Source organism: Rhipicephalus microplus, chromosome 4 (assembly GCF_043290135.1).
Source record: "Rhipicephalus microplus isolate Deutch F79 chromosome 4, USDA_Rmic, whole genome shotgun sequence".
NCBI classification, from domain to species: Eukaryota; Metazoa; Arthropoda; class Arachnida; order Ixodida; family Ixodidae; genus Rhipicephalus; species Rhipicephalus microplus.
In genome coordinates this window covers 181,935,438-182,007,526 of record NC_134703.1, presented here as the reverse complement: position 1 = coordinate 182,007,526, position 72,089 = coordinate 181,935,438, and the positions used below count along the sequence as shown (strand labels likewise).

Below are 72,089 nucleotides of genomic sequence, written 5' to 3'. Positions count from 1 at the left end.
AGGCGCGCAGCAACGCGTCTAAGGCCGAGGTTCGAAGAGCCGCTGGGTGCGCTAGCATGAAAATCTGCCTCTGTCCACAAAATTGCATTGCGTTGCGGCTGTGAGTACTCATACAGAAGTAACAGAACTGACACAGAAACAGAACCTTTCTATAGTATGGCATGATAAACTGTTGAAGTACAGGTATAGTGTTCAGCATTCAGCTGCTTAACCAACAAGGATCTACAGTCCCCAAGTCCCCAACACGAAGATGCAAAGAAGGAAACGGCTCGCAGCCGCTTAGCCACCTGCCATATATATATATATATATATATATATATATATATATATATATATATATATATATATATATATATATATATATATATATATATATATATATATATGAGATCTAACAGACAATAATGCCAAGGAATGTATAGGGGAAGTTATTAGAACAAATGTAATGTAAGTAAGAAGAAAGAAAAGTGGGTGAAAAAATAACCAGCCATGAGCAGGAATCGAACCTACGACCTTCGAATAACGCGTTCGATGCACATCGAACGCGTTAACGCGTTATTCGAATGTGCCATGCCCAAGTCTATGCCCAAGTCTATGCCCATGCGCCATGTCCATGCGCCATGCGCCAAGCCATGCGCCATGCCCAAGTCTATCTTTATCAAAACAACTCAACATTCCCGACCATGCACTCGCAAATTACCAGTAACACTCTTAGAAACGGGATTGAAATAAAAACAAGAACGTGAACAACGAAAGTCATACCTCATCCGCTGATTTAACACCCTCGATAGAGGAATAAATGAGAATCCGGGTACACTTGCAGCAATTAAAGCATTAGAGAACAATAAAGGCAATAACGAAAATTATAACTCAAGAGTTCGCGCCACTGCAGCTGCGACAATCACTGCACAGCTGAAAATACTTCTAAGTGCAACTATTCTTCCGAAGTACAGCTGTCGTCTATTTCTGTTTCAGTCTTACCATTCAATTGTGCCAAGCATGACATGTCCAACAGCAAAATTATGCACAATCAGAGCCCCCTACTGCGTAATCCAGAAGCGGGCCAGAATTGACATTGCGCCCGCTTGCTCGCCTCTGCGGCAATATGTGGTGCCCCTCTATCGGCGACGAGACGTCCACGTGGCACTGAGTAGTTAAAGGCTTAACTTCCTAAAAAAAGCTTTTCCCCACACCGAACCACCGAGCCATACGACGAGGTCTGGTCGGGAAGAATACGCTAATGGAAGGAAGTATATACTACGGCCGCTGGATTGAAAGAGCGCGTGCTTTTTCTTCCAGTGGCCGGAGATATACAGACCGCGGACATCCTAAATGCGGTCGTCCGTAAAAAAAAAGGGTGGAAGGGGGTGACAGGGTGAGGGGAGAGGGGGAAACGTACCTCATGGATGTTTTCACCGGTCCTTTTTCTTTCGCGTACCCCCTCTCTTTTTCGATTCTATAAAGCTGAGGTCCAACAAACTGCACCTTCATAGGTGGTGAAAGGGAAACAACATTGTGACTTCTCAAGAAAGATCTACTTGACTATATATATATATATATATATATATATATATATATATATATATATATATATGTGTGTGTGTGTGTGTGTGTGTGTGTGTGTGTGTGTGTGTGTGTGTAGACTACACTACACTCTTAAAAAGGTTTGTAAAAAGGTAGCAACTGCAAGCAAATAGGTAGTAACTGCAGCGGTTACTACCTTACTTGGACCGTTACAAAACTTTTGCTACCTGTTTGCTACCTGCGTTAGTAAACAGTTACTAGGTGCCACCTTTACTAACGTTTTGCGACCTGTTTACTACCTACATTAGTAAACAGTAAATGGAATGAAAGAGGTAGTAACTGCAGCCGTTACTACCTTTCTTGCCCTGTTGCTACCTTTTTGCTACCCGGCTGTTGACAATTTAATCCAAAATAGTGTGATTATGATTCTGATAGAGGGATCGTCTCGACGTATTATCATTAAACGAAAAAGCAGTGCAGAAAATGTCTATAGATCAATGAAATACATTTTGTTTTAAACTATGCAACTGAGATATGTAAACGTGATTCTGATATTGTCGAAACGGAGAAGTACAAGTTAATGAACCATAGGCAAGTGTACACGCGTTGCAATAGACAATTACAACAAACTTAGTAAATTACAGCACATATTAACAAGACCAGCGGATCAAAATAACCAGACGGTCGCAATTAGCCCCGAAATGGTCACAATCACTCCACTGCGGCGTGTTTCTAAACATTATGATTGTTTTGGCGAATCAAACCCCCAAAACGAATATTACCTTGTAAACGTTGATATATTAGCCGGGTGAAGCATTCAAATGCACTGAGAAGGAGTTCTCAACCTTGTTTCGGCCACTGTCCATAAGGTCATTTCGTGACCCTTTTATAATGAATAAATATGACAAACAATTTTTTATAAGTAAGGCTGCTTAAAAGTCTTGTGCTTCGTGCCGAAACATACGTAACCAGGTAGTATAATGTAGCGCTATAGGTTCCAATTTGTTATAATTTATCCTGAAACACAAGTGCTCCTCTGTGCCAGACATGCCCCTGCACAGTAAGGCTATATATATCCCATGCGTACTTCATACTACGTATGTGCGTGAAAAATAGTGAACTTGTAAGGTCTATGTTTTCTTCGCGTTCATGACACACCACGCTTCATTACTCGAAGTTGTCGAGTAATAAGACATTGATTGGCGAACAATAGCAGTGAGAAAATAATATGACAAAATGAATAAACAAGGTAGTATCGGTCATTACTTTTTTCTTGGAACCTTTAAAAGTTAATAGCTTTGAGCGGTAACGGCTAGGGTAGTAACAGTTGCTAAATGCTGGTAGTACCAGCGAGGATAGTAACTGTTACCACCCTCGCCGTTACTAACTGCACTTACTACCAGGGTTGTAACATGTGACAAACCATTACTACCGCAAAGTTAGTAAGTACTGCCACCTTTTTTCTAAGAGTGTACTTACAAAGTTTCATTCAGGCGTGTGACTCGCAAGAAAGTCAGCAGTGCTCTTGTGGCATGTGACGTACTGGAGCTGCTTTGCCATTGACCCAGAATACATGTCCACTCCAAGTTCGAGTTCGAGTCCCATCGAAGTTCAAGGCCGCCTTCGGAGACTGTCTCTCTGGTGCATATAGCGTGCATTCACAGAGGACATGAGTCAGATTTTTCGGAACGTTACATAGGGCATACAATTGTGAGTTCGGCAGTTCAATCTCATTTTTAATGTAATTGGTATATGTGACGTTTGATCGAATGCTGTGTAAGCATGTTTCCTCTTTCCTATCTTGTACAGAGGTCCGTACTGGTGACCGGCGTATGTTCAGAGAGATCGCTGGAGCCGCTAAGCGTGTGCCGATACAAGTGACGGCTCTGTTACGCCTATACATCATCCGCCATTAGTGTCTGGATTCTATTTTGCCAATGTCTCCATTCCTGCCACTCTCAGACGCTGCATCTCCTCTATAGTCATTGAACTGGCTGCACTGATTTTAACTACATTGTTGTGCAGACACTTGAGTCTTGGGTCGTCTTTACTGACTCAAGAGCAGCGCTGCAGTCGCTAAAGTCTCCACGCACACAAGGCCAACTCATCATGAAGGCCAACTCATCATGGACATCAGACGCTTATGCAAGAAAGCCGGTGATCTCCATCACCGCAGTGTTCTGCAGCGGATGCCTGCCCATTGCGCAACACAAGTAACGTCTGGGCTGACAACGCTACCAAAGGTGGACATGACGCTTCAACAGAAATTATCGAGACACCTTTCTCGCGGCAAGACGCTGCGACAGTAGTAGTATTATTAGTAGTAACAGTAGTAGCTCTTGTAGTTGCAGTTGTTGCAGTAGTAGTCATATTTGTTGCTGCAGTACTAGTAATCAAAAATGTCTGTCTTTTGCATCAACTGGTGTAGTTGCTGAAAATTTTTGTTGAATTCTCGACTAAATTTGTGTAGTGGTAAAGCCGGCGTTAAATGCAGTTCAACTACTAAGAAACACAAGGAGAGGCGTTGCACGAGCACCCGGCGATTGCAGTTCGCACAGTTCCCACTGCTCCGTTTACCGATCCACCGATTACGTCAGTGTTTTAGGTATGCATGTATGGTCTCCTCGAAACCACTAGCATATTGTCAGACATATTCTCAAACTCAGTGTGTGACACGCACGTTATCCTCTGCTGTGCTTTATCGAGACTTTCTGCTTTTTACGGCAGTTAAGATGCGTGTCACCTGCAGCGCGTTCTGTCAGGCTGTTTCTCCCTTGAGATGCAGCGACACAGGCACCGCAGAAGGGTCATTAGGAGGAGCAAAAGCACGCTTGGCGAGGCGGTGTCGCCCTCTCTTGCTTGATACTGCTGTCAGCGGCATGTATCCAAGCAATGTCCAGTGATTTCAACGTAGTTATTGCGGTTACTTCTTAGTTATTTGTGTTGTTTATGTTATCCTAGTCCTCATTCGTTTATATTAACCAACTTTTGAAAATCAATAGCCATGTTCTAGACCGTTATCGGCCACTTGATTTTGAGTGTGACCATACGACATGAGATGAGACACTGGATGGAAGACAAGCGGGCCTCTAAAGTGCCTAATATTTATGCGCTTGCACTCAACCTGAAAGCTGTAGTAAGTGCAGATCAGTGACTCATCTGAACATCGGCTAAGCTGGCGTTTTCTGGCAAGGCCGTGCTGTCGTTTCAAACTTGCAGCGTGTCCAGTATCCGTGGCGGGAAAGTAAATGCTTGTTTTAGATGCCGTGGTACCCTATATTGCTCCTTCCTTCCCTAAACCTCACATCTATTCTGCCGACCCACGCTTCTCCTTTCCACCCCCTTTTTATATTATACAATACATGGCGCTGCCAGGCTATACTGATTGTTGGCCTAGTTGGTACTTTCTTATTTACATGCGTTGGCTGCAAACTACACAAACACAAATTAAATAAACACACAACAGCCACCTGTGGTAGTCGTCGTTGTGTGTTACTTTACTTTGTGTTTGTGTTATTTGCGGCCAAAGCATGTCATTAAGCAATACTTGTCTGGCCAGCCTGACGTCTATCATAGATGTGCTTTGCTTTACACTCTCCCGTCCTCCTTAGCCTTGCATCCCCTTTTCGTCTATGTTATATACTGTGCTATAAATATGTATGCTTCGTACAATTTTACCTGCGTGACGCCTATCAACGACGTGAAACGGCAACAGATAGACGACAGCTATAGCCATTCTACATTTGGTAGTGGTTAAAGTTTTTGAAAGTAATGTACAACAATTTCGGAAGAGAAAAGCGTTTCGAGATAGGTAGCAGTGCACTTGAAGTTGTGAAAGAGTACACACGTCTACTATAGGACAGACAGTAACCGCGGAGCCGCACCACGAGTTTAAAGTAACTAGAAGAATAACAATGGATGGAGTTCATTCGGCTAGCATTCTCAAAGGATGACTGGTAGATTGCCACTATTTCTCCAGAGAATAACCTCTGCATCTTGCTGGGGCTTACTTACGGATCAGGAACCTGGAGGCTTACAAAGAGGGCTCACCTTAAATTGAGGACGACGCAGCCAGCGATGGAAAGGAAAATGATAGGTGTAACCTTAATAGACAAGAAGAGAGCACAGTGGATCAGGGAACAAACCGGGGTTAATGATATTATATAGTTGAAATCGAGAAAAAGTGGACATGGGCTCTCGGCTGCTGACCCGCAGGTCGCGGGTTCAAATCCCGGCTGCGGCGGCTGCATTTCCGATGGAGGCGGAAATGTCGTAGGCCCGTGTGCTCAGATTTGGGTGCACGTTAAAGAACCCCAGGTGGTCAAAATTTCCGGAGCCCTCCACTACGGCGTCTCTCATAATCATATGGTGGTTTTGGGACGTTAAACCCCACAAATCAATCATGGACATGGGCTGGGCACGCAAAGCGCGTAGGAAGGATAAACGCTGGTCATTAATGGTAACTGATGAGATCCCCAGTGAAGACAAGTGGATTAGAGGGGGACAGAAAGTTAGGTGGGCATATGCGAGTAGGAAGTTAGCGGGTATAAAGTGGCAGTAGCAAGTACAGGACCGAGTTCCCTGGAGGAATATGGGGATGGGCTTTGTCCTACAGCAGACGTAGTCAGGCAGATGATGATGAAATATCTGTAGTAGTAGTAGTGGTAGTAGTAGCAGTAGTTGCTGTTGTTTGTTGTGTACTCTAAACTAGCTGGAGTGGCTCACGCGACTTTTGTTGGCACTGTGAGTGTATGTCCACCAGTGAAACCTATTTATTAGCAGTTTGTTTAAGCTCGCGTAGACATTTCAATCGAACATTGCATTGATCTTCAAAATAGTACCTGATAGTTTTGCGCAGCGGTAGCTTCATCGACTTTTACATTTTCGCTAGCATTCATTTTCCCTTCAATAACCTGGCATGACCGAAAAAAGCAAGTGGTTGTCACTGCATTCACATATATAGAAAGAGGCTTGACCTTACAACCGTTGCTTCTTGTCCGTACCAAACACGGGGCGCCAACTTATAAAATAACAAAGAAACTAGAAAAGGTAAAAACCACGCAGCGTGCGGTTAGTTGGTCAAACTTTATGGCTGGAACATAGACTTATAGGCATAACATTAATAGATGGCAGCACGGCAGAGTTGATCAAACAAAAATAAAAAGGCTAGTCAACATTTGGACATCAAATTGACAAAAAAAAAGTCAGGTAAGCTTCGTAGAAGTGGTGCCAAGCCGGAGGGAAGCACGGGGCTGAGTGACTTTTTATGTTTCTGTTTCGTTTTTTATTTCATTCTTCATCTTCTCTCATCTATTTTCTAAGTGATCTTTGTCTGTGTTCACTTCTATTTCTTTCTTTTTTCTCTCCTACATGTATTTCTCGTTTCTTCTCTTTTTACAAGTCTTACGCTATCAATTTCCCTACTTATTTCACTCTCTTTTTTTTTTATTCAACGCCTTTATGCCTTCCATACTTTTTGCGGGTTATCCTTGCTGCCTCTCTATTTGTCTCTTTCTCTTTATGCATGCCATGTCTTACGCTCTTCTCTCCTCTCCCTTATCCTCACCGTCACTTCCCTATCCCACTCTTTTGCTATGCTGTATACGAAGCAGAATTTATGCTCTGCAAGCGGGCTTGTACAGCCGAATGGTTACGATGCTCACCTTCGCACCGTGGTCGCGCGGCTTCGAAACCTGCCTTGTCAAGACACTTCTTTTCTCTTGAATAGTGATTTTTCTCTTTTTTTTTCTATCTTTCTCTATACAATAAAGTTATTCCATGCCATGCCAAGAAAATAGGCACACGCGTCCTGGGAGCGAAAGAGAAGAAGAAAAATAGAATGAAGTGGAGGAAGAGGTCGTGCAGCAGGGATGTTTTATTTGGTGTCCAGGAATTAATCACTGTGACTAAACGATTATTTTGCTAAATTGTGTGCGCATTACATATTCTTAAGCTGAGAATTTGCCCTTGAAATCGTAACTAACTACAGCACTCCTAAGAGTAAAGCAATGTATCGGCAAAATTCACTTTGTATTTGGCTAATCCCCTCCATTAGATATGCGCCATGCCCAGAGGAAAACAACAACAACAACAACAACAACAACAACAACAACAACAACAACAACACTGCCACCACCACCACCACCACCACCACCACCACCACCACCACCACCACCACCACCACCACCACCACCACCACCACCACCACCACCACCACCAACAACAACAACAACAACAACAACAACAACAACAACAACAACAACAACAACAACAACAACAACAACAACAACAACAACAACAACAACAACAACAACAACAACAGGGCCAATGGGTGATTATTAAGATAGCTTTGCAGCAGACAAAAAATAGGCTGACGGAAATGATGATGATGATGGCCACATCTTTTCTCTTAGAAAGTCCACCGGCTTTTCAAACCTTTCAGGCAGCGCCATCTGCCAAATGACTTTTCAGTTTTTAAATGATTTCCTACCGGCCAAAACTAAGAATGGATTTTTAATTAAAGATCACTTGTAATAATGTTCAGTATGTAGTAGCTGCAGAATATGCTTCCTACCTGTACAAATGAAAAAAAAAACGAAACTAACATGCCCATACTGTATTATTTTTACGTATGGATGTATACTACAGCATGAAGCTAACGACACAGATGCTGCATATTTGTTTCTTTTGTGAGCTAGCCTCCGGTTTTCATTTCACCGAAACTTAGGGTCCTATTATTGGCCTTACCTTTATTCACTTATTGGTCAAACGTATTCTATCGGATCGCAAAGTGTGCACTGATGAAATGGTCTCTTAGAGGGACACTAAAGTCAAAGAACGACTTGGTTTAGGCTGCTAAACTGTACTCTTAATACTCTAATGTCACAAGTTTCACTTTCGTAAGTTTATTAATAGCGGAGGAAATTAGGGTTGAAATTTCATTTTCTAATTTCTCGCCGAAGTCTACAAGCATGACGTCACTGATCTTGAAATTTCGCATTTTCACGACATCAGCTTGACGAAATTTCCTGAAACTTTTATTCAAGGTTTATGGGAGCCACGAATTAAAATGTACTTGATCTTTGCCGTTCAGAAACTGTACGTAGGATCCAGCAGGAGCCATAAAAAAATTTATGAACTCACAGTGTTTGGTGCAGGAATCTCACGATGGCGTCTCCACCCACATTTCCTTCCTACACGTTTTCTCGCTTACCCTGCGTCGTATCACTGTGACGTTAGTAATACGCGAGAAATCGTTTTTTTTCTTTACTGTCCTTTTAAAACCCGACATTATTATTATTATTATTATTATTATTATTATTATTATTATTATTATTATTATTATTATTATTATTATCATGGCTTCGCAATTTCCTGTCGAATCGTCAGCAATACACAACAATTAAAAATTTGTCTTCTTCCCTATCTGACGTTTCTTCAGGTGTACCACAGGACAGTGTACTCGCGCCATTACTTTTCCTCATATTCATCGATGATCTTCCGCAACATGTCTCTTCTTGCATCAGGGTGTTCGCTGACGACTGCATTATTTACCGTCCAATCAAGAACAGTGAAGATCACCTGTCACTCCAAAACGACCTCGACGTAATTAATGGTTGGTGTAGTGCATGGCTGATGACACTAAATGTCTCAAAATGCAAAGTAATGTCGTTCACACGTAAACCTAGCATATCCAAATTCTCTTACAGTATTAATCATTCCATTCTATCGACTGCAACACAATATCGGTACTTGGGCGTAATACTGACACCTAATCTATCCTGGTCCGACCACATTACGGCAATCTCTGCCAGCGCCTCGAAATCACTAGGTTTCTTGAGACGTAACTTGAAAGCTGCACCATCAGGCATTCGCACATTATCTTACTTGACACTGGTTCGCCCTCAACTAGAATATGCCTGTTCGATTTGGTCTCCCCATCAAAAATACTTAATTGACTCATTGGAAAGAATCCAGAATAGAGCAAGCCGTTTCATTGCCAATAACTACAGTCCGCATTCTAGTATATCACAAATCAAACAGGAACGTTCACTCCCACTCTTGAACATTCGTCGCGACATTGCCCTGCTGTCATTCTTTCATAAAATTACCCATTCTTCCCGAATCACCGTTACTGCTCTGCAAAAACCATATCTCACTTCACGTAGATTACACAATCATCTTAGCTATTCCCGTGTATACGGCTCAACAAACGCGTTCAATCAGTCCGCACTTCCACGTGCTATCCGTCTGTGGAACAGTTTGCCTGACGACATTGCATCCCAGACAAACTTTGACACATTCCGTCATATCTTATCAAGCCACTTCACATGCCTCAGCAAGTAGATGCCGTATCATAATTCATTGGTCCGTATTGGTTCATTTTTGTGATTGTCACATTCATGTGCGCGAGGATTCTGCCTTGTGGCCGCTGCATGCGCAGGAAATACAGTGTTTCGCCCACGGTTACTATGCGTGTATCTTTTGTACATGTTGAACTTTTGTACATGTTGGTGCTTTTTGTTTGACTTATTATTTTCCAATTGTTTCTTTTGTATTTGTTTTAGTTAGAGATGTATATAAGTATTGCGCCCCTTACCCAATTGTTTCTTTTGTACTTTTTTTTTCATTTTGAGGTGTCTATATGTATTCCCCCCTTGCTCAATTGTCTGTCTTGTATATTTTTTTCCAGTTTATTTGTATATATGTATAGCCCCCCTTACTCAATGCCCCCCATGGGGCCTGTAAGGTACTTTGAAATAAATAAATAAATATATTATTATTATTATTATTATTATTATTATTATTATTATTATTATTATTATTATTATTATTATTATTATTATTATTATTATTATTGGTGTCTCCTAATGGAGACTCGAGATATTGCCTACGAGGTAAGTGCATCAGCCTGGCATGCAAGAGGTTTGTCATTCTCATCCTGGGGCCGCTTCATTTCTCATCTGATTAAAAAAAGAACACGAAAAGAAGCATCTGCCTCTCGTGTGGCCCTGGTGTGCCACGCCCTGGCTACGCCACTGCAGCCTGCTTTTGTACCTGCCACTATATTCCACATAGATACGTGCATTACCTTCGGCCTTCCGGAAATTTCAACCATCTGGGCTTCCTTACCGTTGACCGAGGTCCAAGTACACGGGCCTCCGTAATTTTAGCTGCATCAAAATGCGCCCACTGATGCCGACATCAAACCCGCGACTATCAGGTTAGTAGCCGAGTATACGGCAACTACTATACCGCTGCGGCAATCAATACATCGCGTGTGGTGACCACTACTCTTTCTTTTTTTTTTGCCACACAACTCATGCGGATTGATTGATTGATATGTGGCGTTTAACGTACCAAAACTTCGATATGATTATGAGAGACGCCGTAGTGGATGGCTCCGGAAACATCGACCACCTGGGGTTTTTTAACATGCACCCAAATCTGAGCACACAGGCCTACAGCATTTCCGCCTCAATCGGAAATGCAGCCGCCGCAGCTGGGATTCGATCCAGTGGCCTGCGGGTCAGCAGCCCAGTACCTTAGCCACTAGACCACTACGGCGGGGCTCATGCGGATTGAAGGCGACAGTGTTGCGATGTTTCTTATTGAGCAAACTTTCACGAAGTGGAGCTGAAGATATGTTCGAATTCACGCACAGATATACGTTAAACAGCGACATATAATTTATATAACCAGTTGTTTACAGTTGCGTAACGACGCTAACGACAACATGGATATTAGCAACACTATAGAAGCGATACACTCTTAAAAAAAGTTAGTAAAAAGGTAGCAACTGCAAGCAAGTAGGTAGTAACTGCAGTGTTTGCTACCTTTCTTCGACCGTTACTACCGGTTTGCTACCTGTTTACTACCTACGTTAGTAAACAGTTACTAGCTACAACCCTTACTAACTTTTTGTGACCTCTTTACTACCTACGTTAGTAAACAGTAACTGAAACAAAAGAGGTAGTAACTGCAGCCGTTACAACCTTTCATGCCCCGTTACTACCTCTTCGCTACCCGGCTTTTGACTATATAATCCAAAATAGTGTGTGAATGCTATTCTGATAATTTATGAGAGGAATTGTCTCGACGTATTATCATTAAACTGAAAAATGACGCAAAAGGTATTTATGGATCAAAAAAATATATTTTGTTTCAAAATATGCAACTGAGATATGTAACCGTCATTCTGATATTTTCGAAACGGAGAAGTACAAGTTAACGAACCATAAGCACGTGCTACACGCGTCGTAATAGACAATTACAACAAACTTAGTAAATACAGCACATATTAACAAGACCGGCAGATCAAAATAACCAGACAGTCACATATAGCCTCAAGGACAGTCACAGTTAATCCACTGCGGCGTGTCTCCAAATATTATCATTGTTTTGGCGCGTCAAACCCCCAAAACGATTATTACCTTTTTAACGCTGATATATTAGTCATGTGAAGCGTTAAAATGTACTGAGAATGAATTCAGTACTTTCTCCGGCCACTGTACATAATGCCTTTTTGTGGCCATTTTATAATGATTAAATATCACATAATATTCTATAAGTGAGGCTAATTAAAAGTCTTGTGCTACGTCACCAAACAAACGTAATTAGCTAGTATATTATAGTGCTAACAGTTTATATTTGTTAAAATTGATCCAGAAACGGAAGTGCTCCCCTGTGCCAGATATGCCCGGCCTGCGAAGTAGGGGCTATATATACCCCACGTTTACTTCTTCCTACAAGTATACGTAAAAAATAGTGAACTTGTTTGGTCTGTTTGGTCTATGTATTCTTCGCATTCATGGCACACCCCGCTTCTTACACGAATTGGTGTGGTTATAAGACATTGATTGGCCAACATTATAGCAGTGGAGAAACAATATGCTAAAATGAAAGAACTAGGTAGTATCGGTTACTACTTCTTTTCTTGAAACCTTCAAAGTTACTACCCATAGGTGGTAACGGCTAGGGCAGTAACAGTTACTAACTCCTCGTAGTAATAGCAGAGGTAGTAACTATTACCACCCTTGCCGTTACTAACTGCACTTAATACCAGGGTTGTAACATATGTGACAAACCATTACTACCCCAAAGTTAGCAAGTACTACCACCTTTTTTCTAAGAGTGTAGCTGATACGAAGCGCGCGGGAGCTGGCGAAGATGGCAGCCCTGGACACTGCCACATAACTCAACTTTAGCGGATGGCACCTTGCTACAATTGAGATTAACCCCACGTGACGGCTCTATCATAAGAGCACATATTTCCACCCGCTTATCTTCAGTCATGCTGTATTCGGTTTACGCCCACAAAGACTGTCAGCGATGGTCAGCGTAAAACGTGACTGGGTGTTTAGAAGCCTCTACGTTGTAGCATAGCTCTCTTGGTTAAGGTTGCACGCCGGACGCAAGCACTCAAGCTTATTCCAGAGTTTACGCGATGACCAGAGACAAGGCTAAAAATTTGATGCGTGATGTATTAAAGACGGCGTGTTCCAACGATGACCAGTTGATCGACAGCCGATTCACCACTAGTGTGTATTGCTGGTATCCGAATTTCCCTTCACTGGTCACGTGTTCGGCCAAATATACAGCTTCATCTTGAACTCACCAATTACTACCTTCGTCGACGTCACGACCACGTGACACTATGCAATGTTTATAAAACTGGATAGACAGCACTGCAACCCCAACTGACGTATCACGAACATTATTATAGGGTCTATTCAGAAAGTAGTGCCGAGACCTAGCATGCCTTTGTTGGTAGAATGCTTGAGTGCCACGCAGAATGCTAGGGTGTGATTACTGCTGGGACAATGACATTTATTCTTTGCATCAATGAGGTAAATGCTGCAGATTTCCACTTTTCTTAACGCTCTCACGCTAATTTATCCATGCCTGTTCTCGGCATGGCCGGGTTTATAAAACTGTTACTCACCTGTGGCACATACCTGCATACCAGTGGCACATACACGCCCGAGGGTACGTGCCACTGTCTGGCGGCATGTGTTTGGCAGCTTTCGCGGCGGGATTGTGAATTATTCATGTCATGGCCAGCGAGTCGTACTCGTTAGGCGATCTTACCCTCCCATGCTGATTTTGGTTTGCCCCAAGGGGGTGATGGTGAAAGCACCCAAACGTAAGCGGCTAGAGAGATAGAGAGATAGGCACGTAGATAGAGAAAGATATAGAAAAAGGAAGGCCGATAGATGCTGAAAGTGCCTGCAGTGCGTAAATAAACGCTTCAAAAGAGTGCACGGAATTGTTTTGCTGCACCCGCCAAATTCACATAATGGGCCGTCATTCATTATAGAAAGGCGTGAGATCCCATGACGTTCTTCTGACTTTGTCGTACGTCCTGTGTTCCACAACGCAGAGCTTAACCAGCGAACTTCTATGTCAGTTTCGTCGGATGTCAAAGTTTTTATTTGACGTGGTAGCATAATGGTTAAGCACTTGGGTTTGGACTCCGGTGGCCTTATGCCAGATTGCTTTAATTTGTTTATCAGTAGCAACACTTGAATTAACGTCGATGAATTTTAAGTTTTCTAAGACATACCAGTGCTGCTTACGTTAAAGACCGTTGCTACAATCGAGAAATAAGGTCACTCTTTTCGTTAATGATTTTACTGTTTTAGGTCTGATGCATACGCGTGAGAATACTGAAACTGCGTCGCTAAAATTTGCCACATACAAAAATTATAGCACACTGAGGTCTTACTGCATCGCATTTCTCAAGTGATGAGGTCAAGGGAGCAGCAGTCTCAGCAAAGACTTTCTCTGGTGGTGTTGGCGACCACCGTATATAATAATCTGCCTTGCGTATCCAGGGTGGCAACAAATAATCCTTTATTATATATAAATTACCTGCGTAAGCACTACCGTACTATAGCCCAGCATTCCACGTACCAGTCCTTTGCTTTCTCTCATTGGTATACTAAGCTACAGGTGATCTTGTCCGCATCCGCCGTATTTGCCTTGCGGGTGCTGATTAAAGCCGCACGCCCCCAAGCGCTCATTTGAGCGTTGCTTGCCCCATCTTCTATGCCCCTCTTCGTGCGTAAGAAAAAAACACCAAATAAACCACCACACGCGCACCTTGGCAGCGAACGATTCCGTGCTCTGCCCAGCGAGAAGGGCCCTGTCGTCAGCGATCATCGCGCGCCAGCAGCACCTCGGCCAAGCCACGAAGACGGCGAGGCTCCATCACCCCCGGAATGTGGACGGCCGGCAGCCTCGCCTCGTATCTGCTTCTCCTTGTTTCACGCTCATTTCGCTGCCTCGGTTACACGCACCACACACACACACACCCTGCCACGTATATAATATAATACCTCGCAGCGTCGTCACCCGTCGCGACATCGCCCGACGGCTACGACGACTACCGGCTCGCACGAGCGAGAGGAAGAAGGCGCGTCCGCTAAACGCCCCTAAGACGCTTCAATTAGGCGCCGCCTGATTACGTGCGCGCAAGGGGGCTCGGACAGAAGTCGATCGCTCCTCGTGACAGCCTCATTACGAGACGACAGCGATCGGGGGGCCCTCCTGCAGGCTGGCTCGCGGAGAAAGCTGGCACGTTGACCCAGCCAAGGTCCCTGACCCTTCCTTGCGCGCAACACGTCGACGCGGTTTCTCTCCTGCCGCGAGCAGCAGCAGCAGCCCCGAGCGGAGGCCGTTCGACGCCACGCCCAGCCATTCGTTCGGAATCGCCCATTCTTCTCACCGACCGGATTTTGAGCTTTCTATCCGTCGCCCGACAGAGCCTTCCTCGTATCCCCGCGAGGTCTTTCTTCTAATAGCCCTGACCGGGGAATTGCGAATGTATTGGGGCGTCTCTGCTCCGTGTGTACCATCGGCCGCCGCTTAGAAAGATGGAGCGACGGCGGCGCCGATGGAAGACGTCGCCTTTTCGAGGCCCCACACTCTCCCTGCTGGCTCATCGCGAGAGGAGGGACAGCGGTCGGCCGAGCTGCCGACCTCGGCTGAGCCGTCGCCGGTACCTCGCCGAAACGGTTTGTTGTACTGCCCCGTGTCGGCTGGTGCAGTCCACGCGTGGCACTGTTGGCCCCGGACAAAGTCATTGCCGTGGTAGGCGAGATGAATGGCTCTCTCCCTGCGGTTTTGTGCCGAGCCGCACCGTCACCTCGAGCACGCGCGGAATTAGCTCGGACAGCTGTCAAGTCCGGCGGCCCGCGCTCGGCTCGTCTGCGGAGAGCGCAGTCGCATTTCGTTTTGATCCGCCCAGCTTTTGTGATTGTGGCTCGCATTTGTAAGTTCGCTCTTGTCCAATGGAGCGGGAACGGTGCCCCGGTGGAATAAGAGTAGAAGAATCACGGGCCGATTGAAACTTCTCCCATGGGTCTGCGCAATACGCCGCGCATCCTGGTACGCACGCGAAGCCTCTTCGTCTTGTCTTGATCGATCTTTCTTTTCCCTCTTTCCCTCTCGTTTCTTTCTCTGAGGGGCCTGAAAGAAAGCGAGTGAATTGCCGGGCCATATTTTCTTCGAGAGGAAAAAGAAGCAGCTATGCCCTGGAAGGCGGTTTCCGATGTAACGATGACGCACTGCGAGCGTGTGCGTATTCGGTGGTCTTTGTCTCTTTGACCTTGCTTTCTGTCCCTCTATTTGGCTTGCCTTTCTTTTCAAAATTGAGCTCCGTCGTGTTGTTCGTTGGGCACCTAGCTTCGCAACAAGGGGTTGGAGTACTCGGAACGGGTGCTCGCTTAATGTTGTACTCTTTTCCTCTCTCACGGGAACTCCAGCCTGCCTGTAGAGGCAGAAGCGCACAACTGTCTTTGAAAGTTTTGTACGATTTGAATGTTGCGCTTGCAACGTTTTCAAGGAAGGGTCTTTACCTAAAATACGACTGCTGCTGTTAAGATGAGCTCCATTAAGGCTCCTCCATACCAATACGAAGATATCGGCCCAGAAGAACACCATTGCGCACTTGAAAAAAAAAAAGAAAGGGAAAATGTGCGATTGATATAAATAAAGAATTGGTTTGAGTGAGTATAGAACCTAGGCCTTCTGCGTCGCAAGCAAGTGTTGTTCCCAAGAGCGGCATCATTGCTGAAAACTTCTTCGAAAAAGAAGAAAGAAAACGAAGATCGCACTAGCCGTGTAAGCTTAGGAAACAGTGAAGCTGGCCGATTGCAGTAGCTTCGCAGGGGCTGTTTCGATGATAAAACGCACCCAGCTCCGCTATTACAGCGTTTTAAATGAATTCTCGGGGCTACGTGTTCTTTTTGGGCTCGTGTACAACTTCCCTTAAAAAAGCGCTATAATAATGTTATGTTGTGGAAGAAGCCTCTTTAACGCATGTAATCTTGCGTGACAGAAGCATACCATCGCGACAGGCATCAAAACATGTGAGGTATGCTACGAGTGGGCGTGTACAGGCCAACCCTTCACAAAGCGAGTAGATGCATTTACCCATCATTAGCGAATGCGTCAACAAAGTGAGCAGCTGCGTAGGTTCGCATGTCACGTGAAAAGTGCACTTTAAGTGAGTGCCATTTGCATGCTACCACATCAGTAAGCTTACTGTAACTCACTGAAAAGTACACTTGCTAGCAAGTGCGTTCGCTAACTACACTTCGCTGCGACCGAGTGTTTAGCATCGGCAGCAGGGGCTTGAAGAAATTTGTTGTCACATAAAGTGGCGCTGATAGTATTTTAAACCCTTGTTTCGTTTTTTTGTTATGAATATAACTATTATTTGAAACAAGTCATAATGCAACAAGAAGTCACTGCCATATCGACCAAGTGAATGGTGTTAGAGGGTTAACCCGTGAATCCTCCGTACACATTCCTTTACCATCACATAAAGACGTGGCGTGTGTGCTTGACGGCGCACCCGCTTCACTTTTGCTTCACTGGGCTGCATCTCCGGGTTAGCTTGACGACGAGCCCTCTTCACCTCGGCCTCCCAGGTTCACGCCGCAAGGTCTTGGCGGAGAGCCCGAGCTGCTGGTGTGTTGCGAGCCCGCCGCGTTGATGCCTTCGCTTCTGGGGGGTTCACACTGCGGAGCGGTAACAAAGAGTGTTCACTGAGTGAGCTCCCAGCGAAGAGAAAGGAAGCGCGCCAAACGCGAGCGCAGTATAGACCTTTGCATTGGACGAGGAGGTCCAGTTTGGCAACCAACGCATTCCTCCTCTCTAGCATGCGGGTGATAGCTTGGAGTGTTTGTATTGATTGTGGTATGTGTGGCGTTTTTGAGCAATTCGGCGTGTATTAAGCCAACCTGTGGGTTTCGTTTTTTGTTTTTGTTTTCATTGCTATGACGGCCAAAAATTGGTCATCAGGAAACCACTGCGCTGTTTTTTGGTGCAGTAACAAATTAAAAAAAAAACTGCTGTCAGAAGAGGTATGCCATGTGCATCACCAGACGTGCAGTTTCTTGTGGCTGTGGAATCTTCAAGTTTTATTGTTTTTTTTTTTTGATGACGAGGAGCAGCAGCTTCTATGGCTTGCAAACTTGAACAGGAAAAACTTTGTACATTCTGCGGGTGCTCAGGTATGTTCAGAGCATTTCTTCTCAGGTGAACCAACCGCAACGAGTACGACACTGATGCTCAACCTCGGCTATGAACGGAAAGTACGCAGCCAACTGGTATTCCAATGATGACAATATTTCTCCAATAAACAGCCCCACAAAACATTTCTTTTTATCACAGGTCAAAGTACCGCGGCACTGAGAGTCGCTCAAATATCGCGATTAAAAAGAAAGAACATAAAAAGGTGACGCGCAGGCATGTCAGCGTCGTTTGATGTATGAGCTGTATTGAAGTGCACACCTGTAAGAACAAACGAGCGAGTAAGATATGGTCACTCTTTGAGAGTTGAGAAACAATTTATACAAATACGTGCGCAGCTAACAAAAACTGTCAGTACCACGAAATAAAAACGATCCAATACACTTGAACACATGGCTTCATGTAGGAGTGGGAGCCGATGCGACAACGTGGCGTAAAGAAATCTTGTTGCAAAAGCGGACGACTGCAGCTCAAGAAATATATTTACTATGCTCTCGAAGTGCTGCTGCTTACTCTGGAAAAGAAAGACCTGAAAATACTACGCATTCTTCGAGCAGAAAGTCGGTGCATCAATGGAGGCGAACTCCTTCGCGGCACTGTATAACAAAAGAATTGACCCTCGGCGACTCGAACCTAGCCAGAACATCTCATAGACTGATTTTCTAAAGAACCTGCGTCCCTTCAGTCGAAACTCACCGCGTAAAAACTAAAGCGGAACGATAAAACCGCAGCCGCACGTATACCTTCTATGTAAACAGTGATTTTCCCGCATGCCAGATGGGTTGCCAGACCAGAAAAGGGCCGCCCACTAGCAAGATGGCGGCAACACCCCCCCCCCCCCCCCAAAAAAAAAAAACATCTATACAGGTGCAGCCCTCTAGTGGTCACCTAAGTAGAGCACGCGGCGCCGGCAGCAGGCGGCGCTGCTTGAGAGACTCAGCTGTAAAGAGCTTTACCCTATAGTTCAAGACGCTTTTTTCAAAGCACTGGGGTTTAGGGACCGGGAGGCCAAAATATACTTTAAGCGGGTAGACTTTACTAGAAGGAGGTTATCTGAGTGGTGGCTAAAGTCAAGGCACGAGGGAAAATTAAACCCTTCACTGCAAAGTACGAATCCTCAAACTCACTTTTTAAAGAAAAAATAAATAAATATAGTTTTTGGTTCATTAAGTATTACGGCTTGGTGGCGCTAGCCACCGCCCTATCTAAAGGGTGGAGCCATATCCATCCATCCATCCATCCATCCATCCATCCATCCATCCATCCATCCATCCATCCATCCATCCATCCATCCATCCATCCATCCAACCTAGGGAACCGTCATGTGCGCGCGTCTCCGTGTTTCACGGAGACGCGCGCACGTGCAGTCTCCCTAGACTCACCGGAGAAAGCGCAGCTGCTGGATGTATGGATGGATGCTACGAGTGCCCCCTTGTGGGGCCGGTTACATGTGTGCCACTAGGCTAGAAAAAAAAATAAAAATGAATCTGTCTTTTTATGTTGGTCTAAAGCCTTATCTACAGTGTATAAATCAATCTTATATTAACAAAGCAAAAATAAATACATGGTCCGTCTATCTGCCTCTTTAGTTAAGATGATCTCTTTTTCTTCACTATTGCTGTTGTTTCTTTCTACTTTTCTGTCACCATTACTCTACCCTTGCTTGCTTCTATAGCGGACATGTTCAGCTTTCCAAGGTTGTGCCTATTACCCAAGGCCTCTTGTAGGCTCGTACCCACACGTATGCTTGGGTTGATATCATTACGTTCAACCAAAACATGTTCTATCTTTCCTTTGCTTGCTTTGCTTTGCTTTGCTATCCTAGTTACATGGCACGTACCAACTTTGGGGGATTGGCCAAGAATGCAACGTAGAGACTGGTAATTGTTATTTAAGGTAAGCTATAAAATTTTAAACTAAAAATAAGGAAATGAAATGGCAAATATACGCAAAATATTCAATTTAACTGCAAGTAATATGCTTTTGAGCCTGTACTCCAAAATAACCTGACGGAAATTATTTAGAAACTTAAACCTAACGAAATGACGAAGAATTTTTAAATACCTGCTTAAAATGGCCCTCCTTGAGTATTTATAATGAAATTACACACGGCATCAAATGCATCCCTGAGGCAGTATGCCAAGCCTGAGGCACCGAAGCCTAAAACATTTTTCTCCGATAAGGTCAAGCCTATTTCTGTAAAGGGAGCAATTAGAAATCGAGTTCTGAAACGAGAATATCTTGCACATGTCAAAAAGTAATGTGCGATATTTTCCAGTTCTCCGCAGAATTGGCAGAGGGGTGATATCGTCAGAACAGCCCTGTACCAGTAAAAGTTTAATGGGGGGACACGACATCGAAATCTGGTGATCATCACTTTTGATTGTCGAGAATGGCTCCACTGCGATCTCCATGGGTATTTTAGGTGATTTTATTCCATCCACGTGGTTACTGCTTCCATCCTATCTGTGTGAATAGCTGATCTTCTAAACCTGATTGCGGTGAAGTATTCTACCACTGGGAGAACCTGAATTATTGGGAAATCTAGCGATGAGCGGACTAAAGCGTCGGCCATAACCGACAGTAATTTGGTACCCATACTAACTTTAGGTACTTCAGCTGAGACGGAACTAAAGATCATAGCGTCGTGATGGCACGAGAGGTATGAGAAGTTGTAAGAGCTGTGGATGCCGAGAGCGAATCAGTAATTATTATTGCTCTGTTCTCATTCTGCCGAAGTTTTCGCAGTGCCATGACGACTGCCATTAGCTGCGCCTCAAAAACAGGAGTGAAATCAGGTATCCTTACAGTAAATGACCAGCCAAGTGATTGGGAGACTATTCCTACGCCTGCCCTTTCCTCATTGACGGAAGCATCTGAGGCTAGTATGTTCCATGTCTGTGTATGCTGTAGGAAATCTGCTAGCCTGTTCTCTAAGAATTGGCGGGATTGAAATTTAGATTGTGGAGGAAAGATCTCATCATATTCTATATTAAGAATATGGTTTGAGATATCAGAAGCAATTACGTCACTAATGTTGAAATTTATACTTGTCAGTTTCTTTTGTACATAGATTATCTGCAGTGTATGAAAACGGTGTATGAAAACAAAAAGAACGAATCTAAATCACTGATAAAAACGTATTCAGCTCTTCTCATTGGTAAGCTGTAAAATTTTAGAAATGTCTGTACTGGTAACAAGCGGAATCGACAGAGCAATGTAGGAAGACGCGCTCCCTGATAAGTAACATGGATTGCTGTAAACCTAGGAATCCTTAGCTCCCCTACAGCATGTGCACTTTTCTTCTTCTTTTTTTTTAATATCTCTTTACAACTACGCATTCTAAGGCCTGCACCGTTCTGAGGCTTGGAAGCTCGCGAGAGAGCACAGTGGCGCCTTTATGGGCAAGATTCAGAACTATTGTACACATCGCCGACAACGGACAAGGCACGAAGGTAGCCTGACAAGCAATCTCCGAAAACCTCGCTACTAACGCCCTCGGGCAGCTCGCAGCTACGTCCGCTAGAAAGATGTGGCAGCGCATGTCGTCCAATGGCGGCGTACGTCGTGTTGTTTGCTTCCTTCCACACTCGCACATGCGTTGGTGAGTCGTTCTCTAGTCAATTACGATGGCCTGTGCCACAGGTGGAAAACAACGTGGTCCGACGATGAGACACGGGCGCAAAAATAACAAATATATGTTGCGTTTGAGATCCGCGAATTGCTGCTGCCATGATTTCTAAAACTTCGTTTTCTCATGTAGCAGCGTACCACCAAAGTGATACTATAAGATCGCAAGGGCACTCGCTCCACGTGCATTCCTGTTGCCAAGTGTGAAAGGGGTATTATTCTACGGAGTCATAGTGGGCCCTTTGCTGATTCGCGAAAGGAGTTAAGGCGTAGTGGCCACATCGCCACTGCACTTGCAGTAGGCATTCTATCAGATAGTTGAAATGGCCAACGTAAGACCATTTGAACGTTTAGGCATTCGTTTCACTGCGGCATTGCGGCACGGTTAAAACAAAGCCAGGTTAGCATTTTCTATTTTTGAAGGCGAATCTCAACAGTCGTCCTAGTTTTTGTACACCGAATATTCATTATGCCGCACACCCGCCATGTCACATACACACATCATATAGCTGAATGGTCGCGGAGGCAGGACTGTTCCCTGTAACAATTTCAGCACGAATCACACACACACACACACACACACACACACACACACACACGCGCGCACACGCACACGCACACGCGCACACGCACACGCACACACACACACACACACACACACACACACACACACACACACACACACACACACACACACACACACACACACACACACACACAGAGGTGCGAACTCGGGGCTCATTTGCACTCGACTCGATCGCGTGGGAAGAGCCCCGCGTGCCGACCCGCAGAGGAACCACGCGTCGACACGCCTTCCCGTACCCGCGGACGGGGAACCGCGCACACATGTGTGACGCGGCTGCGAGACGCGAGCGGCCGCGGTCCGTGCTTCCGTGGGAGAAGCGCTCTGCGTGGCCAATCTGGGGCTCGAACTCCGTGCTCGGCCCCACTGTCGGCAAAGACGGAGAAAAATTACCTCGGTTCACGACCCAGAAACTCACAGCGCTATTTGCGCTGCAATGTGTTTGCATTGAGGCCGGATAGGTCGCCGTGCATGGTTACCGTGTTACTGTATGCGTGAAAATAAACAAACAAAAAGCTCAGCCGGAAGTGTGCTAGCATAAGGCGTTTTTCAATTAATCCGACAAGATGAAACAGAGGCAGTGCATTATGTCAGTCAAGAATGAAAAGCCGGTTTGCTAACTTGAGTGATTGTAAGTTTTTTAACGTTTATCGCAATAAGTAATGACACTGAAAGAAGGCAAACTATCGTTGGGCGAAATTTCCTGCTTATGGGTTATAGAATGTGTGTATGTTCTGTGCGTGCGTGTGTTTCATCACTTAAATACCTAGAAATCTCCCTAAGGTACATCGCTTAAAAAAGACATCTTCTGCTCATTTTCTCTAATCCAGGCCACTGGAGCCTTGAACTCAGGACCCCACCTCCTTGCCCAGAAACTTTTTAACCAATAAAAGAAAACTTTCATCATCATCACATTCTGTTAGCGGTGCTGACGTTTGAAAATGCCACAAACAAGTACATTGATTCTCTTGCTTGAATGCCACATTTAAGCCTGTGCCTTGTAACTCTTTCTCGTAACAGTTCTACAAAGTTTTATAACTTTTAACATTCCGTGCAGACACAAATAGCATTTGCCCTTTTACATCACCACTCGTGCCAAAATATTTTTGATAGTTCAACAGGTGGGCTTGTTAACGCGATAGCGTTGAAAAACTCGTTTTGCGGAAATCCCGGTGTCGGCGGTGGTGTCGTTGGTTGCGAGCGGAAAATCTTCGTCTTGTGCATGGCTTACAAATTGAGAAAGGTGCAAATAAACTACACAATAAAAATACTGGGTCTGAGTGAAGTTCAAACACCTTTTGTTCGAGTGGCAAGTGGGTGTTCTACAGCAGAGCCACGCATCTGCTTGGAATAACACGCAAAACGTCTTCCTCTGCTTAAAATGACTTGCAGTGAAAGTAACTTTCAGCTTTACAAACACGCATGTCCTGTATACATGCTTCACAATTCAACATGTATTCTCGGAATAATGATGCATGGTAAAAATATACATTGTGATAAATCAGCAGAACATGCAACTATAATGACTATGGTTTAGAGCTGGCCACCCAAAGCTTCACTGACACAAGCCATTTTGAACCATGTACGCCCCAGGGACACGATTTTGCTAGCGCGTCCCACTCCTAAAGGGAAAGCTTAAAATTCCCAATTTTTCGGACTTTCTATATTTTTTTACAGACAGCTTTTCTTGAATGGTTTTACCGCGTTTCTTCCCGGTGGTTTGGTATATACATATCGAAGCTGTTGCTGAACGTGAAGAATCTGTGGGACATTGACTGTGCTGTACAGCCACACACCCGTCAATGAGCAGGCAGATTTGCTCATTTTCCTGTCCTGATAGACCTTCAAGTTCTTTTAATCAAACATTAATGCATCGTCCCGTTTGTCCTATATACACACAACGACATGACAAAGGAACGCGATAACTAACCTTTATGATGCAGGCAGTGAAGAGCGACTGACTTATGGCCGGTACAGGAAACATTCTTCGGTTTCTGCCCATCAAGCTTACCGCAGAGACTTGATAGCTTATACGCGGCACCAAAAACAACGCGAACACAACGCCGTGTGCCACCCTTTTTCACGTTACGTGAGACCTCGTGGATGTAAGACATTACTTTTGCTCTCTTACGGTCATCATCAACAGTTTCGTTAGCATGACTAACTCGTCCTTCTTTCAGGCGCGTAGCTAGAAATGTTTTTCGTTGGGGAGGGGGGCACCACCATGATTTCGGGAGGGAAACCCCCTTAAAGTGGCCATTTTTCGCTCTCTATGTTATGGCGAAAAAACATTCCGGGGGGGGGGGGGGCACGTGTTTGGTGTGCCACCCCCTGGCTACGCCCCTGCCTTCTTTAAAAGCTTGTTTCAACGTTTTTAGTTTCGTTTCATAAACTGCCTTAAGGAAAGCTTTAGGGAAGCGAGTCAGTTCGAGATTTTTTACGTGGAGTGATTGAAGTGTATCATATCTGGAAACATGGTTCGAACAAATGCGTCAGTGTAGCTTCGCTATGGCTACCAAAAAAAAAGAGGTTGTTCATTTAGAAAAATGTGGGTATACTGATTTAATTCTCTCTTCTAGTGAAGCAAGTGTTTGTTTCTTTTGTATGCGACGCATGTGCGATAGGCTATTCTGGGAGCTTTATATGTGATGGTTTCATTAAACCTGTGGCAAGTTCCAGCGAGTGTCTGTAGTCTTCTATTGTTGTGACGTGTCCCTAAGCTGGTCTTTCAGTTTCTTCAATTAAGTATGTACCAACCGGCACAGCAACAAAGTCTTTCAGTGCCTTTATTTGCTAATATGTACTTGGTATTAATAACCTGCATGGCCGTAACTACACTGTAGCCATAACCCGGCACATCAAAGAATGGCGGATAAGCCCGACTGAGTGCAGATGCGGGGACGACTAGGCGCCCCTCTTATACGACTGCAGGGACCGGTGACCGCACTACCCCATATCCTATGGCCGTGGTGCTACCGGTGTGCGCGTGCACAACGCTTATGCCAGGCATAAAACTGTCCTAGCTCTACCACAAAACCAGTTGAGCGAAACGTTGAAGGTGCGTCCACTTGTGTTGGCCGTTTCTGCAACCATAACACACACCATCTGTGAGCCCATGCCAAAGGAGGAAGAGGGACTATAAAGACCTCAGCCAATGCGTCACTCAGGTCATGTCGATATCAACTGCATGCAAGGCCAAGGGCGGCTTCTTGTTGCTGAGCAACCTGTTTTGGGTGGTCTCCATTAATCTACATCTGCTCAGCACGTTACAGTCCAACCGCATGTGGTCACTCAGCCCCGAAGCTCAAAAAGGAACGACGTATGACACAGCATTAGAATAAAGTGGAATATTGTTTTCTTTGAGTTTAAATGGTGGGCTTCTGCATTAAGCATGATTATGAGTGGAAATCAGAGCGATTGACAGGGACGGACAGAAAAGACAGGAATAAAGGAGGGGACCAACATGCCAAATCATACGTTCTTCTACGTTATTGAGCTTTGAACGTGTGCGGCTGGGTGCAGCATTTGACAACGTACGCCACTCGGCCATCCTTCGGCAGGTGTCCTAATTCAACACGAGGGAGAGGACGCTCACTTACATCAGATTTCCTGACCAACCGCACAACGCGGCTTGTGGCAGGAGAACTATACAACTACCGCTCAAGAAGCTGGGGAGCACGAGGACCCCGCAGGGCTCGGTGATCTCCCTTCTGTTGTTCAGCCTCGTCATGATAGGCGCGGCAAGAAGATTGGAACGTGTTAGAAACATCAAGTACACGATCTACGCGGACGACATCACGCTGTGGTCAACGGGTGGAAGCGACAGCCAGATCGAGGCAGCCCTCCAAGAAGCCGTCGTCGCCGTAGAAGACCTACAACCCACCGGACTCATATATTAACCAAATCAGAACTGCTAGGGATGTCACCGCCACGTGCGCGACGCCCGACAACACTGCACATCAACGTGTAACGAAAGATGGAGCGCCGATACCACACGTGTCGACACTCAGAGTTTTGGGTTTGTACCTCCAGGATGTGAACCGCAACAACATGACGGTACAGAAGCTTTATGCAAAGCTCCCACTAGCCACCCGCTTACTCAAGAAGGTGGCCACGCGGTACCAAGGCATGAGAGGGGACCGTCTACTACGACTCACCCAGTCGTTTTCAGTCAGCCACATCTCTTGGAAAGTGGCGGAGAAAATCAACATCGACGCGATGATCAGAAAGGCGTACAATACGGTTGTGGGCTTATACCCCCACACCAACACGAAATTCATGCTCACGTTGGGAGTTCACAACACGCTAGATGAAATCGCAGAAGCCCAGGGAACAATGTAGTATCACCACCTGTCCCAGACCAGGGCGGGAAGAACGATACTACAGCGCATCGGGATCAACGCGCCAGGGACAACCCCGGAGATAGCAAAGCAGCTATACCTAGGGACGTTCCCCAAAGACTGAGAGTGCCACCCTTACTGAAGCATATGGACCCGCAACTACCGGGGCCAAGAAAGAAGAATGGCGAGAGCCAACGCCCTCACAAAGGGACAGGCCAACGATCCGCGCGCGTACTACGTGGACGAGGCGAAGTATCCCCACCGGCCTAACACTCACGCTGCAGCAGTCATCGAAGCAGACACCGGAGTACTCAAAACGTCGTGAAGCATACGATGCAAGTCGCCCGCGCGAGCCGAGAAGTTTGCAATCGCACTGGCACTGGCGAACCCGTGTTGCCGCACAGTTCTCAGTGACTCGAAGTCAGCTATAGCCAACTTTGCTACAAAAAATGTGCATGTAACCACCGCAAGAGTATCTTCAACGATAACAAGGCGGGAAACCAACGTTGCCGTCAAGTGGTTCCCTGCGCATGTTGTGGAACTGGACGGAGGCCCAAACCGCAATGAGAAGGCAGATGTGGAGGCACACGCGCTAACTAGCCGCGTGTCTTCGTCAACAAATTCCTCGGAATCGGAACGACCTGATGCCGAAGACGAAGAGTATTCTATCACAACCTACGGTGACATTCTGCAGTGGTACAGAACTAGCAGACGCCTCTACCCACCACCTCACTGAGACCTAGAATGCAGCGAAGCAGCCACACTACGGTGGTTGCAAGTACAAGCCATATGAACCCCCATCTGGGCAAAGCACGTCTACCCGGAGGTATACTCCACGGATATATGCCTACTCTGCAAGAAGGCGCGAGCCACATAGAGACATCTCCTTTAGGAATGTGCGCCCCCGCCGGGTAACCATGAAGCAATGCCAACTAACATCAACAGCAAAATCATAATGCAAGAGTCAGGCAACCAAAGAGACGTGGTCCAGCACGTGCTTGGTATCCTGGAACGCCAGCGGCCGAAGGCGGTGCACCCACAGGTTTGATGCGAGTTTGTTGCTGCTCCGGCACGTCCGATCACGCTAAAGTCTTCCTGTAATTCCCATACCTGTTCCCCCTTTATGCCGGATGAGCAATAAACTTGTTTCACTCACTGAAATAAACAGTCTTCTTGATCCACTTAGGTGCCTCTGAAACTTCGAACCGCGATGAAGCGTATTTGTCTTATTCGTTCGTCACATCCATCATACGTGCATGGACGAAACCACGAGAGTCGTCCCACGAGAGCCACTCGGCGCTATTGGGCGGCAAGGCAATGCGTAGGAGCTTATCAATTATTCCGCAAACTTCCGTACGCAATAATTCATTTCCAAGGTCCTTTTTGAAGGAGCGGGGCAGCTGGGGGTGCTTTGTTTCTTTTTGTTCTATGCAAATCTCGATGTTCCTCTCACTTTTCGTAAACGGGCGAAGCCAGCGGGGCCTCGGTCACGGATTAAAACCGGCGCCGCAAGCTTTTTGATCAAGCAGCGCTGCGCGATTCGCCTCGAGAAAGGCGTGAGACCAACAGCTTTGCGGCGGTTAAGCCTTGGCCGATAAGCTTTGCGAGCTCTTTCGGCGCCTGCCACATCCGTCGCGGTCTGTCGGTCACGAGGCCAAAAACATATATAAGCTTAATCGACGCTTGCTTATTAAGTCTTCCTCACTGCTGAGCTGGTCACGATTGTTTACAGGGAGGTCACTTTATTCCTTCAGTTGGCCTTTGGCGTCGCGCATTATAAGAGACGCACAGATGGGATAATTAAGCTGGTTACGGTAAAAACTAATTGGCCAACGCGCTGTGCACGGCGGATTGGATGGTATAGAGCAATGAAATGTAATGACACGACGTCTAGGTCCATCCTCCTTCTCCGCCTATGATGCGTGCGTTTGAGCTGATTCTTGCAAGGCTGTGAGGCGAAGCTTCCACACGCGATGCGATGTCATGAGAGGACTTGACTGGATGTACGTGCACGAATCGAGATATCATATGACAGGAAAACATTGTTGTAGAGTCGCAGCTGTCATCGCCAATGTAGTCGTGAGGCTACTGTTACCGAACGCAGATGGGTGACTTCAATATGAGCAAGGGCTCCAATCGGGACATTTGATATGAGAGCTTCAGATAACACAGAAGATGTGCAAGATGGAGCAACTCTTGTTTCATTTTCTAACGAAAAGCCTGTCTGTTGTACTTCTAGCACGTCACGCCTCACCTCTTATAGCTCAATGTATGGATTTAATTTAAACAGGATTGCAAGATAAGTTTGCAAAAAGTTAGGGCCGTGCAAGCAACTGCTCCTACAACAAGCTTAGGTGCCAGTGGAGCCATTAGCTTTTCATAAAATATTTCATTCGCTATATTAGCGGTACGCTGCGCAAACAGAAAAGACAGAGTAATTAAAAAGGACATTCACAGCAGATCAGCAATCTGTAAGGTGCACTGGTGCCTAAATTGTACAGTTCAGCATACTTGTAGAGGCGGCCTGTTGCATGTATATTATGTGATGTATGTGTGCACTGGTGTAGTTGGTTGTAAGCTAATGGTTCTAAACTGCTGACATGTACGGATGGCGAAGCCCGTCAAGTGGCGTTAAATTTGCCGCCTTGTTCTTGCCATCCCCAGTTTCTGCGTACAAGTTGAAATAAAGACTTGGTTGACTGATAATGGATTACATTACTCGTGTAATTTAGGAGTATTCGGAGAACATGAGCATAACTAGTTGTGTTTACGGAACTTGAATCGAGTAGTTTCGGTGTTTGTGGTGAAGGTTTTTGGGATATGTTGCTATTATAGGCGTTTTCAGACTGGCACAACCGGCCGGTAATTGTTGAGCCCACATGTCATTCCAGTATTATATTTATGAGGTTTACCTTTCCTCGGATAAATTAAAAGAATTATCGAGTCTACCTTGCGCGCCACTAACGGACCTTCTCGGTAAGGAATCTGTTCAGTAAGCTCGCGACAAAACCCTCTTCTTTTTTTTTGAGCTTCCTCTTTTCATGGCCAAACTACTTACAGGACATGTTGTGATAAGCATCGCTCACTTCATTACATTATGCGCAAAATGAAGTGGTAGCACCCCCCACTTTTAACGTCCCTGCAGGAGTGCAGAGTTGACTCGGTGTGGTTTTGTCGTCTTACAACGCATGGCTAGTGTGGCGAATCACTTAAAGAACGAAAATAGGCTTTGAATGTCTCGTTTGCATGTTGTTCATTCACAGCCGTTATTTTCGGTTGACTTGAAAGTGCTTCATTGCCTTGTGCATCTGCACGCTGCAACTGTGAGTAGCTGCCCCTTTTTGTTCATGACATTGGTTAATTGCTGTGAGCGTCAGCCGACCTGCCCACTGTCAAGCTCCTCTACATTGGTGCACGATGCAGCAAGCTAGGGGGAAACTAAGTATAAGCGAGCCTGCATGCTTACACGCGCGAAACGAATGAGAAAATTTAATAAAGAGGGAGAGAGGGAGAATATAGACACCCCATCGCAGCACGCAAAGAACTGAGCGGGGCACACAATCAACTGCACCCTGAAAGCTATTGAACTCGTAAGCTTAGAGTATGACGTAAACTTCGCGTGTTTAAACTTGACTCATGCAGGTCGCGATCACCCTCTAGTATGCGGGCATGCAGCGCCCTGTGCCGCCCTTTTCGAAAGCAGCAATCCTTCACATATACTTTATACATCTCGCATTTTCCGCACACCGCGCCAAGCAATTCGTCACAGCCGCGCATGCAATCACGCGCAAGTCAACGCGAACTGCAGAGGCTCGTCGCGCCGCGTCGTAATCACCTCGGCGACCACGTGATTTCTGCGGCCAACGCAAGCCCGGCGACGCTGGCGCCGCGAGACGTGCGTGTACGTATACACACACACATTGCGTGCAAGCGGCAAGAGCGTACAACCTCGAGAATAGCCCTAACGAAGCGTGTACAGCGCTTTTCGCAGCTCGCACGACAGGTGATCCGTCTAGTGTCTAACTGACCGCCTCCTCATCGAGGAAGCGAGCGCATACAACGCCGTCGTGACCCGCCAGAAATCACAGGCATCCCACCATTGTCTCTCGCGAATGTCCACCACCGGGTCGCATTTTTCTGTTTTAGACTCGCTACAGAAACGCGCGTCCTAATGGTTGTAGCGTTCGAAGCTTTCTGGGGCGTTCCCCCCGGGACCACTGATTCGCACGCATGCAGACAGGCAGCACCGCATAGAAAGCCGAAAGGTGCGTATACCTGCTTGAAGGCACGAAGATTCGCCATCACGGACGCTGTACGATGAACTTGGAGGCACGCCATCGGCCGCTCATATCGCTTTGTGTCGTGGTACGCCGTGAGCCGACAGCCGCGCTCGCTCAGCTGACCGAGTAGAGTGCACGTGTCCGGGCAATGTTGGAGCATCAACGCGTTATATAATTTAAGAGAGCGCGCGGCTTGTTTCGATGCACACGTTCCTTTTTTTTTATCTGCGTCAGAGCAGTTAGGACGCACTCGGTGATTGTACACGCAAGATGGTGATGACGCAGTTGAAAGTGGCTTGTATGCGGGGAGGAAAAGCGGAAATCTTGCTTCAATGGTGCTCACTTTCGCGGTTCACTGATTCTATCAAGCGGTATAGTTGATTCTGCAAGACAGCACTGCCGTGGATGTTCATATCTGCAGAAACGAAGAGGGCTGCCGACTGAGGCTTATCCCAAAAGAGAGCGCAAGGCCTGCCTACTATTGAGAAAGATGTAAAAAAAAATCTGTATACAAATCACTGTGTGAGGCAGAATTCGAACTAAAAACCCAACCTTAACAAACAGACAGACACAGAACTTTATTGAGGTCCCGAGCAACACTAACTCAAGGAGGTAGAGCAGCGGGCTGCTCCCACGTTGGATCGGGTCGGCCGAGTCTCACCGCCGCGTCGTGAGCCCTCTGGGCAGCCCAGAGTTGATGTGCAAGTTCTGAGCTCCTGAGCGCAGAGCTCCATTCCACTTTGGTCATGTGCCGAGAATCGCGTGATGAGGGGCACTGCCAGAACATGTGTTCTAACGTTGATACGGCGCCACAATCTGGGCATGTTGGATTAATGCTTTCAATAAACTGGCTGTGGGAACGAAGACTGCGTTACGACCTGGTTGGAAGCATGCAGAGGGTAGACCTGGGCCCTACAAAGTTGCATATGAGGACGGGGGAAAATCCTTCTGTCCAGCTGATAATATTTGGTCACTTCGTTGACAGTGAGAAGAACATCCCTAAAGACCATTAGGTTGGAGTACCCAACCTGAACTAGAATATTTTTTGCTGGAGCTTAATCAGAACCCCAACAGGTAGCGTACGTTACTCGTTTTATCGACTCAGCACTCTGGTATAGAAAACACGAACATGACGGAGGAGAAAGAAAAATTACGGCATATTCACGTAATAAATGAGGATAAGTGGGCGAAGCAGTAGAATCATATGATATTACCGTAAATCACCCGTGACATTGACCACCCACGCATGTAAACAAGCGATAAAGCGGTGTACAGTTGTATACAATGTTTATTGGTCCTAAGTCGTATGCTGTGTTGAGCCGAAATTTCCTTTTGCTTTAGACGGCTCCAAGCCGAGACCCAGTGGTGCTTTCTACATAGCAAAAATATTTCGAAAATCCGGGGCCACCCAAATTCTTGGCTGGCAGTGACACTTGCACATCAGCGGCTTCTTTGTGCCCTGGTGTATTCCTCAGGTCACGCGCAGCAGAAGTAGATCTCAGAGGTCACATGGAAGAAAATGCGTGGTTGAGATTTGTGCCGCCACGTGCCGCAAGGATACCAGCTGCTAAAAATATTTCAATGAACAAAATATTCAGTTTTCATTGATTACAAGGGACCCTTATGTATCCACCATAGCATTTTACCAGAGACAGGACTTTCTATATATGTTAGCATTATCTGCGAATATTCAGGAATTCGGAAATAAGTATTTGACCACGTGCCTGTGCTAAAAAAAGAACGTTGCCACTCGTGGTTTGTGCCACTAATAATATATGACTATATCTAGCCTGTTTCTGGCTTTGTGAAAGTAAATCCAACAGGATATACTAGAATATTTGCGTGCTATCATTCAATTATTTGTCATTTGTCCCAAGGCTATCTTTGTCAAAGCATGTCGCTATATACATAGGTGTCGTTCGAGTTGTATCCACGCTAAATATGTCCCCTCTGACAAAGGCCCTCTACCAGGCGTTGTCTGTTGGATATTTACGATACAGTGTACCTATTCTTTCTAGTATATGTGCAGTATGCAGCCGTATCCTTCAACCACGGGAGCTGATCATGCACGTGCTATAGAACGAAAATGATGCATGTATACATCCTACCTTGGCACCATATAGGACACACGCACTTGAGGCGCAGAAGGTCCCCTGTCTTATATGGGCCTCCTCGAGTCGACCTTCGTTTGTCTACCCGACACGCAAACCATTTTTTCTCTTTTCTACAAACAGAAGGACCAGCCTGTATCTATCCACGATGCCTAGATGCACACATACACGTCATAACTTGCGACTTTGCTCCTGAAACCAACACCAGAGGGCCACCGTGGACGCGAAACATACCACTGGCGTCTCTGGGATTTCGAAGAAGTTTCGTGTTCCTTGTGTTGCTCTCAAGCAACTCATCTTGGTACATTTGACTCAACGATAAGTAGCACAAGCTATAGATAGACCACGTGTGGTCTTCAAGAACAGCAGAACTTGTTGCGATTCCGGAAGCTATCTATTTTATGAACAGCAAAACACTATCTAAATCGGCGATGTTGTCAGATAAAAAAAAATTCCGCATTTCAAGACAGTGATTCATGCTCAAAAATGGTCTATTATTACGCATTACCTCAACAAATCATTCAAACATTTAACCTTACGCAGACGCATGGTCACTCTAGTATCTTCCAATGGATACCTTGACCCGGTGGATTGGCAGGCAAACAGTTGATCAAGCGCTAGCTATGCTTTACGACGCTCCTGTTGACGTGAAAGTAGCTTATTTGCGAAGGGATGAGATATCTTCGTTCCTCTAGGGTGTTTCAAGAAATATGTCCTCTATTATTGAAAAATTACAGAAATGTGCCATCTGCGTGATGCCAGCAGCGTTCTCTTTACTGTGGCAAAATTTATCTTCAGATGTCTATAAAGCTTAGTTACGTGAATAATTGTAGAAATTGAAGCAATTAACTTTTTAAGCAGCGGAACTAGGCGATCAAGTCAAATGGGTGAATTCAAGTCCTTCCTGAGACTAGTACGGCCACTTTAAAATTTCTGAGAAGTGGCTACTGGTGGTTACCGCGGAGCAAATAAATCTGGCTAATTTAGCAGGTGAAACTGAAACCAACGCACCCAACAACACATCTACCATTCCCTTCGCGAACGCCCTCAATGACGGCACGTCGCCGTTATCAACCGTCGATCTGGATACTTCGTTTCGTGGCAACACTCTCCTGCCACGCGGCCTCTTATCGACGCTCGCTTATCCTCCGCCTCAAATGCGAGGGAAACAAGGGTAATTCAGGTGGCACTCCTAATATTTGTCAGAATTAAGGACGAAGGGTCATAACTTTAGCTGTAAGGTATGGCAATGGTAAACTTGTGCTTATGAAAAAATTCTTTTAATGGCTCGTTGCGACGATCATACGAAAAATGAATCATTTGGTAAATAAATAAATAGATAAAAAATATTAAATAAATGCATCCGTCATTCAACTAATCAAGTAAATAATAAATCAATCAATCTATCAGTCAAATCAATCCATCAACTTTACTTATGCCCATTTCACAGACAGACAGAGGAGCACCAAAAAACTGTCTTCCGGCAGCAAGAACAGCCCACCTCCCCCATTTACAAGGGCTCACGGCAGCACAGCGAGTGTTTAATTTACATATGATTGATTGATATGTGGGGTTTAACGTCCCAAAACCATCACATGATTATGAGAGACGCCGTAGTGGAGGGCTCCGAAAATTTTGACCACCTGGGGTTCTTTAACGTGCGCCCAAATCTGAGCTCGCGGGCCTACAACATTTCCGCCTCCATCGGAAATGCAACCGCCGCAGCCGGGATTCGATCCCGCGACCTGCGGGTCAGCAGAATATTCAATTACTTATAATTTGAAAAAGAAGTCAGAAAGAAAAGTTACATTATTGTAAAAACAGTACTTCATTTGGAAACAAATGCTTGAACAGTAGGAGAGCCACAAGCTCCAAAAGAATGATGAATAAAAAAAAAGAAATTAGAGAAACGAATTGATTGATTGATTTGTGGTGTTTAACGTCCCAAAACCACCATATGATTATGAGAGACGCCGTAGTGGAGGGCTCCGAAAATTTTGACCTCCTGGGGTTCTTTAACGTGCACCCAAATCTGAATACACGGGCCTACAACATTTTCGCCTCCATCGGAAATGCAGCCGCCACAGCCGGGATTTGATCCCGCGACCTGCTAGAGAAATGAATATATACATACTTGTACCAATGACGTTTACAAATTTCAAGCCAAACTTGCCTGATGGACAACAAAACAGATCAAAATTAGTTAATGTGTAGTGACTGAGAAGGAAAGACAAAGTATGGCACAAGCGTTGCATCGAAGCACTAGCTTTTCTAATCCACTTGGCCTTTTCTACGATCCTTAAGAGGGCTTCTAATGATTCCCATTATTATAACGCCAACTCAGTTTCGCCATTTTACCAATTAGTAGGCAGAATGTTTGGCGTTGCATACTGAACAATTGTTTCTCAAATCACCTATATATGTGTAAACAGTAAGAAAAAGAAAGCAGACAGTTGAAAGGAATGATACAATAGAAAGATTGTTTAGGCGGAAATTTACAAAATACTCATTGCATTCCCCACACTAAAAAAAAAGCAGTTCAGAGCTTTAGGTATAATAACGGGAAGGTGGACTGATTGGTTAGTATTCATAGCGATTGAACGGGGTAGCGTTAGAAGGAATACCTAATCCTGCCTGTTCTCGTTCTTGTATTCGTCTAAATGCTGCGCCATACAATTAACTATGAGCCCAAGGTAATCACCGCGATACAGAGGACCAATCAGAAAGCACTTGTGCAACAATCATATAACTTAACGAGCTCTTCCAATAGAAACAGAAGGAAGAAAGTGACATGGTATGAAAAGATAGGAAAACACTTGTTCTATTAGATATAGCATCGATACAGATGGTGCTCTAGTTCCACGAGGGAGATGGGCCTCAGTCCTTGGGCTGTCATCGCCGCACTCATCGCGGCATTCGGCGCTTGGAAGTAACTAAAAGTAAGCGTGATCGCTGTGACACAATTCAGAGAAAAAAAAAACACGGCTGATCCCACTACATATGAATCAGTATAACACGAAAGTCAAAAGTGTCTTCACAGAAGTAGTTGAGCGCTTATGGTGCATTGTTTTAGCAACAACAACCAATTGAAAAGTCACGCTAAAAATAGCAAGATGTTCGAAGCTTGCAGCACACGCCTCAAGCAGAGCTAATACTTAATTAAATTAGGAGCTCATGCTTCATTCATTTGAAATCAAACTGTTAACATTCGGTGCTTTTATAGACTATTCCAAAACATTCCGAGAATTATTCATGAAATACTCTGTTTAAAGTTGCGGCATAATGGCTTTCATGGAATGCCCCTTGACTTTCTTAAATCGTATACTTATCACAAAGAGAGCAATCGATAGTTATAAATGACAGCCAATCTTGCTTACAAGCCATACCGTCAGGTGTGCCTCAGGGCAGCACATTAGTGCCCCTAGTGTTCAGTATCTATATCAACGACTTAACAAGGATCGGCAATAGTGTGGATTTTATAATTTAGGCAGATGACACTCTTTCACGGTAAATATTTGGGTAAGTTTGCAGATACAGCCAATAATATCTTCAAAGATATTTTTATGTCAAGTACTGCACATAATTTAGCAATCAACGCAAACCCAAAGCTGTGGTGTTCGCACCAGCTTATAAAGCTGTCTGTCGAAGCTTGGTTATACAATTAGGGCCCGAAGAAATTGAGGTTGTAAAAGAAGTTCTGTCAGTAGGATTAATTTTTAAGAAAAATCTTGACTGGGTACAACACGTTCATGAAGTGACAAAATATAGCAAGGACGTGTGGTATGCTCTCTATAATTTCGACAGATGCTTCCAGAGAAAATCAAACTTTAACTGTATGATGCGTTATTTTCATCTCACATAAACTATTAAACTATTGTAGTCCCGCCTCGCATGCAAGAGGTCCGTGGTTCAAATCCCGGTGCCGCGCAGTTCCCAACCGGAAAAAAAATCCCCGTGTTGATGGAACTGCATTAAGAGGCCTGGGGTGCGGCCTCACCGGTAACCACCGCCAGGAACGCACTCCCTCACCAGAGAAGGATTGGCCACCCTAGTGCAGCATCTTGCCACTACCTCCCACATGCATACGTCAAATAACTCATGGCCCTCAGTTTCCAGCAGCTGCGAAGCAACTGACCATGGCGGTGGTCAGATCTGCAACGCAACAGAGGGTGCTAAGAATCTCTGGACTACAGGCCGCCTTTGGAACCTGAAGTTGGCAACGTTTAACGCGAGAACCTTATCTGGTGAGGGAAGTCTAGCTGTACTATTCGAGGAGCTAGAGGGTGTTAAATAGGATATAGTAGGGCTCAGTGAGGTTAGGAGGACAGATGAGGCCTATACTGTGCTACACAATGGGCACGTCCTTTGCTATCAGGGCTTGGCAGACAGAAGAGAACTGGGAGTGGGGTTCCTAATTCACAGAAACATAGCTGGCAACATAGACGAATACTATAGCATTAATGAAAGGGTGGTAGGTATTGTAATTAAACTGAATAAAAGATACAAGATGAAGGTAGTACAGGCTTACGCGCCTACATCCAGCTTGATGACACTTCAGTTGAAAGCTTCTATGAAGACGTCGAATCGGCAATGAGTAAGGTAAAAACACAGTATACAATAGTGATGGGCGACTTTAATGCAAAGGTAGCGAAGAAGCAGGCTGAAGACCAGACAGTAGGAGATTATGGCATCGGCACTAGAAAAGCCAGAGGAGAGCTACTAGTAGAATTCGCAGAACGCAAACATTTGCGGATTTTGAATACTTTCTACCGAAAACGAGAAAACCGCAAGTGGACATAGAGGAGCCCTAATGGCGAAAATAAGAACGAAATATACTCCATAATGACTGCACACCCAGAAATCATGCAGGATGTGGAAGTGGTTGGCAAGGTACGATGCAGTGACCATAGAATGGTACGGTCTCGAATTCGCCTAGACTTGAAGAAGGAACGACAGAAACTGACACGCAAGAAGCCAATCAATGAGCTAGCACTGAGAGGGAAAGTAAAGGAATTCAGAGTGTCGCTGACGAACAGGTACTCGGCTCTTAGTGAGGAAACCAACCTTAGCGTAGATACAATAAATGATGATGATATGTGGTGGTTTTTGGCGCAAGGGCCATTTGATGGCCAAAGAGCGCCAGTTCATGGGACAAAAAATGTAGACAATGATTGTGATTAGCGGCTGTATGAGGGCCATAAAATTCCTCGCCGTAAAAAAAAAACATACAAGTAATAAAATCATGACCATGCCGTGAAAGGTGTGGGTGGTGTGAGTAGGGGACAAAAGTTGGTGATAATGAAAAACGATGGTGGACATGTATGGCATTAGCACAACTACCTCACTCGTTCATACCCTTGCGTCCAAGGGCCGTGAGGCAAGTGCTTTCCTGTGTAGCCACCGCAGCGAAAACCTCTCTAGAGAAGTTGTGCTACGGAATGCCCGGGTATATGATATGAAAATTATTGATTTCTTTTAAAAATTTTAAAAACGCTAACAATGATTTATTACAAAAAAGCGGTTCCCTATTAAGGAACATTGCAGGGTGTAAAGGTATATGTTGTCGGTAGGGTAATGGAAAGTGTTGTCTTCTTAGAGTGTCTAACTGTCTACATTGAATTAAAACGACAAGAACTGTTAATGCCTCACCACATTTATTACACAATGGTTGGTCACCACCAGACAAAAGATGTGTGTGTGTCGTGTATGTGTGTCCTATCCTGAGTCTTGTTAGTGTTACCTCTGTTAGGCGTGATTTTGATACTGGTGGCCAATGGCCAAGGTGTGGCTTGATAACGTGTAGTTTGTTTTGTGTGTGTGTATCCCACTTGCTCTGACAGTAGTCCCTGAGGTTTCGTTTGAGAGACGGCTTAAGATCAAGGGGCGAGATTGATATGGATGTAATGGTGGTGCTCTCATGGGCGGATGCAGCGAGCTGATCCGCCCTCACGTTGCCTTGGATCTCACGGTGCCCTGGCACCCAGCACACTACAACATGTTGTTTGAGTGTGTAGAGTGTGCACAAAATGGAGTAAAGTGAGACAAGGACCGGGTTTTTTTGTTTTTTAAGACTGTGCAGAGCCGTTACCACACTGAGGGAGTCTGTATAAATTACTGCCTTTTGTATTTGTAATTGTTTGATGTGTTTAGCTGCCACAAGTATCACGTAAGCTTCCGCTGTGAAGATACTTGTGCGTGGATGTAGAGGGCCAGCATCCAAAAAGGATGGGTCGACAGCAGCGGACACAGAGGAGTTAGTCTTGGAGGCATCTGTGAAGAACTCAGGACGTGTGTATTTGTTTTGAAGTTCCAAAAAGTATGATCGGATATGGGCAATAGGTGCATGTTTTGTAACTTCTGGAAAGACACATCGCAGTCTATAGTCTGCCACTGCCACGGTGGCGGGTATGCTACAGGAGCCATTAAACTGTGTTCAAGTGACACTGCAGTTTCTTCAGCTAGACACTTCAGGCGAACTGAGAAGGGCTGCCTCATCGAAGGCCTGTTTTGAAACAGAGTTGAGCTCGACAAATCAATTGTAGAGTATGATGGGTGCTCCTTGTCTGCTTTCACCTTAAGGAAATACACAAAGGACATGTAAGTTCTCTGCAGATGAAGCGACCACTCATTTTACTCAACATAAAGGCTTTCTACGGGGCTGGTGCGAAAAGCACCCGTAGAAAGGCGGATGCCCAAATGGTGCACGGGGTCCAGCATCTTCAAGGCACTTTGAGTAGCAGACTGATAGACAACGGCACCATAATCTAAGCGGGTGCGAATGAGGCTTCTATAGAGGCTCATGAGGCATTGCCTATCACTACTCCACGTAGTACGTGACAACACTTTTATAACATTCATGGCTTTTAAACATTTTGTTTTTAAATACTTGATGTATGGTACGAAGGTCAACTTGTTGTCCAAGATTAAGCCTAAGAATTTATGCTCGGCTTTGACGGAAAGACGTTGCCCGTTCAGTCGAATGTCAGGTTCCGAGTGCATGCCTCTCTTTCGAGTGAACAAGACACACGTGCTTTTTTGTGGGTTAAGTCGAAATCCGTTTTCATCTGCCCATTTAGAGACCTTATTTAAACACAGCTGAACCTGCTGCTCACACATGGCCAAGTTGCATGACTTGAAGCCAAGCTGAACGTCGTCGACATATGTACAATAGAACATATTGCGGGGAATGGACAAGTGCAAAGAATTCATTTTGATAATAAAAAGTGTGCAACTAAGCACGCCACCTTGTGGCACGCCTGTTTCCTGGACAAATGTTTGGGAGAGCACACTGCCCAGACGGACACGGAATGTCCGGTTTGACAGGTAACTTTCGATTATATGAAACATTCTTCCGCGCACACCAAGGTGGGACAGGCCTCTTAGAATTCCGAAACGCCATGTTGTATCATACGCCTTTTCGATATCGAGGAACACAGAGAGAAAATATTGTTTATGGACGAAGGCGTCTCTGATTTGTGCCTCGATACGAACAAGGTGGACTGTGGTGGATCTACTTTCTCGAAACCCGCACTGAAATGGGTCGAGCAAATTGTTTGTTTCAAGGATATGTACAAGTCGGCAGTTTATCATTTTTTCGAATACTTTGCACAAGCAGCTTGTAAGTGCAATAGGCCTATAACTTGAAGCTAAAGAGGGGTCCTTGCCCTCTTTCAAAATGGGAATAATATTAGCCTCTTTCCAGGAGGTAGGGATAGTGCCAGAAAACCAGATAGCATTGTACAAACAAAGTAAGGTTTTTCGTGTTTCGGCTGATAGGTTTTTTAACATTTCATACACCACACGGTCAGAACCTGGGGCAGAAGTACTGCAGGAGTTTAGAGATGTTCGGAGCTCCGCTAGACTGAAAGCTTGGTTATATGCCTCGTATCTAGTGGATTTATGTTCGAGTTTCTGCTTTTCTATTCTTGTTCTGCATTTTTGGAAAGTGTCAGTATAGTGGGACGAGCTGGATACCCGTTCAAAATGTGCCCCGAGGAAGTTTGCCTGATCTTCCAAGGTATCACCTTGAGTGTTTACGAGTGGAAGTGTGTGTACTTGTTTCCCTGCTATCCTACCGACCATGTTCCAGACTTTGGCCTCTTGTGTGTATGAATTGATCCCTGACAAAAACTTCTGCCAGCTTTCTCTTCTGGCCTGCCGACGCGTTCTCCTAGCTTGAGACTTTATTTTCTTGAAGGTGTCAAGATTTTCGGCTGTCGGTGAGTTCCGAAGCAGCCTCCAAGCTCTGTTTTGCTGTTTGCGCGCGTTTCGGCATTCAGAGTTCCACCATGGCACACGCTGTTTTCTAGGGTGTCCATTTGTTTGTGGGATGCATTTTGTTGCAGCATCAATCAAAAACGCTGCGAAGAAGTTGACAGCAACATCAATGTTCAAAGTACATATGTCATTTCAGCCTAGACGAGCGATGGTATAAAACTGTTCCCAGTCGGCTCTGTTTATGAGCCACTTGGGAACACGTGGTGGACATTCAGTCACTGTATTTGTGCTCAAAACTACGGGGAAGTGGTCACTTCCGTACAGATTACTGACGACTTTCCACTGGAGTAGAGGCACAAGAGATGGAGATACTATGCTTAGGTCTATGGAGGAGTAGGTGTTATTGGCGAGATTATAATAGGTTGGTTCTTTTCGATTTAGGAGACACGCGCTCGACGAGAGAAGGAATTGTTCGATCAGTCGACCTCGCGCGTCATACCGAGTCACCCCATAGCCTGCTATGCGCATTACAGTCTCCAAGGAGAACATAAGGTTCCAGAAGTTCATCAATTAAAGAGTGTAAATCACGTTTTTGCAGCTGATAGCTAGGAGAATGTAAATAGTGCAGATTGTGATCAGTTCATCAAAAAGAACTGCTCGAACAGCCACTGCCTCAAGGGATGTTTGGAGTTGTAAGTGTGTGCATGCAATTCCTTGATTCACTATGATGGCAACACCTCCGGATGATGTCATGGCATCATCACGGTCCTTTCGAAAAATAGCGTATTTACGAAGAAACTTTGTGTGTTTTGAATTAAGGTGTGTTTCTTGTACACACAGCACTTTTGGTGAGTGTTCGTGTAAGAGTTCTTGGATGTCGTCAAGGTTTCTGAGAAGGCCCCTGACGTTCCATTGTATAATTTGAGTGTTCATGGTGAATGTAAAATAATGCTGTGTGTACGAGAAGCGAGTGGCTGTTTAGGCGGGGAGTTTGAGTTCACTTAAGAGGGCCGTCACCAGGCCCTGTTATTTGCTTTTTTGTTTTCTTGGCGCGCTCCAAGGAGCCACGCCGCTCTTTCGGCACCAAGGGTGCCGACGTATTCATTGCCTCCTCGGAGGCACTGGATGCCCGCACGTGCGGGCTGTTAGTTCGGATATCGGACCTCGCCTGGTGAGGGGAGGCCTTGAGAGCCGAAGACTCTGAAGTCTCCGGTCTCTGTTTGGGAGTAGGTGGTGTAGCCTGGGCTACAGCCGCCTTGGGGGCAGGTGCCACAACCGCTGGCTCGGTATGCGCGGGCCGAAGGAGTGGCGAGGGCTGGTGCGGCGGTGCCCCCTGACGCGCCGCATCAGCGTATGTAGGTCCATAGAATGGAATGACTCTTCGCCGTGCTTCCTTAAACGTAATGTTCTCCTTCACCTTCAATGTAATTATTTCTTTTTCTTTTTTCCAGTATGTGCAGGAGCGTGAATATGCGGCATGGTTTCCTTCGCAGTTTACACAGTGTGGCGGTTGTTTGCAGTTCTCAGACACGTGGCCTAGGACTCCACAATGTGCACAAGTCTGGCGACCACGACAGGTTTTAGAGCCATGGCCATACCTCTGGAATTGGAAGCAACGACGAGGGTTTGGTATATACGGCCTGATAGGTGTCTTTGTGTACCCTGTTTGAATGGAGTCTGGTAGTTTACTGGATGCAAACGTGAGTATCAAGTGTTTCATTGGTATTTCCTTATTATCTCTTCTGATGATTATTCTCTGTACATTATTGACATTTTGGCTCTTCCACCCTTCCAAAAGTTCAGTTTCGGTGAGTTCAAGTAAGTCTGCATCAGATACCACTCCGCGAGTGATGTTCATGGATCTGTGTGGTGTTACAGTGATCGGTACATCACCAAACGTTGAGAGACTGTCTAGCTTTACAAATTGTGCTTTGTCCCGAATTTCGAGAAGAAGGTCTCCGCTAGCCATTTTGGTTACTTTGTATCCAGCCCCGAGAGTTTCAGTAAGACACCTGGCAACTACGAAAGGAGATACGGTCCTGGCTTGCTTTCCGGTTTTTTCAGAGTGAATGACGTGGAAGTGGGGAAAAGTTTCTATTGGCTGGTTAAAGAAATTTATGTCGTCGGTGCGTACCCGCTTTAGGCCGGTACAATCAGACAGTTGAGGGAATGCTCCGTGCATGCCGGTCTTATTTTTGTTCAGCAGCGTTGGCGGCCACCCACCACGGAGCCCAACAAGGGGACGCTGCAAGTTTGCAGGTGCTGAAAGCTTGCAGACGTGTGCCGTACAACACTGCCATAACCCAATGCGCCTAGACCAAGGTAGGCTATTTGCACAGGGTTAACCCTTGCCGCCAGAAAAATTGGAAGTAAACAGAAGAGAGAAGTAGACAGGAAAGCTAAAAAAGTAAGAAAGACGAAGATGTAGGGAGAGACAGATAGGAAAAGGCGACTGGCCGATTTCCCCTGGGTGGGTTAGCCCAGGGGTGCCGTCTACGTGAAGCCGGGGCCAAAGGGGTGTGTTGCCTCTGCCGGGGGGCCTTAAAGGTCCAATCACCCAGCGTCAGCTCAACGCCCAGGATCCCCTTTTCTCCGGGCACGGCAAAGCCACGCACGGCTAGGCGTGGGAGGGAGTAGAAACGCCCCCGTTAGCTCGGGTCCGTGGTGTCGCTACACTACAATGAATGATAATCTGACGAGTATCATTACGGAGTGTGCAGTGGAAGTTGGAGGCAGGGTAGTTAGACAGGACACTGGCAAGCTTTCCCAGGAAACGAAGAACCTAATTAAGAAGCGTCAAAGCATGAAAGTGTCAAGTACAACAGACAAAATAGAACTGGCAGAGCTTTCGAGGTTGATTAATAGACGTAAAGGATGCGAAGTAAGAAGGTATAACATGAAGAGAATTGAACACGCTCTGAAAAACAGAGGAAGCGTCAAAGCAGTGAAGAGGAAACTTGGGATAGGCAAATATCGGATGTATGCACTAAGGGACCAAGAGGGCAAAATAACGACCAATATGGATAGGATAGTTGAAATAGCGGAGGAGTTTTACAGAGATCTGTACAGTAGCCGAGACAACCACGACCTTAATACTATAAGAACTAGCAGTAACCCAGATGACACCCCACCAGTAATGATAGAAGAAGTCAGAAAAGCTTTGGAGAGCATGCAAAGAGGCAAAGCTGCTGGTGAGGATCAGGCAACATCAGATCTGCTGAAAGATGGAGGACAGATTGTGTTAGAAAAACTAGCCATCCTGTTTACGAGGTGTCTCCTGACGGGAAGAGTACCAGAGTCTTGGAAGAACGCTAACATCAGCTTAATACATAAGAAAGGAGATGACAAGGACTTGAAGAATTACAGGCCGATCAGCTTGCTCTCTGTAGTATACAAGCTATTTACAAAGGTAATTGCTAACAGAGTAAAGAAAACATTAGAATTCATTCAACCAAAGGAACAAGCAGGATTTCGAACAGGCTACTCAACGATTGACCACATTCATACTATCAATCAGGTAATAGAAAAATGCTCAGAGTATAACCAACCACTATACATAGCCTTCATAGATTACGAGAAGGCGTTTGATTCAGTAGAAATATCAGCCGTCATGCAGACACTGCGGAATCAGGGCGTAAATGAAGTATATATAAACATTCTGGAAGAAATCTACAGGGGATCAACTGCTACCATAGTGCTTCATTAAGAAAGAAACAGAATAACAATCAAGAAGGGTGTAAGGCAGGGGGACACAATCTCCCCATTGCTATTTACCGCGTGCTTACAGGAGGTTTTCAGAAGCCTAGAATGGGAACAGTTAGGGATAAGAGTTAATGGAGAATACCTTAGTAACCTGCGCTTCGCCGATAACATTGCATTGCTGAGTAACTCAGGGGACGAATTGCAACTCATGATTACGGAGTTACACAAGGAGAGCAGAAAGGTGGGTCTTCAAATTAATCTGCAGAAAACGAAAGTAATGTACAACAACCTCGGAAAGGAGCAGCGCTTCGAGATAGGTAATAGTGCACTTGAAGTTGTAAAAGACTATGTCTACTTAGGGCAGGTAATAACCGCAGAGCCTAACCACGAGCTTGAAGTGACTAGAAGAATAAGAATGGGGTGGAGCACATTCGGCAAGCACTCTCAATTTATGACAGGTAGATTGCCACTATCCCTCAAGAGGAAGGTATATAACAGCTCTATCTTGCCGGTGCTTAGCTACGGAGCAGAATCCTGGAGACTTACAAACAGGGTTCAGCTTAAATTGAGGACGACGCAGCGAGCAATGGAAAGAAAAATGGTAGGTGTAACCTTAAGAGACAAGAAGAGAGCAGAGTGGATTAGGGGACAAACGGGGGTTAAGAATATCATAGTTGAAATAAAGAAGAGGAAATGGACATGGGCCGGGCATGTAGCGCGTAGACAGGATAACCGCTGGTCATTAAGGGTAACTAACTGGATTCCCAGAGAAGGGAAGCGGGTTAGGGGGAGACAGAAGGTTAGGTGGGCAGACGAGATTAAGAAGTTTGCGCGTATAAATTGGCAGCAGCAAGCACAGGACCGGGTTAACTGGCGGAACATGGGAGAGGCCTTTGTCCTGCAGTGGACGTAGTCAGGCTGATGATGATGATGATGATGATGATGATGATGATGATGATGAGTCTCGTGTGGGCAGATACATCGAAGGAAAAATTGATAGAGAATATTTGTATTGCAAAAAAAAAGTGATCCGTCCTATTTCAGACGTATGATATGACGCACATACAATAGGTTTATTCATACAATATAACATTTTACCCATTGATTGAATACACAGCTTTAATCTCATAATAAAATACAAGCAAAGCTTGCTATCAAACAACGCTTGTCCTCTTAAACTGTGAAACCACAGAAAAGCTGCAGAATCTCATTACAGCAATGGGGAAAGGCCCTCCTGGTTCATACCATATTCTCGAACTAACTATGGTTCAAAGAGACTTGAATACCATTGATACCCGCTTGTTTTACAAGTTTGAAGATAAGAACATTGCCATTTTTGGTATACTAAAAACAACTTAAGAAGTTCCTCATCCAGAAGGATGGTGTGTAGTTAATTTCTCCTAATTGTTCATCAAGAACAATATGTCTAAAAGAAAACACCCTATAATCGTTGTCGTATGTGTAATCTTGTCATACTACGTTGTTACTTCTCATATAATTTTTTAAAGAGTAAAACATGCAATATTTCGCTTAGCAGTGTTTGACATTGGCCCATTAAGAACTTGTGTTTTTCGTATACTTAATATTTTACACTATTTTATTATTTTTAGTGTTTTAGCCATTCAGCAACATGCGTGTTGGTTTCATGATTGACAGTGCGTTATTTTGTTGTTTTTTGTATGTATTCCTTGCTCATTTCTAAGTAAACCTGAAACTCTGACGCAATGTGCTGTTTTGTATTATTTAGGATGTCCTGAAGTTTGAAAATCGACGTCCGATTGTCTTGGTATCTGGGATCTGCGGTTTCTTTGATACCAAGTACAAAGGGGTAGGAGCCTCGTCAGGCTGCTAACATGGCAGCTTTTTGCTCCCATCATCGCGTTTTCTTTGCGCAACTATGGGAAGAAAATTCTCAATAAAACTTAAAATGAAACTGAAACAGAAGGCACGCACGAAAATAGCATACACAGGACGAGCACGGACTAACAACTGTCAGAGCTCTACACTTCATGCACGCTGTTCAAACAGAACGGCGCTTGAAACGAGTGAAGAAGTATATACAGGAAAAGCGCCAACAACTGTCACAATTTTTCCTGCATCGTGTGTCAGCAGCGTGCTCCTTTCGTGAACGCAGACACGGCAGCGTGCGAAGGGACCTTCGTCTTTTCCCGAATTACGAGTCTGATATAATCTCGCGCGCAGGAGAGACCACACTCCGTGGAGCCTATTTCGCGGACTAAGTAATTGAAAGTATGATGTACATAGGGACACCAATATAGTATTACATAAGATGTTCATGCGCACAATATTAGAATTAGGATGTATATTATTTTTGGGTGGTGCGGCTTACAAAACTAAGCCATGTTTTCCTAGAGTGAGAAGCACTGCGCTTGTGTCAGGGGCTCCGTAGATTTATAGCTAATAATGTCATTTACCAGGAAGCTCTCCTGCCAACATTGCAATGTCGTTCCCGCATAATTGCTATGCAAACATTTCTAAAACTTCATAGCTTACTGGTACGAATATTACAATACGCCTTTATCAATGAATTAAATTCCTTCTTTCTTGCTCTTTGTCCCAGGTTTTACACTCCACAAGCAATTTTTGTATGAAAGGAACTGGAAACTATAAATGAAAATATTCGAGACGTGATTACAACTAACAGCTCAAATAAAAATTTGTGATAAAGTATGATAAGATTTCTCCCAAGAAATCTAATTTTCAGACCCACAAGTTTTTAAAGAACAGGTTATACGATTACTTTTCTACATGCACAAGCACAGAACACTATCGCCACGGATGTTTTTGCTGAACAATGAAAAGGGTAAGGGTCCACGAATCGCTCGGCTGGTCCTTCACCACGAGGCTTGCAGATTTCACTCCTCCTTAGGAAGCTGAGCTGTTGGCTGGTAACACGGTGCTGCGAAAACTCCCGAGAGTCACGAATAGTTCGGTCATAATTACTGATTCCCTTTCCGTATGTACAACTTTAACAGCTTCACATAACTAACGAACTATAAAGATGTTAAGAACGTTAGTTCCATCTCAGCTGAAGCGCCTCGAGTTATTATGGTTTCCTGGTCATTGTGGATTAAAGTTAAATGAAATGGCCGATTCCTTAGCGCCAGCATCACTCGAGGACCCAATAATTAAATTCTTTCAGAAATAAAACATATAACAGCAATCAGATTTAGAAATATTTAGCCATTTGCGCTGATAGGATGGAAGCCAAGACGACATGGACTGAATATCAGCATGTAAAATTTCCACCGAAGGCTCAATGAACTAAGTCTGAGCAACTAGACGTTACGGTAATCGGATTTCGATGCCAAGTGCACCCTTTGAAATTTTACTTACACAGTCGATATCACCCCTCGACATCACCCCTCGTTGATATCGCCCCTCTTCCCATTCTGCAAGAATATAGAAAATAAAATCAAACATTGCTTTTTTGACATGTCGCAGATACACATACATTAGAAGAAGACTACTTGTTACTCCGCTTTCAAAGGACTAAATTTATCTCCATATTCTAAGCTTCAGTGCCTGCCTGAGGTTTGGGACATTGCCAAAGGGATGTTTTGATGTGGTTTGCAGTTACATTCAAGTTTCTAAATCTATACTCCATGGTAATCTTTACTGCAACAAAAATTCGATAACTAATACGCATATATTAAAAAAGTTAGAGATTGCTATGAAAAGATTAATTCCGCAGCCTGCTCTACTGGCACAATTGCACAATGAAATAATTTTTTTTTTAAATTTTACGCAGTCTTCTCTTTTTATTTATTTACTTCTTATTCTTCCAACATGCACTGTTCAAATTATGTACTAAATTCAAAACTATGACACACAGGCCAATACCCCAGTGTAGCTATGTGCCATATTTTGCAAGGTACAAACAAAACAAAACAAAGCTGGCGCTTCCAGTATAGGCTATCACGCTTCTCGAGAAACAAAGAGAACGGAACACAAATCGGGGCGGCGTCAAACTGTTTCGTTTCTGAAGTAAAGGCTGAAAAAGGTGTCAGCCAGCATGTTGTAAGCGCCACATGAAACAATGTGAAAAAAGCAGGCATTGCCCTCGAGTAAAAGGCAACAACGCAAGGGGCCAAATGACATTGCAAGCGAGAACTTGGTACGCGTCAAGTAAAAATTTAGGAAGAAGAAATGCGCCCGGATCGAGAGATGGAGGCGTTGTTTCCTTATTGGAAACAAAAGGCACTCGCACGCATGTAAGCCGTACCTGAAAGACCAAGATGTGGCGGCGATCTCTGGCGATCGCCTCTTCAAAATAAAGAAAATGACGCCTTGTACGCGGCGCATTGTTCCTAGGCGATACATTAAGGCTGGCACGTGTACGAAAAGAGCAAATGGGTAATTCAGGGTGGTGACGGTGTCCTGGGAGAGCTTGCGTTTTTTTTTTCTTCGCACCGACAATTTATGCTCGAAAGCGGTTAGAGAACGTGTCGAACGTGGCCCGGAGATGATATCGCATTGTCCACAGTGAAGAATCCCACTGAAAACTTCGGTAGCCCTTCTATTGAAGACAGCGAACGTCACCCTGTATCCACCCTGGAACGATTGGTTTTGTTTCGGGGTTCACAGCGATACACGGCGCTTACATGACCCGATGGTTGTCCGACGCCGCATTCCGAGAACACTGCACGGGTGCTCAATCTACGGAGTCCACCATGTTCGCACCACTCTGCGGTCGAAGGGGCCGAAGTTGTTATTTTCAAGCCCGTCCTATTCCACAATCCTTCATGCACTCAACCTACTAGACAGGATGCTTCAATAAATGTGCCGAAAATTCTCAAAATGAAAGAATCGAAATGGAAAAGTAGCTCACCACCGTCGTAATAACTTAGTTTGTGGTGGTATAACGGACTGTTTGGTTACAGTTATCTACATCCATGCACACTAAAAGAGCAAACGACGAGTAACAGAGACAAGGGAAGCAGACAACAGACTAGCGCTACCAATAAGTGTTTATTTGCGGGTAAATAAATCAAGATTAAAAAAATACAAGCATGCGCATTTAGTGACCCACATTTCTTCGTGTGGGTGTCAGCGCACTCTCCGTGGTACTGAAATACTGGGCAAAAGCAACAGCTCATCTCGGCTTGCCTGTATCTGTTTGGTGATCGGGTGACGCATGACACAGGAGTGTGATGCGAACCTTCGCCACACAACCATATCTTGAGGGGGCGGGTTTGACACGAGGCGCACGCTGCGCAAGATACGATATATCCTTCTTGCTGCATAGAAAAATGGAAATCCAAGAGCATACATTCAAAATGTGTTAAGTTTCATTCACGGCACTTGAACAAAGTTTTTGTTAAAAGCGAGGCGTTTAGGCGCCTTGCGCTGTCGCTGTGATCTCCGTAGATTTGGTGATGCGCCTACGCCCGTGCTCGGTGCTGCATCACTGTACCTCGGCAAGGGCAAGGTCATTGGCCCCGCATCCGCCGTTGTAGGCTGCGCTTCATCCTTGCTGGCTTCAGGAAGGTCCGGACAGAAGGTCTCGTTGGTTAGCAGCAAGTGTCTACGCTTCCGTTGTAGTTGCCGCCCCTGCTCTGTCGTTACGTCGTAGGACCTGGGGTGTCCAGACGGTCTGATAACATTAGCTTTGGTTGTCCAGACCCCATTTGAACGTAGACGAACTGTGTCAATCTTCATTGCCACGGCGACGTTTTGGACTTTCACCTGAATCCCCCAGCCACGTTGACTAGTCCACCGTCTTACGGACACATTCAGCACTTAGAAGTCGTCTTCATGGCCTTCTACCTCGTCAACTTGCGCTGCGCTTCTGCCACTCACGGCAAAGTGATTTTTTCGCTTGCACCGTTGGCATGTGCGGCCGTATGCAGGGCAATTTCATTTAGCGTGCGTGCGTCTGCACTTGAGGCATGTACGGCTGCCTTGACCCGGCCTTGTCTTGCGCACAGTGTTTAGTTGATTTTGATGGTTTTCCCATATTCCACGGTGAGCCGTCGTTGTCTTCGCTGCGTTGCAAACTTGCTCTGCCTTATCCAAGGTTAATTTGTTGTCACGGAGCAGCTTTTCGCGAGTTTTATCATCGCTTAGCCCAAAAACAAGTTGATCCTGGATTATGGAATCTGTTAGTGTACCAAAGTTGCACTCACGGGCCTGCTTTTTCAAATCACGTAGGAAGTGTTCAAGTCGCTCACCGGGGACTTGACTCATGTTCCGAAAGACGTAGCGCTCATGTATTTCACTGTACTGTGTAGCACAGCATTCCTCGAGCTTCTCCGCAATCGTAGCATAGTCTTCCTTGCTCTCGTCCTCTGCAAACGTGAAGGTGTTGAAGACTTCGAGTGCTTCTTCGCCGGCAACGCTCAGGAGTGCAGCCGTCTTCGTCTTGCTAGATCGAGGTTTTGCAGGGGGGTCGGATGAGGTCAAGAAAAGCTCAAGCCTCTGAATGAACAGCTTCCAGTTCTTGCTGGTGTCTCCTGACAGACGTGGCGGGTCTGGTGGCTTGAGGAAGTCCATGGCTGTTCTGTCGTTGCCTTCCTCCGGAGAAGTCATGGGTTTGGCTAGCCACTCCTGGCACCATGTATCTGTTTGGTGATGGGGCGACGCATGACACGGGAGTGTGATGCGAACCTTCGCTGCACAACCATATCTTGAGGGGGCGGGTTTGACACGAGGCGCACGCTGCGCAAGATACGATAGCCTTAGAAGCGTTCTTCATCAGGAAGAACGGTGGCGTGGGCATAAGTGAGGCTTGGATCTCCTTGCATGCTTACTAATATTGATTTCTGCAGGGCTCCTTTTGGCATACGCAGTTATCAGCTGTATCTAATATTCGCATTGCCCACGGGCTAAAGAGGTGGCGCGCTGTGCAATTCAAGATGGCTGTGGGAGGATGATCAACCTGTGAACTCGCATACAGAAAGATAGGAATCACGGACGTACTCCTCATGCCGCTTTCCACCGAATGAACTCTTGATCGTCGAATGAATGTATATCAGACCAAAATAATTTCATAAACGACAGGACCTGCTAAATGTTCGCTACGTTATTTCTTCACGCAGTGCGAAGGGTGGTGGTGTCAGCTCATCGACCGTGCATCAACGACGCCTTGCGTAGTCCTGCGCGTGCTACAGAAAATGGCGCGAACTTGACGTATGAACTAAACGGCAGTCCGAGATAATTTTTGCCGAGGCTGCCTGACTGATATGCACCAGTAATGGGCCACTAGCGAGCAGCACGCCGTCGTGGCTGCACGGGAGCGAATGTTAAACGCGGCGATGGTTTCCAAACATATTACGCCGTCGTCATTACTTGCGCAGTAAGCAACCTAAAGTTGTCGCTTCAACGGAACACAAGCATTTACTTCCCATTATTAGCGCTTGTGAAACAGCCATGATCAGACCCCAAACATTGCGAAATTCACTGCACTCGGATATTGCAGGTTCCATCAGCACGATCGCAACAAGAATATCGAAACGAATACACGCGTTGCTTTTCGCAACATCAAAAGTGTGAAAATTCATGTAACAACAAAGTCGGTTGGACGGTACCAGTGAAGTGCAGGAGAAGCTGCAGCAGAGAGGCGTGGACTGTAGTCGTAATGCACGTTTCATTGATCTAACCATTTCGATTCGCTGGTCGAGCTCGAGCGTGTTGGTGGCATGCGGCGCTCCTTAATATCCACTGTTATTGGGCTACGTGCCATGCACACGAAAACCTATGCTTTTATTTTGAGCTCATTGAATGCTACTATACAACGATTACTACCAGAATGACTAATCAGCGTGAAAAAACATTAACGCAAAAGGTGAAGTGCAACTCGCTGCTCGTGAGCTAGCAGCTGATCGTTCATTGTCGCTGTCACTCTCGTTGCGTTCTACGTGCAGTGAAAAATCCTCGAGTTCAAGACGGTTCCTTTGAACAACGCTGCTGAAGATAATCTGAGGAATTCTCTCCGGTGAACGACTTCGATAGCACCAACAACGCGTCATTTCACAGCCCCAACCCGGCGTCACTCACCGCGTTTATCTGGCCGCGGAGAACAATTTGCTCTGGCACCCGGCAGGAAGTGAATCACTTGCAGTGTGCTGCCAGCTAACAACGAACGGAAAAATCAAGCGGCGCTGCGTTAACTAAGGTTTGGAGAAGTAAATGGCGAGCCTGCGCTACTTTCCGCGTACAATGAATGTTATAGAATTTATGCACTACAAAAGCCCTTACGAATACTATACGCACGTAAAACAAGGCGAGTTTCAACTGAAAGGGTCAGACGTTAGCATTTAACTATCCAACGTGGCCGCGTAGAAACTCTCGTGAAGCTGATATGTGTACTCTGCGGGCTGTAATATAACGCGCGAGTTGCCACGTATTTTCACAAAAACTTCGCGTCTCGTAAGAACGAATCAGATATAAGATATATCTCGTCACGGACGGTCTGGTATACTCGCTGATGCACGAAACATACAAAGAGGTTTTTGTTCGGTTCTCGCTAACGTGTAGACACGGAGGCTAGCCCAGCCAAACAAGGGAATGTCTGCCTACTGATCATCCTCGACAGGACGCTCCGAAATTTCGCTAGGTGGCGTGACAGGCTATGAACATTGCGAATATCGAAGGTGTCAGCACACATTTATGTTTAAAAAACGTTTAAAACTAGGACAGTGTGAATAATAATAATAATAATAATAATAATAATAATAATAATAATAATAATAATAATAATAATAATAATAATAATAATAATAATAATAATAATAGTGTCTGCACGTTTACGTGGTGGGTGCGTTGGAGGATTACTTCCGTCTACCGAGTAACCTGTCACGATTTTGGTGTATCTTATTTGGGAGCATTCATTCAGAAGAGAAGGGAGCACTCTCGTTGACATTTCTAATGTTTGTACGGGAAACCGTACCCGCTTTTTCGGCAGAAACCACACGAATTATTGTCTATTTTTTAATGAACTCCAATCAAACGTTCTACAGGTGTGGTGTGAAAAACACCTCCGTGCAGAAGACGGAATAAGCCGACAACATTTACTACAACACCCGAATGCCCCGGTAGACCTTATCTCCGCCATCTGCAGGGATAGAGCCCATAAAACAAGCAGAAAGCCTCCCGATCTTTTCCGTACGTGGCGTCGCCCTAACGAGTGCAATAATGGGATGAAGAAAGCAGGAGAGCGGGCAGCTAGCTGTATGCCATGGCGTGTTCGTCTCGATACCTTCATCGGCGATAGAAGGAAGCAGCCGAGAGCAAACAGCTTTGTCGTGGCACACGCGAGGGCGGCCGTCTACCGTATACAGGGCCGGTCTCCGGTCGGAGCCATCAGCGAAGCGACCACAAAGACATCGCTTCCCTGTGATTACCCGAAGGGGCGCTTCTCAGCGGTGCGTGTGTGCGGCGATTTTATTAGCGCGTTCTCAACGAGTGCGTGCACATGTGCTGGCGGTGCTGAGACGCGGCCAACGACGCCTTCGTCCGGTCACGAAGGATACCGCTCTCTAACGAGCCCGTTCTCGCACTTTAGCGGAGCCCATTACGGCGCTTCGCGCGGTCGCCGGCCCAAAATTTAACGCCCGGCAATTTACCTTCTGCTTCATGTTTTATTTTTTGGCAATTCTCACGCTTCCTGCCGAAGTTTTTATCATACCGAAAAATCAGTGCCCGAGGATACATTTTTACTTATCAGGCGTTACGATGAGGCTCTCCATTCCGGCCTCTTTATTATTCCATGGAGCGTGCTCGATAAAGTACAAGGCTTAATCAATATTTGTCAGTTTGTTAAAATGCTAATAAAGAAACCTTTTTGGTGGCTTAAGTACTGGCGAACTACGGTTAACCTGTATGTCTTTGTTTTATGCATTTACTCCTCTTCGCTATTAGTTAAAATGCGAAAATTTTTTTCGTGAATAAATAAATTATTCCTGTTTCTAGCCACCGCAGTCATAGTGCAAAGAATATTAGTTCGAATAGTTCTTATTTTTTAATAAATTTAGAGAAACACCGCATCCTCGGACTGAATCTACTAGCGTGATCTTAACGCTACATCCCAGATTCACAGCTACAGTTGGGACAGTTTGTTTCTCTCGGCTTTTAAGCAGTTTTTTTTTCTGGACCCCCGACAACATCATCACCACGAGCAGAATGATACGAAAGGCACATTCGATTATTCGAACTTCCCACGGATACATTTGATAGCTGACATCATTCGAGCCATGTACCACTTGAAAAAAGTTCGCAGATTGAGTTCATGTATGTCGCAGACAACCTTATGCTTCTTGACCTGTGCTTAGGTTCAGCAAAAACTGAGTTGAACCAGTAAGCATGAAGATAATTGCACTATTGTCGCATATGAAAAAAAAAAGCACTCGCAAAATCTCATGTTGGGGTTGTCGCAGACTTTTGTTGCAGACTGCAGGCTTATACTTAGATTGCCGCTTTGGTTAGCACCGACACGCCATCGGCGACGTCTTTCAAGGACTCGTCAGCGTCTGGAATGGCCATCCATATTTGACACGCTCATCCAACAACTCCCTCACTGCGTATAATGCATCGAACGTTCGCAAATTTGAGATTTTCCACATGTCAACCATCTTCCACGTAAGATGGCCCCTAGCACTACAGATAGTTTTGTCCCCCTTTCTACAACATTAAGGGTAGTTATTGTTGCCAATGCTGCATAATTTTACGTTTGCTTTAATATTCTTACGGTGCATCATCGACAGGAGCAAGCGTGGCACTTAGCGAAGATGAAGAAGACGCCTGTGCGTTAGGCGCTTGCACGAGAGGCAACTCAGACATCTTGTTCGGCTGCCGACTCTCGGTGGACGCTGTCCTGTAAGCCAAGACCTCGCTCCGTCACATTTGGTGGAAGTGCTGGGCAACCGCCTCGCAACGAAACTTCGCAGCGGCCGACGTTTGAAGGGTCATTGCACAACGATGACGGAGAGTACGGCGTCTGCATCTGCTCCTGGTGTTCCTGCGGCCGGAGATGATGCGGTAACTACATCTCCTTCTGCGACCACAACCTTTGTGCTCGAACCCCCGCGGGATCCTGGCACGTTCAGTGGTTCCGGCGATCCAGATGAAGTTGACGTTGAAGATTGGCTGGCAGAGTACGAACGTGTGAGTACTCGATACCGATGGGGCCCGACTCTTATGCTGGCAAACCTGTTGTTCTATCTTAGGGGAACCGCCAAATCGTGGTATGAGAACCATGAAACAGAACTTGTGAGTTGGGCAGTGTGCAGGGAGAAAATGCTAGACCTGTTCGGAAAGCCGATTGGAAGAAAAATGGCCGCGAACAAAATGCTCGCGTCTCGGGCGCAGACCTCGACCGAGTCTTACGTCTCCTATATAGAAGATGTGTTGTCGTTGTGTCGCAAAGCCAATGCCGATATGCCGGAGGCTGACAAGGTCGGGCATATTCTTAAGGGGATTGCGGATGATGCATTCAACCTCCTCATCTGCAAAAATTTTTCTACAGTGGACGCCATTATAAAAGAATGTCGGCGCTTTGAGCAAGCGAAGAGCCGGCGGATTAGCAGCGTGTTCACCCGCCTTCCGAATACGGCTGCAACATCATCTTGCGAAGACCGTGCAAGAACACAGCCACCACCTCTAGATTCATCGGATCAGGTGACCCGAATTGTACGGCGCGAACTTGAAGCCATTGCCTCTGCTCCGGCTCACATCGCTGCAAGTGACACCACCCCACTCACTGCTAACATGGTTCAAGCCATCGTCCGCCAAGAACTCGCCAGCATAGGTATTCCCTCGGTGTGCGCTTTGCCCAGCCCGCAGCGAGCTTCATGGCGTCCACCCTCGTCCTATCGCGAGCAGCAGTTCACGGCCCGATCTCGCGACCCTGCGGCGTGGGGAACCGTCGACAATCGACCAATTTGTTTTCATTGCCACCGTATCGGTCATGTCGTCCGTTACTGCAATTACCGCTGGTCCTCGCCACCTCGAACTTCATCTCAACCTCACCACCGACAGGACAGCACCCGCTTCGCGTCTGCCGTGCAGCCTTCTACGCAAAACAACTACAGAAGATTCAACAGCCGATCTCCGTCACCGCATGGTCATCAGTCGCGTTCGCCTCCAGGACGTCGCCAGTCGTCTCGCTCACCGCAGACTCGCAGGCCGTCATCTCCATTCAACCCCGCTCCTGCCTACCCGGAAAACTAAACGGTGCAGCGCCTGGAGGTGACGCTGCATCTTCGACTCCCTCCACAAATCCTCTCTTGACGCTTCCGACGAGACAAAATTTGTTAGACGTTGCCGTTGACGGTGTGCCTATTTCTGCCCTTATAGATACTGGAGCGCACATTTCTGTAATGAGCGCGAACCTTCGCCGACGCCTACATAAAGTGCTCACGCCTGCCGCTTCCCACAAACTTCGTGTCGCTGATGGGAGGACCCCTGATGTTCAAGGGATGTGCACGGCCCGTGTGTCCGTTGCCGGTCATCCTACATTAGTTCAGTTTGCCGTCATTGAAATGTGTCCTCATGACCTAATACTTGGTTTGGACTTCCTGTCACGTCATTCTGCGCTCATTGATTGTGCCACTGGTGCTCTTCAGCTTGAACTGCCGCAGTTTGCCGATTTTCCAGCAGACTATTCTCCCCGTTTACGCTCTCGTCACCACGTTCGCTTGCCTCCGCAAGCTGCTACATATGTCACTTTGTCGTGCTCACGTCATGTGCCCGACGGTGACTACCTCGTCACTCCTATAGTCGACGTACTGATGGCCCGAGACGTCGCCCTTGCTCAAACTGTTGTCGCCGTCACTAATAATACAGTGGTTATACCACTACTCAACGTGAGTCTCTTGACTCAAGTTATTCCGCAAGACATGTCTTTGGCCACCCTATCTCCACTTGACAGCTGCAACGTTACTGGTTTGGACACCGATACTACATCCCCCTGTCTTGGCCGCAATTACACTCTGCCTGCAGATGACATTAACAAGATGATTGCTCCCGACCTCACTGCAGTGCAAGCTGCCAGCCTCCGTAGTCTGCTAACATCATATAGAGACGTTTTCGACTTTGACCACCGCCCTCTCAGCCAAACAACTGCAGTGACTCACCGGATCAACACTGGTAATGCCAGTCCTATACGGCGGCGTCCATATCGCGTATCTCACAAGGAACGCCAAGTAATTCAAAATGAAGTGGATAAAATGATTACTAAAGACGTAATAGAACCCTCATCCAGCCCCTGGGCCTCCCCAGTCGTGCTCGTTCAGAAGAAAGATGGCAGCTGGCGCTTTTGCGTGGACTATCGCCATTTAAACAAAGTGACCCACAAAGATGTCTACCCTTTGCCTCGGATTGATGACGCCCTCGATTGCCTCCATGGTGCCCAATACTTTTCGTCTATCGACCTTCGATCCGGCTATTGGCAAATTTCCGTCGACCCCATGGATCGTGAAAAAACCGCTTTCGTTACGCCCGACGGCCTCTACCAGTTCAAAGTCATGCCGTTTGGACTGTGTAATGCGCCGGCAACTTTCGAGCGCATGATGGACTCCTTTCTCCGAGGATATAAGTGGTCCATCTGCTTATGTTATTTAGACGATGTCATCGTCTTTTCACCCACCTTTGACAGCCATATAACACGTCTGTCAGCCGTTCTGGATGTTTTTCGAAGAGCTGCTCTCCAGCTCAATTCTGCAAAATGCCATTTCGGACGTCGCCAAATCACCATACTCGGCCACCTTGTCAGTGCCGATGGTGTTCAACCAGATCCCGAAAAGGTGCGAGCAGTACAACAATTTACTGAACCACGCTCAACCAAGGACGTCCGAAGTTTTGTAGGGCTATGTTCCTATTTTCGTCGATTTGTCCGCAACTTCGCCGACATCGCTCGACCGCTTACTGATCTCTTAAAGAAGGACGTTCCCTTCGCATGGGGTATAGAGCAAGCGGACGCCTTTTCGGCTCTTATCCATCTGCTGACTACGCCACCAATACTGGCCCATTTCGACCCAGCATCACCTACAGAGCTTCGGACCGATGCCAGTGGCCATGGAATTGGAGCGGTCCTTGGCCAACGACAGCACGGGAAGGACCGCGTGATTGCTTACGCCAGTCGTCTTCTTTCACCTGCCGAACGGAAGTTCTCCATCACTGAGCGTGAATGCCTAGCTTTAGTGTGGGCCGTGGCGAAATTCAGGCCTTACCTGTATGGCCGAACTTTTTCCGTTGTTACGGACCATCACGCTCTTTGCTGGCTGTCATCGCTAAAGGACCCATCTGGACGTCTTGGTCGCTGGGCGTTCCGTCTGCAAGAATACTCATTCGTGGTCCACTACAAGTCGGGACGCCTCCACACAGACGCAGACTGTTTGTCACGTTATCCGGTTGAAACGCCCGACTTGACAGACCTTGATTCAGACCCCTGCGTTCTCTCCATCCACGCTTTGGGTGATATCTCCACCGAACAACGACGTGACCCGTCGTTACTCTCCATTATCGAGCGTCTGACCTCTGCTCCGACAGACCCTTCCGTTCGCCTGTTCGAACTGCACGACAACATTCTGTACCATCGCAGCTTCAACGCTGATGGCCCGGAATTACTACTCGTGCTTCCCCATCACCTGCGTACCAGCGTTCTCGAACAACTACATGACGTACCTACAGCCGGTCACCTAGGTGTCTCTCGTACCTACGATCGTGTGCGACGTCGCTTTTTCTGGCCCGGACTGTATCGTTCTGTGGTTCGCTACGTCACTGCTTGCGACCGCTGCCAACGCCGCAAGCGCCCCTCTGTGCTACCGTCTGGCCTCCTACAGCCCATTGACATACCAACGGAACCATTCTTCCGTGTTGGCCTTGACCTGTTGGGCCCGTTTCCTACGTCCACCTCCGGAAATAAATGGGTTGCAGTCGCCACAGACTACGCCACACGCTTTGCCATCACTAAAGCACTGCCGACAAGCTGTTCCACTGACGTCACTGACTTTCTCTTGTATGAAGTCATTCTTCATCACGGCGCTCCGCGGCAGCTGCTTACTGATCGAGGAAGGTACTTTCTTTCACGTGTTGTGGATGACATTCTCCGCGCCTGCTCCACTGAGCACAAGCTTACCACCGCTTATCATCCACAGACAAATGGATTGACCGAGCGTCTGAACCGAACGCTGACGCAGATGCTGTCAATGTACGTTTCGCCAGATCACCGTGACTGGGACAAAGCACTCCCCTTTGTCACGTTCGCGTACAATTCTTTACGGCACGACACAGCTAGTTATTCGCCGTTTTATTTGCTATTTGGCCGACATCCAGCATTACCATTTGACACGCTCCTTCCTTCGGCTGCCCCCTTGTCTACTGAGTACGCCAGCGATGTCGTTTCTCGAGCCCATGCAGCCCGTCAGCTTGCCCGTGATCGGCTGCACTTGTCGCAAGCGCAGCAGAAAGACCGCTATGACAGTCGCCACCAAAGCGTGCACTTCTCGCCGGGGTCTCTGGTACTTCTCTGGACACCAAACCGCCAAGTCGGCTTATCAGAGAAGCTACTATCACACTACCATGGCCCCTACAAAGTGTTACGACAACTTAGTGACGTGAGCTACGAGATCGCACCCCTAAACAATGCCTTTTCGACCACCTCACTCCAGACAGACGTTGTACACGTTTCCAGACTGAAACCGTATCACCCTCCTCGTTCGTCGCCGCCGTACTAAGCGCCGTGACGGCGCTTCCGCCGCAGGGGAGTGATGTTACGGTGCATCATCGACAGGAGCAAGCGTGGCACTTAGCGAAGATGAAGAAGACGCCTGTGCGTTAGGCGCTTGCACGAGAGGCAACTCAGACATCTTGTTCGGCTGCCGACTCTCGGTGGTCGCTGTCCTGTAAGCCAAGACCTCGCTCCGTCACAATATGATTTTGTTGGCTTGAATAACACGTGGAAATTGTTGAAAAGAGTGGATACTTGGGCTGGTTGGTATTGCATTTTTAAAAGAAGAATATATTCTAGGTGCACTGAGCGTTTCAGAAAGAAGTCAAAACAGAGCGCTCACTTACTTGGTTGTAATTGTGCGCTTTGTCCTAAATGACTTCATTCTGAAACGTGCCACACACTTAGAAAAAATGTTTCTTTTAAAATTGTTCTGGTTATGTTCGCAATTGGCAAGTTACTTGGTGTTCTTATGCAAAAAATGTGGACGAGAAAATGTGCCAAACAAGCACTTTCATGTACCCTTTCTCTTCTTGAACAATCGCCGAGCGAAACGCCTTATCTGTTGATGCTGTAGAATGACCCAACGTTGATTCTTTTCTGCAGTTGATCCGAAATGAAACTGCGTACGCGCTACTATACGCTTGGAGCGTCACGTTACGTTCTGTTGTGAGTAGTGAATGCTGTAGAATTTGTTGCCTTTATTCCTATATTCTTAGCAATGACATTGCTTCGTAAAGTGTTGCTTCGTGTTACATTTTTCAAAATTTTTTGCCTATGTGCGACGCTAATAATTAATTCGAGCTCGTGTTGCATTGTTGCGTTGCGAACTTACGCTCCACATCTGCCCAAGGCTTCTAGCGCGCAATAAAATTAATTAAAGATAAATAGCTGTAAGTGGTTATGCCAGTAAAGAAAATTGTGGCTGTCTAGTAATGCACAGCCACAATTGGTGACTGGCACTCCTCTTCGGAGTACGGAAGATCGGGCTTGAAGCCAGCATCACGATAAAATTGCAATGTTTTATTCATTTCTTCTTATGAAGGTGAGCGTCTTACGACACAAAGGCACATATTAATGAACGGACAGATTTGTCACTGCATCAGAGTAGAAATGATGACACATAAAACGTTTTCTTATAGGAGAGCCACAGTGGTCAGCCAGGGGGAAGAGAAGTAAGCTGGGAAGAGGGGGGGGGGGTAGGTTACGGAGAAGCATCATGAATAGAGAACGTCAGGGCAAAGGTGCGAGAGAAACAATGGCTGTGCAAAGATTTTTTTTGAAACTGTACGTACATGACAAACCGGCTCAAAGTATGGGAGACAAAGACAAAATATGGTGCTGAAAGCTATTGCACTTGATACATGTTTTTCACATGTACGTTAATATGCCTGGATACATTCGCAAACAGGTTATTATTGATCTATAAAATGCAGCAGCAAACGCCGGTGCACGAAAATGTTTGTTTAGAAATTGCTTAACAGAGCCAGACTTTGTTTCTTTTGAAAAAAATGTGTACAAGTGCCTGAGCTGCTCACTATCTTTTGCTCAATTTTTTTTTTTGCGTCAGCGAGGTTTAGGATGTTTCAACTCTGCAAGTTTCTGTCTTGCGTTGATCTTCTGGATTATTCTAATAGTTTTACACCAATGCTACGTAATGCAAATCTTTGGTGTATACACTACAAGAGCACATCAATATGGGAGCCTATAAGGAGCATGTAGTCAGGGAGATAACGTCAAAATGCTTTAGGTTCCCCACAAAATTCCTATATTTTAATCAGTAAATATACTGATTTTCCTGTCTTTACAACCAGCGTGACGACGTGCGTGCGTCAATTAGGCTTTACGCACGCAACTTAAGTCAGGAGCGTGAAATCGATGGGGTACAAATTACGCATGTATTCCTTACTCAATAAATTGCCATTTTTGCATGTTTCTTTCTCTGGAATATGGGCAACATGGCTGGTGGTCAAACCCGCGACTTCCTTGGAAGCAGGAGTGTTTTCAAGCCATGTATCCAAGTACGTACACTTCTGTGGCTGGGGGCATAACGTCACTGCCTGCTTGTACTGTGTTTTACTTCTGGAACGTGGAACCACTCCTGTGTAGTGTGCAATTTACAGGGTCGTGTATGCTGACGCGTCGCTGATATTCGCTTCGAATTTTTTTTTACTGTATACACGGTCAATGTAAGGAATTCTCGACAAAAGGCTGCAAGCAAACAGGCATTTTGTTTCCGGGTGGAAGAAATATGTGCGTGACTGATCTACGATACCATACTCCAGGATGTTACACCAATTTTGTCTACATGCTGGGGGAGCGTGAATGGCAAGAACACTATGAATTCGGTACTCGTTTCGCTCCCCACTGTATAAACACCTCGATAGACAAAAAAATAAACAGTGCAGGCTAATACACGACCCCTCTTTCAGGCTGTAAAGAGTGATCGGCAGCGTAGTTTTATTCGCGTGTTACGCCGCTACCATCGGCGTCCCTGTAGGTATATAACGACGCGCACTTAGTGTGCGTGAGAAGTGGAGACAATATCATACAAACCTTCCCAGCGGGGCCTCTTCGCGCGTGTCGTCCCGATGCTTATGAAAAGATTAGAGTCCCGTCACTGGGCAGAGTTTTGTGTTGCTCGGAATGAGCGGGTGCCGGGAAACATATTGCCTGCAATTTATACAAAATGCGTAGAGTCTTCTTTCCCGCTCATTACGCAATTTCCGGAGCGCGCGTCTGCAGTTCTCTTGCGTGGCGGCGCTGTGCCGCGTATGTAATTTGGTTGGAAGCCACGCGTTTTTCACCGCGTGTCGAAGGCAGCAGCAGCAGCAGGCTCTGGGTCTCGCACCCCGCCGATGCATCGCGCTCCGACGACCGTCCGCAATAGAAGGGCCGCCCGCGATTAGGCCCAAACGCTGTGACGATGGTCGGGTATTATACCCTCCTTAAGTTCGCGGTGCTCTTTGGAGTTGAACACAAGACAGCGCTGTCCCAGGTGGGCCCAGAGCTGGATTAATAGAGAAATGAGTGCGGATTTGGCATAAACTGAAAACAATGCATATATATATATGCGTAAGCTTCATGCATAAGCACTATAGACGCCTGGAATTATCCGCTGGCGAAGTAAAATGAAAGTTAGCTGAATGTGGAAATCCTCATGGAAGAATGTGAACATGATAAGAATGTGAATGAAAGTGAGACCATCTGTTTTCTATTTTAACACGACATTCTTTCGCGCCGGGGCCCACCAAGACCACACTGACGTATTTCCGTCACGAAAATGACGTCAGCGAAAGGGGCACAATCTATCTATCTATCTATCTATCTATCTATCTATCTATCTATCTATCTATCTATCTATCTATCTATCTATCTATCTATCTATCTATCTATCTATCTATCTATCTATCTATCTATCTATCTATCTATCTATCTATCTATCTATCTATCTATCTATCTATCTATCTATCTATCTATCTATCTATCTATCTATCTATCTATCTATCTATCTATCTATCTATCTATCTATCTATCTATCTATCTATCTATCTATCTATCTATCTATCTATCTATCTATCTATCTATCTATCTATCTATCTATCTATTGTGCGCTAGTCCGCGTCAATATAATCTTATTATAGGGTCAGCGTGATAGCAGGCTAAAAAAACGTCCTTACCGTGCCAGAAACGTTCGTAGCAGACAGCGCGTTTTGGTGTAGCTGAATGGCGTTTGCATACCCAAGCAATGACTGTGGCTTCACTGGAGGATGAATGCGTTAAAGAAAGGCGAAAAGAGAACACCTAAAGAAATGCTCACCTGGGTCCTCGCATGTAGCATTACCACTTTAGTAATATTAAATTAAATAACTATGAATATAGTGCTAAAATTGAAAATTGATATGTTGCAGCTTTCTTAACTCCGATTGTCTTGTTAGGCCTAGGAACTTTCGGAATTAGAAGTGGTCTCAAATAATTCGCTAAGTTGTCCGTAATATTCGGTCGTAGAAGGTCCCTGTAGGTTATTAGAAAAAGCCATTTCACACACGGTCATTTGCTTCGTACAAAGTGGAATATCCCACTGGTACGCTAAATTTACTTCGAAGCGGGTGTCTATAACCGCTGACATGTTTCACGTGCACTCACGCAAGCTAGGTAACAGTATAGATAGGAAGAACGGCATGCCTACGGTAAGCGCAGCTTAGTCGTTTAACGTACTCCGCATGTGCATTTGGATCCAGCTCTTCCGCTAAGCCCGCTAAGCTATTTGTTTATAGTAGACAGTTTTATTTGGGCCTATACGTAACGAGCCCACGGACGCAGCACTGCCACGGGAAAGAACTGCGCATGTGCAGTACGTAACGTATTGAGTGCAGAGATGCGTGCGTACGCCCGAAAAAGAAAAAAAAAGAAAAAAACGCAGCGTGCGTAAACGTGACGAGGTGAAGCGTACGTGGCGTGGCGCTCTCGCGATATCTCGATTGAAATAGCCGCCAGATAGCAAAATGGCAGCAATGACGTCGAACGCTGAGAGCAACAAAGCAGGCCCAAATCGAGTATATTTCACTTTGAGGGACGATGTTGCGCTTCTAGCGGAAGTACAAACCAGCGATCTGTTTAGGCATCCGAAGCAGTGGGAAGAGATTGCTTGGCGCGTCAGGGAAGTCCTGAAAAAAACATTTACAGCGCGCTGTGTGCGCGAGCGCCTGGACCTGTTGCTGTTTTGTTTCTGATAACATAGGTCTAGTTGAACCAAAGGTATCTTGGTACGGTCAATACGGTGAACTAAAAGTGTCGCTGAGCGCTTTGCATGTAGCGTACGCAACGTATCGTGTCGCGTACGAAGGCTCGTCACGTACGCCCAACTAAAAATGTGTAGTATCAAGCATTTAACCTAGTCGTATGTGACGAACACAATCTGATAGTATAAGGGTCATCTTTATCATGCATACGCACAGACGTTCATAACTTAAAAATAATTTAAGTATGCATGCATACTTTCGTGTCCTCATGGTTTCTCTGCACATCAGCAATAGATTGCATTATCCTATATCGGTATAGTGGAAGCTAGTATTAATTTTTTTTCTTGATTCTGGCTATGTTGATTCAGTGCGACATGCATTCGCATAACACGTCATATAAAACTGCGAACATGGCATTCGAAAACAATACAGAAAATACGACAAACCGAATGTAAATTGCAGAGTCTCAAATGATGACGTAGTAATTGCGACATAGGGTGCTAAAGCTTTGCAACATTTTTTTTTATCTGAGTGAATCTTTAGTCGACAATTACTTACCTATTTTTGTACGACCCACCCTACGAAAGCCGCTTTTCTTTGGCCAATAAGGTTAGTCCAACCAGGTTAAACTATGCTCGCCAGAGTCAACTGCCTTCCTCTCTTCACGAGCGGGTGACGCACGCCTGAGAGTACGTCATTACTGCCTATAGCCACTCGTTTAACTACACATACCATCCTACACATAACAGCCTCGAATATACATGCAAGAGGTTGCGCTTACCCGGCAGACATCGACGCGAAAATGGTTCACTACTGATGTCTTCCCTTTCGCTGCATTGTTTTGTACTGTGTAATTTATTTCCTCACCATTTTGGCACAGTGTACGCGGTAATTTCTTAGTGGGCAATTCAGTTTTAGAAGTATCATTTATTTCCCGAGAAGTTATGTGACACCACGTATAAATGAAGAAAGTAAGGATAAACGTAAGGGCTCGTTGTCTTCTTCACAAACAATATAATAGAACTGACAGACAATTATGCCAAGGTAAGTATAGGGGATATTATTGAAAGTAATTGTAATGTAAATGTGAAGAAAAATGGATGAAAAGATGTCTGGCCGTGGGCAGGGTTTGAAGCTGCAACCTTCGATTAACGCGTCCGATGCGCTACCAGCCGAGGTATCCCCCATCCACTTTATGGTGTATGTACATGCATTAAATGTAGGAGCATCTGTTGCCATTGCGGCGATTGTGGGACACTCATTTTTAGCCTATTGGCGTTACGTAGCACGTGTTATTATTACGAGATGACAGCTTTTCCTCCCCCTTTTTTATTCACATTTACAATACACTTACTTCCAGTAATATCCCACATAATTTCATTAACAAAGAAAACGAGCTCTGAAGTTTACTCTTATTTTCATCATTCATAGCGAGTGCCTCATTATGGCTGAGTTGGTGCCTTCAGGTGGTATGTGAGGGATCATTGGTCAGCTGTCAGAATAAGATCACGTGCTACGGTTAAACAAGTAGGGATGCTCGTCAGGCGATGTTGGTCGATGATAAGGAAGCAGATCAGGCGAGCTATAGCAGCAAAAGTCCACGTTTCTCTTTTATATGTGCGTACGCATGCAAGACCTACGCTTAGTACATGCATCTGGAATCCACAAGTTCCTTCAAAGAACGCAGCGCCAGATAGAAAATCTTTGAGAGCGATGTTGAAGGAGGCAACCATGCACTGCACCCATTACGCTCCAGTAGAAGAGCGTTCTTATGGAAGCGACCTCCGAAATCCGCAATGACATTCACAACACCGGTGGCGGCGGAGGGCTTACATAAGAGCCGATTATCCAAACGAATGGTCCAGACGGCGTCCGGCAATGGCGAGGACGTCTATCTTAATCGCAAATCTTAAGGCCGTATATCAAGATTCTCGGGTCACCCAGCACGCCCCTGAAGCCGAACTTGACCGTGGAGCATTCGAGGGGAGGGGGCGGGGCAGGAACACAGACATAACGAAGTCACCCGTCGAGAGCACGTGCTATCGGAGTGATGGCAAACACACGACAATATACAAACAGCATGCGGCTTTTGTGGAGCTCGGAGGCTTGGCGCCAACGTTATTGACAATGGCGCACCTTGTTTGCGCGGGCATCTTACAAGCAGTGTTCTTCGAAGAACAAGCATCCACCATATTCTTCGGTTTGAAAAGGCATGAGGGAGTGCAAATATCTTTATACAGATGCGTACACACTAGCCTACACCAGCTGCAGCTGATACGAAACTGGTCACGCAGGCGAGATTTAATCCTCTGTGAGCGTTGCAAGCGTTTATCCTGATTACGTCTTTCTGGTTTTTCCAATTTTCCGAGAAGGTATACAATGCCATGTTTCTCTGGAAGAATTATGGCATTTGTTATTAGCAGCCCTCGTGCCTTTAGAAATGGCATTTAATATATGTGCCTGAGATACCAAAGGTCTACTTCTGATGTCGAGGGTTCGTCGCATGCGTGTATATCCAGGCAGCCATGTTTCTGTGGCTGGAAAGTGAAGTGCACGCATGGCAGCTTGGAAGCTATAACTACTATTTAGGACAAGTATTCAGGACTAGACGCGACTGGATGGGACAAGCGCTTATCGTAAGCGCTTGTGGTTTGGAAGGTTGGGTGGCCCACTCGTTACGCTATTCGCATTGTGCAACGACTGGTTGTTTTTTCGCTGCTTTAAAACGCTTCATAAGTCGTATTAACGCGATTGCTTTCCTGACATCCAGCCTGCTGGCACAGAGCAGACCCGAGTTTCGAGCCCACTGCGTCTGTGGTTCTAGATTTTTTGTTTCATTTCGCGTGATGTGATTACGGACACCGGCGGCGGTGGCGGACAACTGCGCGTGTCCTGAGTTGGGATCTCATAACAGCTTTCGCTGCAAAACACCTAAGCAGAACAATTCTATATCAGTTGAATTAACGATAGATCTATAAAACATGCACAAGTGTGCCGTACTTCAGTAGTATTACAGTGGCATAATGTTTACTGTAGGGTTGCTTATGAAGGCTTGTATCTTTGAGGAACCTGGCAATGCCATTTCTCAAGGTGACATGAAACGGATAAAAAACAGGGCTTGCGTGCTCGAAACGACGTTTGGGCAAGTTGACTTGTCTTCTTCGAGACCAGAAGAGGTGGACTTCTTTTCGTCAAGGCTAGAACTAGTGTCAGCACCGAGGAATGAACTTGTAGAAATCTCGTCTCGAGCACACAACCCCTATTTACGAATTTTTAACGCGAAAGCGTTAAAGGGCTGGTTTCGCAAAAATTCCGCCGTTGGCACGCTGGTGTCGGCGTTGTTCGTTGTGAGCGAAAAACTTCATCTTATTCGTCACCGGAAAATTGAGAGCGATGCAAAGAAAATAAAGAATGATAAAAATTCTGGAGTAGAGTATAGGGACCGAACCAGGGTTGTTAAGGTTATAGCGGGGATTGAACATGGGTCGTTTGCGCGGCAAGCGGATGTTCTACCACAAGCTCTCGCCTCTGTTCGTGAAAACAGTGAAAAGAACTTCCTCTGCTTGAAAATTGAGGGAACGTAGCTTTAATGTCTCACAAAAACAAGCGTCCTTTATACATGCTTCCTAACGAAACATGACATTTTGTAGCAATAGTGCGTATAGTACAAGCGTCCCTTTGCCAACGGGCGTCAGAATATGTGACTATCATAAGGGCTCCGTGGTTGAAAGCTGGTACCCCGCTACAAAAGCCACAAGTAAGCCACACGTAATGCACACGAATAGGCTACGGCACCTATTCCTTGAAGGCCACGTAAGGGGTTCACAGGAAATTCGAAAAGGTTTCACGCACTAAGTGTTTGAAGTACGCACTATGAACATGTTACTATAGTGCGTTGAACTCCTAAAGGCGAAGCTTTAGGGTCCCCCCCCCCCCTTTTTTTTTTTCACCACAAGCTACCATCTTTTCCTCCTTGCGATTTCGTGAAGCACATCTAATTACACTTTCATCGTCGAAGATCTCCTGAAGGAGAACTTCACTAATTGTTCAACAAATTTGCATTAATTCTGATGGCGTGCTTCTACCAATGCGCAAAACACATGTGAAGATCTCGTAGAAATAAATTCTTAAATCAATCCAGGACGCAAACATTCGGCACGTCCCACTTATCAAGGGTATCAATATTATGCAAAGCATGCGGAGGGAAGGTGACTGTAGCGCAGTTTTTGGTTGAGCGAAACGCTACGAAATGACGATAAACATATGTACAAGTGTTATACGGTCAAACATGTATGTTGAACAACCATATATGTCTTATATAATCAGCCATTTGCTGTTGAGCAACGATGTAGAGGGCACCATGGGAACATCAGAAGCGGTAAGCTGAAATGTAGTGCTTGTGCCGTCTAGGATGGTATCCCTGCCTAGCGTTACGTAGACTAATTTCAGTGAATGACGCCTAACTAGAACGGACGCGTAAAAAACAACATTTGGTGCATATACTGTTCGTTCAACCCCGCTTATTCGCGTGAAACTTGCCAGCGTTTATGCGAAGGCGTTCAAAGTCAGCCTCGCTTACTTAGGAGTTTAACAAATAGGAACATATATTCACATTTAAAAGCACGTAGAATAATTTTTTTTTGAAAACAGAATTTACAAGTGCTTCAGGGGTAGTACTGCAGAGGTAAATTGCTGACAACTAGGAGTCGAACAAATTAAGAAACAGGTACGGTCAAGAGCTCTCGTTGGATCATGCTTGCCGCTCTTCCTATCGTATACGTCAACACCGAAAAGGTAGGTGGCCGATAGCTCTGGAAACTTGGCGCAGACAAGAAGAAGGATTCCTGCGTATGACTTGCGGGATAACCGAGAAAAAAAGGTGATGAGTTAAGGGACACCTTATAGGTCACCAAAAAAAAAAAGTTAATGTAAGTACTTTACTCGCTATCGTCCCGGAATGAAAGCCAGTATGATACTGAAACACTGTGAAAATGTAAGGTGAAACCATCACCCATTCCGCAAAACACATGTGAAGATCTCGTAGAAATAAATTCTTAAATCACGTAGGATACTCGTAGAATAACGGGTCTATTTGGGTATATTTGAGGCGACTTGACATATTATGTGACTATTAAGCTTCGACGTGTCCTTTTTTTCATAATTGTCACGTGAGCTTCCGGTCAGACGTAAGCAGCTTATTGTTTTCCGCGCATCTACTTCGCCGAGTTTGGTATCGCCTCGATCGTGGTCTTGAATTTCGGCAATTAGTACCACAAAATGCGTGCACTTTTTTGCGATTTAAGAAAAAAAAGAGAGACATGCCAGAAATCATCATGTCATGCATCGCTTCCGTGTAAACAATGACCCTCACGGTAATAATTTCAATGTTCATTAAAAAGTTTTGGTAATTGCTCATTTGATTGTAAGCTTAGGTGCAGCAAAGTTTTTCTGGCTTGGCGTGGAGTTCATTTGCAGAGATGATAAGGAGCTGGTGACTTTAAGGGCATTTTTATATTTACCGGTATTGTCTAAAAAAAAGGTGTGCAGTGAAAGCGAGCGAATGAAAATGCGATTAGAGTGGTTGGTTCTGTGTAGTATTTATCACCCACTTATGATTCTTTGTTTTGACACGTGCTGGACAATAGAGAAAATTGCTTCTTTGGTGCAAGCTACGAGAAAGATTTTTTTTTTTTTACAGTGCAACTAGCCTTCCCCACTCAGATTCGAAGATAAGAGGGCGAGCTCGTTCGAGCATGAATTCGCGCTGGCGGTGGAAATTGCCGGTGTCCATCACAATGTACTTTGTCGCTCCAGTAACGTCTTCTCAACCTACAGCTACATGACAAGAGGTTACGATGAAATCAAGCTAATATGAAGTACACTTCACTAACAAGAAAACACATGTAGTGGCGCATCACCGGCAGAGATCGGAGCAGCACGTATTTCATAAGTCGACGACGTGCGTGAGCCAGTTTTACAAGCTGGGTACGAAGCATTGCCCTTTTTGTTCCAAAAGCAAAGTAGTCTTATACAAGAAATACCCCACATTTCCAAAGCCGTACGAATCTGTGCACAAAAATAGATAGTGCGCGGTGTACTGCACACTCGTGTCGACTCGGGATGTTTTGAGGCAAGCGTCGTAAGACGGTGAGGATCCGTCTCTGACTTGTAGCCCTTTTTTATCTATTTAATGATCGCCGAAACTGTCTCTTCTTCTATTTCGCGGTTTCCACGCTAAAAATAATTCGCTGTCGTGAGACGAGTTCCACAAACTCCTTTTCACGTTGTACGTCTTCCAGGAAGATGCAGGAACGGGATCACACGAATTCCTAGAAGTAACAACGTTATTCCTCTTTAAGATAATGCGTACGTTCGCTAGTATACTCGCTTTTCCCGCTATATTTTTCAGTCTGGGATGAAACACGTGTCGACATCCAATCGTGATTGTTGCGCTTCGACAATCACGCTCACGTGCATCGTTTTGCCACGCTTACAATATACAGTCGCTGCAGGCAGGCACCGGACAAAGGCAACAAAGTGGAACGTTTTCTATTTCTAGAAAAAAAAAAACAAGAAGCAGGTGTCGAAAGGGAGCCATCACCGCAAATTAAGCACCTTCCACCGTGTTCTACGTGTCGAAAACGTGGGAGGAAATAAAAGATTAGCGTGAAGCCCGGCCGGGAAGAGAAGGCCCGCGAGGAGGATTGGTCGCCAGCGTTTCATACGCATA

At 45.7% G+C, this 72,089-nt stretch overlaps 1 long non-coding RNA gene across 1 annotated transcript; it reads right to left on the bottom strand.

Moving 5' to 3' along the window:
• Nucleotides 1-13,321: 13,321 nt before the first annotated feature.
• On the bottom strand, nt 13,322-31,063 carry LOC119171516 (uncharacterized). Its single transcript, XR_005109863.2, has 2 exons — nt 30,895-31,063; nt 13,322-17,552 (listed from the first exon to the last, which is right to left on the bottom strand). It is a non-coding gene; the product is annotated as an uncharacterized LOC119171516 (long non-coding RNA).
• Between the last annotated feature and the right edge of the window lie 41,026 nt (nt 31,064-72,089).